Source organism: Nicotiana tabacum, chromosome 11 (genome assembly GCF_000715075.1).
Source record: "Nicotiana tabacum cultivar K326 chromosome 11, ASM71507v2, whole genome shotgun sequence".
Classification (NCBI taxonomy): Eukaryota; Viridiplantae; Streptophyta; class Magnoliopsida; order Solanales; family Solanaceae; genus Nicotiana; species Nicotiana tabacum.
In genome coordinates this window covers 50,316,387-50,388,475 of record NC_134090.1, presented here as the reverse complement: position 1 = coordinate 50,388,475, position 72,089 = coordinate 50,316,387, and the positions used below count along the sequence as shown (strand labels likewise).

Below are 72,089 nucleotides of genomic sequence, written 5' to 3'. Positions count from 1 at the left end.
TAAAAACCCGAGATGTACGGTTCACTATTCAAGAAAAATAAATATTCTTGATTCAACACAATCTCGGAAAAATGATTGCTTAAAAGATTATCAAAAATTATTGTGTACACGTACGCGTGACACAATTCCGCATTTTTTTTGTAACACGAATATACGTACGCGTAATTCGATTCGAAGAAGGGTCCTTAATCACGATAAGTATAAGCGGTAGTAAAATCAGATAACATCAATATATTTAATAAAATCAAGATGATTAAGCCAATAATAAAAACAGTTAAGCGACCGTGCTAGAACCACGGAATTCGGAAATGCCTAACACCTTCTTCCGGATTAACAGAATTCCTTACTCAGGATTTTTGGTTCGCAGAAAAATAAACAGAGTCATATTCTCCTCGATTCAGGGATTATAATTGGTGACTTGGGACGCCTCAAAATTCCCAGGTGGCGACTCTGAAACAAATAAACAAATCCCGTTTCGACTGTCCTTTAATTGGAGAAAACTCCCCACGCGCCCCGCGGGCGCGGAAAAATGGTGGTGCGACAGCTCTGGCGACTCTGCTGGGGAACTTTTACCACTGTGTTATTGTAACCCAGAACCATAGGTTTAGGGTTTAAAGAATTCGAGCTTAAAATATCTGTTTTTATTGACTTTACTTACTATATAATTTTCAACTGTTTATATGCTAATATGCTAAATGTTTTTTTTACCGCTTTAATATTATTTGAATTGTGCATATATACAACTGCTACGAAACCCCCTTCTTTCTGAGTCTTCTGAATTTATGGTGTACACATGCGCGTGACCCACCTTTCTGTTAAAGTCATACCAAATAAGACGAAGTTGGGACAAGTAACTAGGCCGGGCAGACTTTCGTGCTCCCGGTACGTTGCCCCCGCTTCGGCTCAAACTGTCCGTTTGGGTAAGCCAGGTTTAGAACAATCAACCTAAGGTTTTACACTTAGAATAACTCAGCCATGTACCGGATCCCTAGTAGGAACGAATATTTGCATCATATGCATTTGCCCTTGGAGACTCAACACAATGGTTGGGTCTGTCTAGGACAGGTGAACCCAAAAATTAAAAGACCATCATGATGCATCCTACTTGCTACTTGTGCATTCATTTGCCTCGAACATGCTTGTTGACCAGCTTAAATAAAATCATGGTAAGAAGCAAGGAATAAAATGGGTTGCCTTAAAATTTTCGAAAAAAAATATAGTTTTAATTTTTTTTTTTTTTTTTTTAAAAATAAAAGAAAAAATTTCGAAAATGATTTTAGTATAAATTTTGACTTTATTAAAATTAAATTTCAGATACAAAATGAGCACTACACAAAGCCCCTCATCCACAAGTACGGAGGAATTTTTATGTCAGCTTCAAATGTGGTGGTATGATTTAGGCGAAGACGGTCAAAAATGGGTCGTCAAGCATTTGGGAAATCTCACGGACATTATGAAAGTTAAGCCTCGGGATGATCTGATTACGACATTAGTAACTTTCTGGGACCCTGTTCACAATGTTTTCCGTTTCTCTGACTTCGAGCTTACTCCTACATTAGAGGAGGTAGCTGGCTATGTTGGTTTTGACGGAAGTTTAAGAAATCAAAGCTTGATATTCACAAAGGCTCCTTCAATACATCGATTCTTCGGTCTTCTGAACATCAGCAGTCAAATCAGGAAAAGCAATGTCATCAATGGATGTTGTTCCTTCAACTTTTTGTATTCCAGATTTGGAAAGTCAGATGGGTTCGAAATTCATGAGAAAGGCCTTACTAATAAGCAAAACAAAGACACTTGGCAGATACACCGACGATTTGCTTTCATGGTGGCTTTTCTAGGAGTCATGGTCTTCCCAAATAAAGAACGAACAATTGATATTCGCACCGCAAAAATTGTGCAAATCCTCACCACTAAAGAAAATCACACCCTTGTCCCCATCATTCTATCAGATATTTATCGGGCTTTGACTTTATGCAAATCAGGGGCGAAGGTTTTTGAAGGATGCAAAATTTTGTTGCAAATGTGGGTGATTGAACATCTCCAACAACAACCCAAGATCATACAGTATGGGTCGAACAGAGCTAATTGCATCGAGAGCTATGAGGAAAGAACAAAAAATTACCAAGCTCCAGAAGGGATAGAAGCATGGGTATCTCATTTAAAGGCTTTAACGGCAAATCAAATTGAATGGACTCTGGGATGGCTCTCGATGAGAGAAGTAATACATATGTCAACCTCAAATAGTTATCTACTACTATTGGGATTGAGAAGCATTCAGCCATATGCACCACTAAGAGTCCTAAGGCAACTAGGGAGATATCAAATAGTTCCTGATGAGGAAGATTTGAGTATGCAAGTAATCGAATTACACCCAGAAGCCACTATTCCCGAAGCTCTACTTCAGCAGATGTGGAATGGGTGCCGATACTTGAAAAGTGATACTCAAGTCCTAGACGCTACCAAGGGTGAGATAAATCCTGGATATGCAAGGTGGTTCGAAAAGCGGTCCCGCGTGGATGATGCACCGGAACCTGAGCTAAAAAGGCCAACAAAAAGACCCCATGTTCAAAATTTCAATGATAAAATCCAAGAGCAGTTAATCTGGGGAGAAAAAGAAAAAGGGTACAAAGCCACTATCCATGCCCTAAAAGAAAATCTAAGAAGCCTCAGTTTGGAGAAAGATTTGCAAGAACAAGAAGCCAAAGGCGAGAAAAAGAGTCTAGCTTGTGAGAATGAAAATCTTCATGCTCGATTCCAAAAAATGAAAAGAGTCTCTGAAACGCCAAAGAGAAGCTGGAAAGATCAAAAAACCATCGCCAATCTCTTCGAAAAAATGCAAGATTTTGACTCCATTCTTGCAGAAAACGAAAGGGCATTGAGCAAAGCAAAAGAAAGGATCCAACAATTAAATGAAGAAGCCAGATCTAACAAGGAACGCCAGGATAGGCAATCCGAAAAAGACAAGGCTCAATTCAAGAAGGAAAAAGACTATTGGATGCGATCAGAAGACCAGCTTCGTGCACAACTAGAAGAGGCAAGAAGATGCAACAGAGAATACCAACAAGCAGATCTCGACAGGGAAAGATCACAAGCAAGATTAGAGCAGGCCAGACTCCGAGCTCTATTAGAATCAGCTTTAGATCGTGAAAACCATGTCAGAGACATAGCCACCACTCGTCAGCAGCAATTGCAAGACCAAGACCAACGTCTCCAAGGTTTCAGGGCACAAGTCCACGACTTGGCAGTCTTCACATCTCAAAGTTATGTAAACTCCCAAGGAATGGATTATGAAAGGTTTACAGAGCATGCGCCCACTTTTGCTCGTCATCTAGCAATAGAGTTGGAAAGGATGTATCGTATGCTGGGAGGCCATCCAGGTCAAGCCCCACATTGAGCAGATAATCCAATATTAGAGAACAAAAGTGGAAAGTGGGGCATTTTGTGAGATGTTATGAATTGTATCTTTTATTCTGATTTAAGTGTGTGTGTTTCAAGCTATTTTCTTAAAGTTTTCGAATGTAATTCCATCTTTGTGTAATAAATAAACATGATTGACTTTGGTCCGAACTACGCAAGGTCTGATTCATGTTTGACATAATACATAGGCAATCTCTAAGAGTCGACCACCACGATAAAGATATCTTTAGTAAATAAAAGCGAATGACAATTTTTCAATTTCAATAAAGCTGGGACGATACAAGCAACCGAGCGAATGCATAATAGAAAGGGATTATTTGTCTAGGAGCATTTCATCTCAACGTGTGATTATATATGTTAAACTCTTAAAACTAACAAGTTTGTCCATTTTCAGAATTCAACCAGTTAGTTTCTCTAAAGAGTATACTGGCATATTATCACTATCACACAAGATCAAAAGGACCAATACCCGAAAGTATGTCTATCCCAGATGTTGACACAAGTATGAAGATAGAAGAGATGGATGTCGGGAAAATGAAAGAAGAAATGCTTAAGCTCAAGCAGCAAATGGCAGAAATGTACCAAGCTTGGTCTACAGGACAGTTGCCCCCATCTTACCCAAATAACCCTGCTCCATCAATAATCCAAACTCAAGATAATATCACCACTGAATTATCCCCAAGTTTCCCCATTTATCAGCACTACCGAGGCACCACCTCTCAGACACCACAGTCTCCACCTCCAAAACCAGTTCCGTACCTTCCTCCACCTATGACTCCTGTTTTTGTAGCACCTCCCCCTGCTACATTTCACAAATCTCCTAGTGAGCCTACATTTCAGGCCCAAGACAACCAATATTACCCCCCGGAGCCCACCTTCAAAGCCTCCGAAATCAATTCACCTGCTCCTCAGTTTGATCTCCCAACCGAAATTAACAAGCCAGCCAAAAATGCTGAACAAGAAGAGATGTTCAGGAAGGTAAAAAGTCTAGAACAGTCGTTCCGAGACATGCGAGGATTAGGTGGGCAAGTCAGTGTAGCCTACAAAGATTTATGCTTATTCCCTAATGTACAATTGCCATTTGGCTTCAAGATGCCCAAATTTGACCTATACAGCGGGCACGGCGACCCAGTAGCCCACTTAAGGGGTTTCTGTAGCAAGATGCGAGGAGCTGGGGGAAAGGATGAGTTATTGATGGCTTACTTCAGTCAAAGTCTAAGCGGATCAGCTTTGGAGTGGTATACACGCAAGGACCATGGAAGATGGTACACCTGGGATGACCTGGCACAGGCATTCGCATACCATTTCCAATACAATCTGGAAATCATCCCAGATCGATTATCTTTGACCAAATTTGAGAAGAAACACAATGAAAGTTTCAGAGAGTATGGTTTTCGGTGGAGAGAACAGGCGGCAAGAGTGGATCCTCCTATGAAGGAGAGCGAAATGGTAGACTACTTCCTCCAAGCCTTGGAACCAACTTACTACGCCCACTTGGTTTCAGCGGTTGGAAAATCATTCAACGAGGTAGTGAAGATGGGAGGTATGGTAGAAGAAGGCCTCAAGACAAACAAAATCATGAGCTATTCAGCAATTAAGGCAACTACTCAAGCTATTCAAGGCGGGGTAGGAGGAATCGGAAGAAAGAAGAGGGAGGAAGCAACCGTAGTTGATTCAGGAATTTGGCCGGGACCCAGGGGTTCACCGCTTTACTATAATCAGCAACGACCTCGCCAATCATCTTACCACCATGATTCATCCCAACATTACTATCACCCTTCAGAGCCTCATTTCGCCATTAACCACGCTCAAGCATACAATCAGCCACCTGTTCACACCAATTGGCGTGCTCCTGTCACACCAAATACCTACCCCCGAGCTTATCCCGGACCAGGTTTCAAGCCTAGACCAGCATTCAGGGGAGAAAGGGAACAGAAAAAGAAAACTTACACTCCATTGGGAGAGTCTTACACTAGTCTGTTCCACAGGCTGAGACAGTTAGACATGTTGAGACCAATACAATCCAAGCTACCCAATCCTCCACCAAAGAATCTGGATTACACCATTAGCTGTGAATATTGCTCCGGTACACCAGGCCATGATACGGAGAAATGTTGGCATTTGAAAAATGCAATACAAGAGCTGATTGATACTAATAAAATCGAGGTTCAAACCCCTGAAGCTCCAAATATCAATAGAAATCCAATGCCAGCCCATCAAGAGGCTAATATGATAGAAATCATACAAGCTGATGGGGAGACAAAGAAGCCGTCACAAACTGTCATGATGATCAAGTATCATGAATCCAAGCCAGATAAGCAGTTAATGGAGGAGAAGCCGGTGTCTAAGCATAACAAGAATGGTGGTGAACCGTCTATGATAGTCGATGAGGGATCATCGAACAAAGTTGCCGCAAAACAAGAGAGGACAAAGGTGATAGTACCAGGGGTTGCTAACAAACCCGTCGTAATTGTGGAAGGAGCACGTACAGATCGAGTTATTATTGCACCTGTAATTCAGCTGCCAATCATCAACAACAAAGCCATCCCATGGAACTATGAACGGGTGACCGTAATGTACAAAGGCAAAGAAATCAAGGAAGAAGTGTGTGAGGTACAAGGCTTGACTCGTTCGGGAAGATGTTTTACTCCCGAAGAGCTGAGAAAAACTAAAAACAATCCAATGCCCACGAAAAAAGCTGTGACGGAAGAAGAGGCGGAGGAGTTTTTAAGAAAAATGAAGCTCCATGATTATTCTGTTGTGGATCAATTAAAGAAGACCCCCGCTCAAATTTCATTGTTGTCATTACTGATCCATTCAGAGGAACACCGTCTGGCATTGATGAAAATCCTGAATGAAGCTCATGTTCCTGAAAAGATCTCTGTAAATCATTTGGGCAAAATAGCTAATAGAATCTTTGAGACGAACAGGATTACATTTGCTGATGATGAATTACCTGTGGAAGGTACCGAGCACAACAGAGCTCTTTACCTCACCGTGAAATGTGAAAACTCCGTAGTAACCCGGGTATTGGTCGACAATGGGTCCAGTGCAAACATATGCCCTCTCTCCACTTTAAACAAATTAAAAATTAAAGAGGAGAGGATCCAAAAGAACAGTATCTGCGTACGAGGATTTGACGGTGGAAGTAGAGATTCATTTGGCGACATAGTGTTGGAACTAACTATAGGGCCAGTTGAATTCACAATGGAATTCCAAGTGTTGGACATGACTGTTTCTTACAACTTGTTGTTGGGTCGACCATGGATCCATGCTGCTAAAGCAGTCCCGTCAACATTACATCAGGTTGTCAAGTTTGAATGGGACCATCAAGAAATAGTCGTGCATGGAGAAGAAAATTTAAATGCTCACAACAGCACCATTGTACCAGTCGAGGGAGCAGAAATTGACCAAGGACCATGGGTATACCAAGTGTCAGACACAGTGTCGATAGAGAAAATTCCAGAAGGAAAATACCTTGCGAATCCAAAGGTATCCTCTACATCAGTCATGGTAGCTTATGAAATGCTGAAGAATGGCTTTATACCCGGCAAAGGTCTGGGCTTATCTTTGCAAGGAATTGTACAACCAGTATCTCTCCCCGAGAACTGGGGAACATTCGGTTTAGGATTCACACCAACCGCCAATGACGTGATGAGAGCCAGGAAGTTGAAACACCAAGCATGGGTTCTTCCAAAACCAGTACCACAGCTGTTGAAGTCTTTTGTCAAGACCGGTGCTAAAAATCGCCCGATAACAACAATTCCTAAATCCCAGGTCAATCCTGAGGAGGAATTAATTGAAAGGTTCGAGAAGTTGTTTAGTGATGTAAATATGCTGGAAGACGGAAAAGGGTGTAGCAACGCAGAAGTTCAATTCGTTGGACCAAAAACAATGCTCAATAATTGGAAAGCCACTCCTCTCCCAATTCGAAAGGAGTCTTGGTAGTTTATTTTGATTTTTTTTCAGTTTGTTTGGGATATTTCAAGGTTGTAATCCCAAAATTTATCTTACAGTTGGTTTGAAGCATGCAAAACCTTGTTATTTTTCATTATCCAATAAAAAGCAGTTTCCTTTTTATTATCATTCCTAATAGCTTTCTTTTCTTTTTCTTCTTTTTTGTACAGTTCTTTTTATGCTGGCTCTAGTGATATGGCATGCATGAGGAATCTTCAGCCCAGTCTTAAAAATCAATCTGATTCCGAAATATTAATTCAAGAAACATATTGTGATTATGAATCAGAATATGATGAAGATGAGGTTTTTGAAGAGATTAGTAAAGAGTTAATTCACTTTGAGGAAAAAATCAAACCTAACTTGAATGATACCGAGGATGTCAATATAGGGGACACGAGTAATGTCCGAGAAACTAAAATAAGTGTCCATCTCGAGCCAAAAATCCGAGAGGATTTAATTAAAGCACTCATAGAATTCAAAGATGTTTTTGCATGGTCATATGACAATATGCCGGGCTTGAGCACTGATTTAGTGGTCCACAAATTACCCACCGATCCAACAGTGCCTCCTGTCAAGCAGAGGTTGAGAAAATTCAAGCCTGATATGAGTGTGAGAATTAAAGAAGAAATCACCAAACAATTGGAAGCAAAGGTCATTCGAGTCACTCGATATCCTGTTTGGTTAGCTAATATCGTTCCTGTGCCAAAGAAAGACGGCAAAATTAGAGTATGCGTCGACTATCGCAATCTCAACAAAGCAAGTCCAAAGGATAATTTCCCATTACCCAATATCCATATCTTGATCGACAATTGTGCCAAGCATGATATAGGATCTTTCGTGGACTGTTATGCCGGATATCATCAAATTCTAATGGATGAAGAAGATGCAGAAAAGACGGCATTCATCACACCATGGGGAACTTATTGCTACAGGGTAATGCCATTCGGTTTGAAGAACGCCGGAGCAACCTATATGAGAGCAATGACCACAGTGTTTCATGATATGATACACAAGGAAATTGAGGTATACGTGGATGATGTAATCATAAAATCAAAGCATCAGACCAACCACGTTGGGGATTTGAGGAAGTTCTTCTTAAGACTTCGCAGGTACAACCTCAAGCTTAACCCTGCCAAGTGCGCATTCGGAGTTCCATCTGGAAAATTGCTGGGATTCATAGTCAGTCGACGAGGCATCGAGCTAGACCCATCAAAGATCAAAGACATCCAAGAACTGCCACCCCCAAGAAACAAAACTGAAGTAATGAGTTTGTTGGGAAGGTTAAATTATATCAGTAGGTTTATTGCTCAGCTCACAACAACCTGCGAGCCAATTTTCAAATTATTAAAAAAGAATGTTGCAGTCAAATGGACCGATGAGTGTCAGGAAGCGTTCGATAAAATAAAAGGGTACTTATCAAACCCACCCGTGTTGGTCCCGCCAGAGCCAGGAAGACCTTTGATTCTTTACTTGACGGTTTTGGAAAATTCATTTGGTTGTGTATTGGGGCAGCATGACCTCACTGGCAGAAAAGAACAGGCCATCTACTACCTTAGCAAGAAGTTCACAGCTTATGAGGTTAAGTATACTCATCTGGAAAAGACATGTTGCGCCCTAACATGGGTAGCTCAAAAATTAAAACACTATTTGTCATCCTACACTACTTACCTCATTTCTAGGTTGGACCCATTGAAATACATGTTTCAAAAGCCTATGCCAACAGGAAGACTTGCAAAGTGGCAGATATTGCTCACAGAATTTGACATCGTCTATGTGACTCGGACTGCAATGAAGGCTCAAGCACTGGCCGATCATTTAGCCGAAAACCCGGTCGATGAGGAATATGAGCCGCTGAAGACTTATTTTCCTGATGAGGAAACAATGCATATCGATGAGGTGGAGCAAATTGAAAAACCTGGCTGGAAACTTTTCTTTGATGGAGCTGCTAACATGAAAGGAGTCGGAATAGGAGCTGTAATCATTTCTGAAACAGGGCATCACTATCCTGTTACGGCTCAACTACGATTTTATTGCACCAATAATATGGCTGAATATGAAGCTTGCATTTTGGGGTTAAGGCTAGCTGCAGACATGGGTATCCGAGAAATCTTAGTCATGGGAGATTCGGATCTTTTGGTACATCAAATTCAAGGAGAATGGGAAACCCGAGACTTAAAGCTCATCCCATACCGACAATGTCTACATGATCTTTGTCAGCGGTTTCAATCAGTGGAATTCCAACATATTCCAAGAATCCATAATGAAGTTGCCGATGCATTGGCTACCCTAGCATCAATGTTGCACCATCCAGACAAGGCTTATGTAGATCCAATACATATTCAAATCCACAATCAGCACGCTTATTGCAATATGGTGGAAGAAGAATTTGATGGAGAACCATGGTTCCACGACATCAAAGAGTATATCAGGATGGGTATATATCCCGCACAAGCCACAGGAGATCAAAAGAGGACCATTAGGCGATTGGCAAATGGATTCTTCTTAAGCGGAGGATTTTTGTATAAAAGAACACCAGATCTTGGATTATTAAGATGCATAGATGCCAGACAAGCTACAACTGTCATGTCTGAAGTACATTCAGGAGTTTGCGGACCCCACATGAGTGGATATGTGTTGGCAAAGAAAATCCTCCGAGCTGGTTACTATTGGCTTACCATGGAGAGAGATTGTATCAATTTTGTGCGCAAGTGTCATCAATGCCAAATACACGGAGATTTGATTCATTCTCCACCATCCGAGTTGCACACAATGTCGGCACCATGGCCTTTCGTTGCTTGGGGCATGGATGTGATTGGACCAATTGAACCGGTAGCATCCAATGGATACAGATTCATTCTGGTAGCTATTGATTATTTTACCAAATGGGTTGAAGCCAAGACATTCAAATCAGTGACCAAGAAAGCTGTGATCGATTTTGTCCACTCAAATATTATATGTCGATTCGGAATCCCGAAGGTGATCATTACAGATAATGGTGCTAATCTTAACAGCAACTTAATGAAAGAAGTATGTCAACAGTTTAAGATTACACATCGTAACTCTACCCCATATCGGCCCAAGGCGAATGGAGCAGTAGAAGCAGCCAACAAAAACATAAAGAAGATACTGCGGAAAATGGTATAAGGTTCAAAACAATGGCATGAAAAATTACCCTTTGCATTATTGGGATACTGCACTACTGTTCGCACTTCAGTAGGAGCAACTCCTTATTTGTTGGTATACGGCACCGAAGCAGTAATTCCTGCAGAAATTGAGATTCCTTCCCTTCGGATCATTGCCGAAGCAAAGATTGATGATGATGAATGGGTCAAAACCCGTATAGAACAGTTAAATTTGATTGATGAAAAACGATTGACCGCAGTATGCCATGGTCAATTATATCAAAGAAGAATAGAAAGAGCATACAACAAAAAGGTGCGTCCCCGGAAGTTCGAAGTAGGTCAGCATGTGCTGAAACGCATTCTTCCACATCAGGTTGAAGCAAAAGGCAAATTTGCTCCGAATTGGCAAGGACCATTCATTGTGACCAGAGTATTATCGAATGGTGCACTATGTTTAACAGATATTGAAGGCAAATGCATAGATATGACAATCAATTCTGACGCGGTAAAGAGATATTGTGCATAACTTTTGAATGTTTGTATTTAGCACTATTTCAAAGATTGAAATGACAAAGGCAATTTATTCTGCTGTCCAAACACTATACCATTTGCTTCCCCTTTGAGCCATACTTGTTTCTTTCCTAACCTCTCTTGAAATCAATAATGCTAAAAAAAAAAAAAAAAAAAATCAAAATCAAAATCTTCACTATTATGGAGTGAACTACGTTTGACCTGATTCCTCAAAGAAGGATACGTAGGCGCCTCACGGCTCGGTCACAGGGTGTACAACATGCACAATGTGCACGGAAAAGAAATATCAAGAGACCCCAATCAAGAGACTGGGGCAGGAATTGTATTGGAAATAAGAAAAGATTCCAAGAGTTGTAATTTTAAACCCATACCACAGCTATTTAGCTTTTAATACCTTTTCCATTCCTAACCTTATACCAAAAAGACCTTTCGATCAATCTTAGAAAAAATGCTGATGCAAGCAAATGAAGTGGTACAAACAAGGAAAGAAAGTAAAAATGAGAGAGTCTTATAGGTGAAAACCCACACGGGCACCATAAGGCGACGGAAGTTGAGAGAAAAGTAAAATGAGAGAGTCTTATTGGTGAAAACCTTCGCAGGCACCATAAGGCGAAAGGGAAGTGGAGAAGTGAAAAATGAGGAAAATTGATCAATGAAAACTCCTTGAGACAATTGAAAGGAGATTGATTAAAAGACTGGGTTGATTAATCCGAAATGCATACCCTGATCATTGGTGCCAGTTAATTCCAATCAGATAAGTCTTTTATTCCTTTTCCAACAGTCATCCAAAAATTGGATTTTTCTTTTCATTCTATAATTGTCGAAATCAGCGTATTTCGCTACTAATAATCTTACTTTCTCCAAGCTTTGAGATAAATTTTATTCTAAACAAATAAGAAAGAATGTCAAGGTATACTACCAAGATTCAAGGTTACAAAATACAGCCACGAAATGTGGGAGATAAAAGTACGGGTGTAAGAAAGATGAAATCAAAAAAGGATCAGCAAAGTCAAAAGAAGCACATGATTACAGTTGAAAGATTTTGAAGGAAAACACACAGAGGGAAATCCTATAGTCAAGGATCAATTACAAAGACAAAACAGTCTTTTCAATCATTCCAAGGCAATAAAGAAAGACGAAGAGAAACATCACCATCGGCAAGAATACCACAACCAGCCACCCTGCTTTAAACTAACGAAGTTTTCTTTGATTTAAAACAGGGGAAAATACAATATTTGTGTCTGGAAATACCTGGTAAAGAAGAAGAAGTCAGGCGTCCACCTGGAGAATGAGGATGAGAAAAGAAGAAGTCAGGCGTCCACCTGGATAATAAGGACAAAGGAAAGAAGAAATCAGGCGTCCACTTGGAGAATGAGGATAAAGAAAAAGAAGAAATCAGGCGTCCACCTGGAGAATGAGGATGAAAATTAAAAGAAGTCAGGCGTCCACCTGGAGAATGAGGATGAGAAAAGAAGAAGTCAGGCGTCCACCTGGAGAATGAGGACAAAGAATTGAAGAAGTCAGGCGTCCACCTGGAGAATGAGGACAAAGAATTGAAGAAATCAGGCGTCCACCTGGAGAATGAGGACAAAGAATTGAAGAAATCAGGCGTCCACCTGGAGAATGAGGATGAGAATTGAAAAAGTCAGGCGTCCACCTGGAGAATGAGGATGAGAATTAAAGAAATCAGGCGTCCACCTGGAGAATGAGGATGAGAATTGAAGAAATCAGGCGTCCACCTGGAGAATGAGGATGAGAAAAAGAAATCAGGCGTCCACCTGGAGAATGAGGACAAAGAATTGAAGAAATCAGGCGTCCACCTGGAGAATGAGGATGAGAATTAAAGAAATCAGGCGTCCACCTGGAGAATGAGGACAAAGAATTGAAGAAATCAGGCGTCCACCTGGAGAATAAGGATGAGAATTGAAGAAATCAGGCGTCCACCTGGAGAATGAGGACAAAGAATTGAAGAAATCAGGCGTCCACCTGGAGAATGAGGATGAGAATTGAAAAAGTCAGGCGTCCACCTGGAGAATGAGGATGAGAATTAAAGAAATCAGGCGTCCACCTGGAGAATGAGGATGAGAATTGAAGAAATCAGGCGTCCACCTGGAGAATGAGGATGAGAAAAAGAAATCAGGCGTCCACCTGGAGAATGAGGACAAAGAATTGAAGAAATCAGGCGTCCACCTGGAGAATGAGGATGAGAATTAAAGAAATCAGGCGTCCACCTGGAGAATGAGGACAAAGAAAAGAAGAAATCAGGCGTCCACCTGGAGAATGAGGATGAGAATTGAAGAAATCAGGCGTCCACCTGGAGAATGAGGACAAAGAATTGAAGAAATCAGGCGTCCACCTGGAGAATAAGGATGAGAATTAAAGAAATCAGGCGTCCACCTGGAGAATGAGGATGAGAATTAAAGAAGTCAGGCGTCCACCTGGAGAATGAGGACAAAGAATTAAAGCAGTCAAGACACCCACCTGAAGAACGAGGGAATACAATTGAAGTGTTGAAATCAAAAGCCCGCTCATATGATAAAGGAGCACACTTAGAATCAATAAAGCAGAGGAATCCAACAGAATCCCCAGCAAGAAACAACAAGAGTTCCAAGAGGAATACGGAATAAGCCAAATACCCAAGAGTCACCAAGATATCAAGACAACAAGAAACGCAAGGGCATGATCTAGATAAGATTTTTATAATTCATGTACCATAGTCTAATTTAGCTTTTTGTATTTCCTTTAAAGTAAGGTGTAATAAGGAGGTCAGTAAGCAGTAAAAACAGCACGAAACAGCAGTAACATCACAGTCCCACGGTAGTCCCAGCTACCAAAAATTCCCGAACTACATTGACCTGATTCCTTTATAGCCAAGGATATGTAGGAAACCTTTGAAGCAGAGGTTCGGTCAAATCTTTCTAAAAATGCTTCCCACGGAGTATTCGAACGGGCAAAAATCGCTCGTATCCGCTCACTTTATCTTTGCACGAAAACTCTTCGAGTTTCCGCACAAAGAGGGGCAGTTGTGAGCACGTGATTTTTGCATTACGAAAAATTGCTCCAAAATAAATCAAAATAAATTTCTTTTACTGTGTAATTTGTGAATTTGCGTGGTGTTAAATATTTGTATTATGTCCGTAAATGTTTATATTTGTCATAATAAAATAAAAATAAAATAAAATACATATTGCATGCATATAGGATTTAATTATGCATTTAAGAGATAATTTAAATAAAATCATAAAAATATGCATTTTGTTCTATTTTTAATGTTCCACTGTGTGATTAATGTTGTCTATATGTTAATAGTTGTTAAAAAGGTAATTAATATCTTTGTAATGGTAATTTTGTTTTTATAATTTTTAATTAAGATTTTTGTTAATTAATAATGAAATTAGAAAATAATGATAAAATAAAAAATAAAAAAAATATAGCACAAGTTATACAAAATTGGACCTGGATTAAAATCCAGGCCCAAAACGTTAAAACCCCCCCACAGCCCAATCCAAACAGCCAAGTCTGACCCAGTCCCAAGCTGATACCAAACGACGTCGTTTGGTCATCTCTAATCAAGGGCCGTTGGATTAAATACAACCAACGGCCAAGATCTCATCACCCTTACCCGCAACCCATAACCCGATTCAATCCGACCCCAACTTCAAATCAAACGACGTCGTTTGGTTTAATGAATTAATCCTGGCCTTTCATCTCGCTTGATCGGACGGACGAGATCGATCCATCCCACCCCTATATAAATCCCAAACCCTTACCCCGGCCCCTAACTAAACACCCCCCCATCCTCTCTTGTTCATCATCTTCTCAAACAGACCCCTAACCCTAGCCGCCCCTATTCCCCTTCGCCTGAAACCCGGCGGCATCAACGCCGCCGGTCACCAAAGTAACACCCCAGAACCCCCTGAGCCTCCTCTATCCGAATATGTTACCTGCTTGGTTCGAATCTCCCTGGAGGTTCTCGAATCTTCATTTGAAGATTCGAGCCAAGTTCAGATCTAAACCAATCAGCCCCAAATTAACACCATGGCTTCCCCTAGTCATCCTAAGTATGGATCTGTTGGTTGTTAGGTTCGAATCCGTTCGGAACTTCTCGAATCTTCTTTTGAAGATTCGGACCAAACAAAAATTTACCCAGATCTGTTTCAAACTCACACCAGTTACCCTCCTGGCCTCTCTCGTGCCTAGAATATCTTTGGTTCTTCTCGAATCTGACCAGAAATGGTTAAATCCCAAATCGAGTTTTTAAGAACCCTAAAAAATACCAAACTTCCGGATTCTGTGCCTATTAAATGAAGATTGAGGTTTAATCGACCTTAGTCGAAGACTAAGGTCAGTTTGATTTCAAACAAAAAGGTCCAAATCCAAGTTGAGTTCGAGTGAAGATTCAGAGGTATTTTTTCTATTTCTTTTGTGTAGTCTACGTGTATTGTTGTCTGTTTTAATAGCTTTTTAATTTTTCATATTTGTTTTGATCAATTCTGTCATTTCTGTCTCCTACCTATTTACTTGATCCGAATGTGAATAGTTTCTATTGTTTGTGATTGTTTACAATGTGTGTAATCGACTCGATTAAGTTCGTCGATTAGTTATATTACGAATTTTTCATTTCTGAAAATGTTGACTTAAACAGTCTGATTCTATTATTTTAGACTAGTTATTGACAAATGTTGTAAATAGTCAATTGATTAATGCTCGTCAATTAAATCAGGATTGTCTGTGAATCAGTGAATTCAAATGTATGTTGTATATGTTATTGTCTGAACATTAAAAGTTTCAGGGCATTGTCAGTATTGACAATGATCCTGTGTGTGTTTGATTTTGGTTTAATGATAAGTCCAGTGTGAATGATTTTGATAATTTCAGAAATATGTTGTTATGATGTTAGTTCTGAATTCAGTGTTGTAATGTCCAGTTTGAATTCCAGTTTACAAAAGTTGGTCAAATACAATTATGTTTAGGAGGTTAATAGGATTGATTTAGCTGTAAATCAGAAAGATAACTGAGTCTGTACAGATTTTAGAATATGTTTTGCTGAAGGTTCTGATTTTTTCAGTAATAACATTAAGATTTCAGGGGCACTTATGGGAATGAAATAGTAAAAACAGGGTGTTAGTACTAGTATATTATAATGTAATGTTAGTTGCTATTAGTTAATAATACTAATGGGGAACAAGGGATAATGGGCTGCTAAAAATCAGGGAAAAGGTTTTACATAATGGGATTTTCTGTTTTTAAAAAAGAAGAAGGGGGTCCAAGAAACACTTAAATTGCTTAGGACCAGCCCTGTATAAATACAGGAGCTGGACAGACAGTTAGGGGAACAGAATTTTTGAGTGAGAAACACAGAATTTAGGAGAGTCTTTGAGGAATTTTCAGAAAAACTGGAAGAAAGTTTAAGAGTTCCCTTTGAAGAAATTTTAGGAAAATTGAGAGGGAGTTTCAGACAGAAGGAGAGTTTTAATCATTTTTCAGAGGGAGGGAAATCAGTTTTCAGAAGAAGGTTAGTTTGAGAGAATTTAGGAGAGGAAGAAGAAACAGAAAAGGAACAAAAAGAACAGTCATACACACACACAAATACACAGCAGCAGAAAACAGAAAAATCAAAAAAAAAAATGGAAATTTGAAACTGAAAAGATATTGAAATCTGAAATATTGTTTCTTTTGTTGAATCTGTTCAACCTCACTTGGTTCCACTGTTCAGTTAAAATCCGAAGTGTTTCTTAAAAGTACTTTACTGTGCATCTGGGCTCTTCGAATCCTATTCTTGTTCAGATTTTACTGTGTTATCAGTATATTCTACTGAATTTGTTACTGCTGCAACTGCTGAAACTTACTTCTTCTACCTCCATTTTCAGGTATATGTCTTTTAAATTTTAAGTTGGAAAGAGATTCAACATGACTTGTCGATAAAGCTTGAACTGAAAGTCTATTTTTATTTGTCCAAATTCATCAAGTTAAATTTCATTTTTGTTTCCTGTTAGTTAATTAGTAGTAAATTCAATTTGATAGCTATGGGCTATTTATCTTACTTTAAAAGTTTGTATAAAGGTTTGTAATAATATTAGTTCATTATCTCATTAGTTTAATAAATTGTCAAGACAGGGAGTAAGGCATAAAAATGGACCATTGATTGCATCCCTTAATACTATTAACTAAATGCAAAGATAAAGAAGTTACATTAGTAGAATATCTTGTAATGAGTATGATTTTGTTTAGATTGGTATAAGTTATTATATGGTATGATGACAGGTATAATCATATGAGTAAAGTAAGTTGGTATAGCTCGTCATGATGACAGAACGTTATGAATGCTTACGCCAAATAATCGGGTTGCATATAATGTAACTTTGTTAAATTAACTTGCATAATAATTCCCTTTCTACAAATTCGATGCTTATCTACTTTCATAAAACAAAGTGACCAAGTAATTAGGCCTATTAGATTAAAAGCAAGTGTATGAGAATGAAAAGAGATGTACAAGCATAGATTGCCACATTTTACATCATTGATAATTAAAAATAGAATTTGCATTAAGTAAACAATGAAAATTCTCGGAAATATTTCCTTCCCTTTATGAATCATTTATTTTCAGTTTCATATGCCATTTATTCTTTGGCATGTATATATATATATATATATATATATATATATATATATATATATGTCATATATTTTTTGAAGGATAGTATTAATTATATTTTTATTATGTCCTTTGAATTTGAACAGTTGGAATAAATTATTTATATTCGGAAAATATAATCAACGGTCAACATTTAATATTGTAAATTCTTTGAAACCTTAAATGGGAATTTATCATGAGTTTCATATAAAAATGTATGAATAATTTGTGGAAAAATCCTTAATATTTTTGCGCAATTAGGGATACGTTCGCGTACCTTGATTATATTTTAGAAGCAAAAATTCGGATTATGCGTACGCGCAATTTCGAACAAATATTTAGTAAAAGGATTTATCCAAAGACGTTAAATCAATTTCATAAAAACCCGAGATGTACGGTTCACTATTCAAGAAAAATAAATATTCTTGATTCAACACAATCTCGGAAAAATGATTGCTTAAAAGATTATCAAAAATTATTGTGTACACGTACGCGTGACACAATTCCGCATTTTTTTTGTAACACGAATATACGTACGCGTAATTCGATTCGAAGAAGGGTCCTTAATCACGATAAGTATAAGCGGTAGTAAAATCAGATAACATCAATATATTTAATAAAATCAAGATGATTAAGCCAATAATAAAAACAGTTAAGCGACCGTGCTAGAACCACGGAATTCGGAAATGCCTAACACCTTCTTCCGGATTAACAGAATTCCTTACTCAGGATTTTTGGTTCGCAGAAAAATAAACAGAGTCATATTCTCCTCGATTCAGGGATTATAATTGGTGACTTGGGACGCCTCAAAATTCCCAGGTGGCGACTCTGAAACAAATAAACAAATCCCGTTTCGACTGTCCTTTAATTGGAGAAAACTCCCCACGCGCCCCGCGGGCGCGGGAAAAAGGTGGTGCGACACTCACTAAATTCTACGTAATCAACTTTCCAAATATTTTGAATAGCAATTGAGGATATTTTTACTAACTATAACTGACTGCAATTAAGTAACTAAAGACTAACTATGATTAAGTTGTAAACAATTAAGAGAAGAATCTAAGGTTGTGATTTCCCTATTGATGGAATCCTTTCCTGTTATGTTTCATACATATTTGCATCGTCTCTATCAATCATGAGCACTCTTATTACCGTAAATCTCTCCCGAGTAATTACAATAATTTACTAGACGCACTCTCCCGAGTTACGCTAGCTAGCCTTGATTACAAGTCACTTTAGATCACACCCAAAGTTTCGTTATCCCTAATCCCGCCTTTAAACCATCGGTTATTGATCCCTCATATACTTTGGGAGTGGTGATGTTTAACAATTACCTAAATATGCACTCTCTCCCGAGTAATACATACTAAAATAGGCACAGATAATTGAGGATCCTATCAATTAACTACAATAAGAACGTAGTTGAACAATTAGAGATTAAACTGGGCAAACTGTATTAACATAACACGAAGTTCATCCTTCAATAGGTTTCATCAAAACCCTAGACTAGGGAATTAGCTACTCATAGCAAAGCAAGATAAAACTATAAAAGTATTCATAATGTGCAATTGAAATAACAAAGAGAAGATTGAAAAACTCTAATGGTTGATTGTTCTTCTCACACTTGTTCTTGCCTCCAATTAAGTCTAAAACATGCTTAACCTTTGCTTGGGCGAGTTTGTTGAGTTTATAAAGGGTTAGGATAAGTTTTTCCCGATTTACACTTTAGTCCCAAAATTTTTGGGCAGTTATACAGTCGACCGCGATCGCGGCAGAATGCGGCGCAACCGCGGTGAAACCCAACTATTCTGCCTCACTTGCTTGGCCTACCGCGGTCCAGCTGCGGTCGACCGCGGTCGCGGTGGCATCTTGCCAAGTCCTCCTTTGCCTCTTTTTTGCTTATTTTCATTTGGGTTCTTCTTGATTGGCCTTATATCCACATTATTGACTCCAAAACACTCCATAGTCTCTTTCTAACTTGGATGATCCCTGCAAAGCAAAAGAACACCAATTAGAGTATTTTGTTATCATTTAGCCATTAAAACAATAATAAAGTATGGTACATTTAGAGTGTAAATAGCGTCTATATAACCTATTATTACCTTACCTCTACAATCAGGGAAAGAAAGGAGATAGCCTAGGTTCCTTACTAGTCAATATATACAAAATCAACCAAAAAAATTACATTTATCGTATCTTCTTCTCATGGAAGGAAGTTGCCATCTATCTACTTGAATTAGCCCCTTGGCCTCTTTTGGCATCTGTTGGAGAGTGATAAAAGGTGCCAGTTTCGCTAGAAAATGCTAACTTAACAAGGAAGTCCGCTACTTAATTTGCTTCTCTAAAGCAATGAGAAATCTGTACAATAGCTTCTCTGAGAGTATGAGTAGTATCAATGATAATGTTCTTTAATTTTAGGTAGTTGGTTCCCCTGTTGAGAAACATGTTGGCAATAATTATGGAATCAAATTCAATATGTTGTATATTTAAGCCTTGTTGCGTGCACCATTTAATGCCAAAATTGGCCGCAATTACTTCAGCTTGGTTGTTGCTGCTACAGTCAACAGGGAACGAAAAATCCATGAGAAACTAGCCATCACCATCCCTGATAATACCTCCGATGCCAGCCTCTCCATTTTCTCTAATAAGACTTCCATTAATATTGAGTTTGATCATCCCCACCATAGGCTTATTCCAAATGACTTTCTTGATATTCACTATATGTTGAAGCCTTTCAACCATACTACAAAAGCTAGGCCAAGTTCCTGTTATATTAATAGCTGTGATAAGTATCTTGAATGGCTGCTTGGATGTGCCAGATAATTTGAAATTCTATCCTACTGTTGTAGAACTTTTTCTGCTCCCCATATTTATATGTCGTCAAGCTTTTCCATAAATCCCAGCAGATGACCACTAGAGCAATTTGCAACAGAAGCTTGTGGATATCATTTTTTGGAGTAATATCCCACCATTCTTTAATCACAGTTGATCGGCCAATGATGGTGAGTGGTTCCTAAAGGAGCACTAATGCACTTTCAAATATGCTTAGCTGCTTCTCCATCCATAAAGGTATGTTGAATAGAATCATTGTTAGGCATTTGACAACAACAACATCTAGAAGTTATTTGGTTGCCTAATCTAGCAAGAACTTTATCAAAGGGGAGTTTGCCAAAGCATAATCTCCATGTTAGAAAGGAAAATTTAAAGGGGATAGAGTTATGCGATAGCCTACTGAAAAAAATATTCTTAGGCCTCTGATTTCGAACAATCTGTCAGGTAGATTTATTAGAGTAATGGCCATCTTCAATACCATTCCATACAACATCGTCTTTCTCAGTCGATTGACCAATGTTGATGTTGCTAATAACTTCCACAAGCTAATTAGTAAGAGTATTGCGCAGCTTATTAATATCCCAGCGACTATTGATAATGAACTCACAAACATTAGTCTTGTTACTAATGGTGCTAACTAAATTATCATTTCTATAAGCCAAATGACCTTCACTAGTCCAATTATCCCACCAAAAGTTGTAGTTACCAGAGTTAATATGCCAATTGATGTTGCCTTCAGCTTTGTGTCTAGTTAATAAAAAGTGTTTCCAAGCCTGTGAGTTACCCGAGATCCACTTCTTTTTAACAAGATGACTTCTTGGACAATATTTAGCTCTGAGGAAGTCAGCCATAGTGAAGGTTTTGTTCTAAATCTCCACCATCTCTTGATAGTTAATGTGTTAGAGATATCCTCAAGACTTTTAATACCAATGCCACCTTCATCTTTAAGAAAGCACAAGTTTTTCCAGGAGCTCCAGTGATAATTCTTTTTTCCCCAGTGATTCCCCAAAGGAACCTAGCCATATGTTTCTCTATAAGGTTTAATGTACCTTTGGGAGGGTTTAGTGCTGTAATCGTGTAAGTAGGCAGGGACTGTAAAACACGCTTGACGAATGATGAGAACCACTCAGCTACCATAGTTTAATTCTACCTTGCCATCCATTCAACATTTTAACAACCTTAGTAACCATGTTATTATTTTTCCTTCCAATATATATTGGACATCCAAGATATGTGAAGGGAAAACTCTTATCCATAAATCCAGTGCAATCTCTCAAACTGTTGATTCTATAAACACTAGCTTTGAGGCCAGTGAGAAAGAAACTTTTATCCTTGTTGACAAGCTGACTTTATGCCTTTCCATACTTTTTGATTTTTTTTATCATAAGCTTGACTATTTTTGAGTTGCCACCATAGAATATAACAATGTCGTTGGCATAAGCTAAGTGATTAATCTGAGGACCACTCTTACTCATACAAAATCTAGTGAAGTTCTCATTATAAAGGAGATTGTTCAGAGATCTAGAGAATACCTAAGCAGCAAGAATAAAAAGAGAGGGGGATAAAAGATCCCCTTGTTTGAGGCCCTGAGAGGAAGTAAGGAAACCATGTCTAATTCTATTGATAATTATGGAGTACCAGACATTCGAGACTATTCTCCAATTCATATTAGACATCCCTACAGAGTCTAAACTTATTTAGGACTTCAATAAGGAAACTCCAGGATAGCCTATCATAGGCTTTAGGCATATCAAGTTTCATAACAATATTCCCTCCCTTGTTAGGTTTGGAGATATCATGAGTGATCTCTTGGTCTAGCATAACATTCTCCGTGATTAGTCTCCCAGAGATAAAATCAATTTGATTATCAGAGATTAGCTTAGATAGTAGAGATTTCAATCTTCTGGATAAAGGCTTTGAAATGATCTTACTAGTATAATAGCTTAGACTAATAGGTCTAAGCTCTTTGAATCTGGAAGGGGAATCTACTTTGGTAACAAGAGCAATACAAGTGTGAGAGTAGAACTTAGTGAGGTTCTTCCCTCTAAAGAACTCCGTGACAAAATCAATGATGTCTTGCTTGATGATATCCTATGAAGCTTGAAAACATTTCCCATTAAAACCATCACGTCCCGTATAACTCTCAATGCTTATACTGAAAACAAGTGTCTTTGATTTCCTCTTCTGCAGGCATCATAGTTAACATCTTATTGTCTTCCTCTGGATAATATTAGGAACGCAATTAAGGATGTCATTGCTCACAATAGGCTGCTGGTTTAAATTGAAGAATCTTTTAAAGTGCTTAACTGCAGCCTTAGCAATTTTTTCATCACCCTGTATCCACCTATCTTTATGATTCTTAATTCTATGAAGTTGAAGTCTCCCTCTCTTGTCTCTAGGACACTGTGAAAGTATTTAATATTTCAATCACCATCCTTAAATCAATTAATTCTAGCTTTCTGCTTCACTAAAGACTCTTGCATACCCATCCATCTAGTATATTTTGCATAATCTTTGTTGAGATATTTTCTTCCTTGCTCATTGTTGTTTTGCATATCAATATCTTCCAGAATTTGTACTTTAACTTCCTAGGAACACACTTTTTCATGAATGTCCCCAATGATTTTCCTCGACCATTGACTGAGATGATTACTTAGAAGCTTCAGTTTGCTTTGAAGCCTCCACATAGCATTACCTTCAATATTTGTATTCCATACCTCCTCAATCATATCCAGAAAACCAGGTTGGGTGGTTCAGAAATTGAGAAATTAAAGTATTTGATGTGATGTTATTGATTACTGTGACACTTTAATTATAAAGGTCTATGATCAGAACCATTTCTTACCAGATGCTTCATAGTGTTGTTTTGGAAAAGTTGAGTTCATTGATCATTAATCATAATTCTGTCCAGTCTCTTCCATATCCTTTTGCTATGTCTTCTATTATTACACCAAGTGTATCTTAGTCCAGTGAAACCAATGTCCATTAAGCCACATGATTCCATAGTACTAATAAAATCCAGACTCTTATATGCTCTGTGAGGATTACCCCCTAATTTTTCATCCAGGTCTATGATAATGTTGAAATCACCACCAACACACCATGGGCCATCAATTCTATTGTTCATGTTATGAATGCTATCCCACAGATCCCTTCTTTCACTAGTAGTACATTTGGCATATACTGCTGTAATAAAGGTTCCTGTATCTGCAACATGATCTTTCATTTTGAGAGTGATTTGTTGTGCATTGTCTTCCAACACTTCAGTGTGATCTAGGTAGTTTCAGAAGCACTAGATCTTACCACTAACATTATCCTAACAATGTTGAAATCCTAAAATCTTCTTTAACCATGGATCTTACTCATATCAACAAAAGGTTCAAAAATAGCCACAAAAACCACTTTGTTAATGTTGTTAAGCAGTTTGAGTCTGTGAATAGCTTTCTTGGATCTCACTCCTCTTATATTCCAAAAAATTGTACTAATCATTGCATTGAGGGGGAGGTGTTTTGTTTGTTTTCTCTCCCTTTTCAAGAAGAGGATGTGTTGTCTTTTGTTTGTCTTCCAATTTTTTTTTTGTTTCTGCTTCTTCCTCTAGCCAAGGGGGATTCACAAGATTCACCCTTCCCTATAGAGATTTCAAATATCTCTGTTAGATATTTTTGTTTATTATTCTTCATGTCATTCTTTCTGTTTCTGCTTCTTCCTCTAGTGCAAGGAGATGAATTTTCATTTTGGTTCTGAGAAGTAACCTCATCTCCGCCAGTCAGTATTTTGGATTCCATAGTAGCTTTATCCTCCAGATGGTTGATTTTTCCTTTATTGCAACATTTCGGCATCTGACTTTGGTTTGTCAGGTATTCCCAGTTAAGATCAATACAAACATTTATGGCTTTTTGGTTTTTGATCTCCGAGGGTAAACTAGTTGAATAGACATGCTCAGTTGTATGCCCATGTTTGTCTTCCTTGGATCTTTGTTCATCAGTGTTGCCTTTATCATTGTTCCATTCCTTCTTCCATGTGCTATCTACTTTGGTCTTCTCCGTATCATTATACTAGTTTAGAGTACCTGTTATCTCACCTTCAGCTGCTCGACATCACTCTCTTGCTGACTATCTCCAATCATAGAGCCTGAAAGTTGTTGCTGAGCTAGTGGTGGCTTAACTTTATAATGCATCTTAGTTTTCTTTTCTCGGATTGCAGATTTGAATTTGACACTGCTCTTCTTTTTTGGCATCTTCTTTGCTTTCTTTTTCTTTTTTCTACTTGTTTCTGCATCGAGATTCTGTTGTACTAGAGAATTATGAGTCCTCTGTTTTGTCATTTCTTCATCAAGATTTTGTGTGTTTGTCTTCAGATTTTGTTCTCCCTCTACTGTCTTCAGAGTCTTCATTTTTTTTGTCTCAACTTTCTCTATATTATTGTCATGACCATCTTTCTTACTTGCAACTTTGTTCTTAAGAGGCTGCTCATTACTTTTTCCTTGTACCTCCTCCACATTTGTTGTATTATTCTTCTCCAAAGTCCTGCATTCAATCATATTGTATCCCAGTTTCCTGCAGTGCTTACAATACTTAGCTATGCCCTCATATTTCAATTTCTGAGTATAGCCATACAATGGAGAGTCCTCATATTCTTGGTGTGGTTTAAGCAGATTAACCCCCACCCTGATCTTGGCCATACGCGATCTAGTTCTGTCATAAGTAGCAGCATCTAAGACAAACGGAGTTCCAACAGAGCTAAGAATTTGCTTAACGTAATGCCATGCGTGGCAATGGAATGGCAATTTTGGCAGAAGAACCCACGCTGGAGCAACAGGAAGGTCTTCCTTAGGCTTAAAATCAGGCGATCATTTTGTAACCACATTTGTCGACCATCAATGTCAATTACCCTTTTAAACCATACTATTTGCCAATCCTTGTCATTAAATAAGTCAATGAAAACATTGTAGTTTTCACACACACCGATCCTGGCAGATCTTTTAAGAGTTATAAGCTCTTTAATCTTGACTTAATTCTATCAATTTGGGGGTGGGGTTTAAGAAATCTACCAACAATAGTGCACTTACATTCTTTTGCCATTATGCCATAATAATCTTTGTCCTTGAAAATCACAGTTGTCATTCCATTGTGAGTTGTATGTTTTACAATTACTTTCTCCCTTTCATGGCAGATTGGGTTCATAGAAGATGATGAAGGAGCCATAACAATTGTAGAATATGATATTTTCTTTTCAATTCCTTCAGTGGGTAATGTCGCTCCCTCGAGAGGGATGTTTTGCTTCTCCTTACACACTGTAAGTAGGCTTCCCGGCGGCTCCATCTGGTGGAGCGTGAAGAAACACGCTAGTCAATACAGTCGTTGGGATAGCCATTGGAGAGAGTGTTATTTTTTGAGAGAGAATTTTTAAGCGAGAGAGAGAGAGAGAGGTGTATAAGGAAAAGGCATATGAACACTGCACAGTCATTCAAGATAGATCAGAACTGGATTGTTCCAAATAATTTCTTCAAACTCAGATGTTGAGTCTATAGTTTTCATTATCAGTGGTATTTGTGAAAACATGACATAACCCTTTATTTTTCTAAACCACCTAACTGTGCAATGGAAGTGTATTGTAAGGACCAAGAAAGCTGTAACTATGTTCGGTCGTGTAGTATGTATGCATGCAACACTCTAGCATCTCTAGGAAATGACAATGCCCTATATGGCATGGCTCAACTATGTACTAATGACATCTCTATGGGTCTTTTACTCTAGTAATTGCCTCTTTTATTAATATTAATATAAGTATCTTTTCCCTTCAAAAAAAAAAGAGAATTTTATTCAACCCCTTGAAGTTTTCTTTTCTTACACATTCCCTTAAAAGGTCTTCTCCTCATATATTTAATGAAGGGAAAGATCTAAAATGTCAGTAATTTCAAGTTCATTCATATGGCGTTTAACTATCTTTTTTCTATTAACTCGCGATAATATCATTACTAATAATTGAAGCTACAAGCACATCTACCGGCTAATCCATATTATAGCTCGTTTGGCCAAGCTTCTAAAATCAGCTTATTTTGAGAAGTGTTTTTCTCAAAAGTACTTTTTTTAAAAGTGTTTTTGGTGAGAAGTAGTTTGTGTTTGACTAATTAATTTGAAAAACACTTTTGGGCAGTAATTAGTGTTTAGCGAAGCTTTTGAAAACTGCTTCTAAGTGTATTTTTCTCAAAAGTGTTTCTCAGAAAAGTGCTTTTGGAGAGAAACTACTTTTTTCTGCTTCTCCAAAACTGCTTCTGTTTCTCCTCAAAAGCACTTTTTTCCTTCTAAAAGCTTGCCAAACACCTCAATTTTTGGCTAAAAGTGCTTTTGGCAACAAAAAAAAAAGTACTTTTGGCCCAAAAAAAAACTTGGCCAAACAGGCTATTAGTCTTTTTTTCCTAAAAAAAAATTACAAAATTGATTTCTTTTTATTGGTCCATATTAGTCTAAGGCTGGTCAATAATTGATTTCTTTTTATTACAAAAAAAACTATGTATAGGTGAAATTTTTTCCATTAATAAAAGGATAACTTTTCGAATACTGGCCAGGGGTATAAAGAAATGCTTATGCCAAACACGCAAGCACACAATGGCCAAGTGCGGAAAAGAAAGTCTTGCCTTCTTCAATTGACCAACAAGAATATATATACAAGTCAAGTAGTAAACCTTAATCCTAACAAATATGGAAAACTAGTCCTAACAAATATGGAAAAGGAAAACTAGCCCTAACAAATATGGAAAAGGAAAACTCTCCTAGTCCTAAACATATAATATATTTACTATACATATATACCCATACACACACGCACACACATGCTTTAATACCCCCCTCAAGCTGGCACATGCGGAATACAAATGCCCAACTTGCACAAGAGAGTAACATACTAAGATTTTCTTAATGCCTTCATAAAGATATCTGCCAATTGCTCATGCAAAGGCACAAAGCTAGTTCTGAGTGTTCCCAATGTCAATCTCGTCACGAATAAAATGACAGTCTAGCTACTTCAATGTATTACTCTTTGCTATGTGCAATGCTGCTTGACTGTCACAAGAAAGATGAATAGGTAATGTATTTTCAAGGTTTCGCACCTCGCAAGAACAAAGAAGAGAGAAAAACAAAAGCACCCCTAAAGTTTTTCACAAAACTAGCGAAAGCATTCTTCAAACTCACGTTAGAAAAATGCAAGATGAAAATAACTTTACCTACTCGTTCTTCAATCCCGCAAGTTTGCAAGAAACGTTGAATAAAGGAAGAAGAATGAAATAAAATTCAATCACGTTTTTCAAGCTAATGCTCAAAGAAACTAATCACCAATGCTTATTTTAAGCATATTAAACCCTTTAAATAGGTCTTACAATGAGTAAAATTGATAAGGTTAAGGAAAACTAATCCTTATTAAACTAGAATAAGAATAAGGCTAAGAAGACCTATCCTAACTAAAATAGGAAAAATAATTCTAGTAGGAATGAGATACCAACTAGCAATCCTAGTTTGACTAGAACTACAAATATAATCCTGCTAAAACAAAAATTAAATTACTAGAAAACAAAAAATAAGAAATTCCAATCTTTAAGGAAAAGAAATTTTAATCTTGAATGGATTCTTGGACTTCTTCAATTTCTTGAAATTCTTAGGCCTCAATTGGACTAAGACTAATTAGTGTAAGCATTTTAAATTCGTGGCCCCATTCTCCAAATCCATTGGCACCTTCATGATCCCAATGAGCATCCATTGTTGTAGAACACATGGCCTCCATATGTTCATCATTCTCCACTGGTTGAAAAGGACTCGCCCTCGAGTCATCAATATAGTAGGGAGTAAGATCTATTACATTGAAGATAAATGATATTTCTAAGTCATTGGGAAGCTCTAAGAAATAGGCATTATCATCAATCTTTTGCAGTACCCTAAAAGGTCCATCAGCTCGCTTATGTAATTTTGAAAACTTGTGGTTTAGAAAAATCTCTCCTTGCTCATATGAACCCAAACCAGGTCCCCTTCCTTGAACACCACATATTTCCTATGTGTATCAGCCTTTTCTTTGTATTTAGCATTTTTCTTCTTGATATGTTCCCGAACTTTCTCATGTAGTTTCTTGAGTTACTTAACTCGATCAACAATATCTCCACTAAAAGAATAAGTAACTAGAAGAGGGGAAAGGTCAAGTGGTCCAAGGGGATTCTTACCATAGACAACTTCGAATGGAATCTTTTCTGTAGTGCGGTTTGTTGACTTGTTGAAGGCAAACTCAGCAGCAGGAAGTAACAACTCCCACTATTTGAGATTCTTCTTTATTAACCCATGAAGCAAAGCACCTAAACTTTGATTGAAAACTTCGATTTGTCCATCAGTTTAGGGATGATGAGAAGTGATAGGTGTTAGCTTAGTCCCAAGTTTAGGTCATAAAGTCCTCCAAAAATGACCTAGGAACCTCGAATCCCCATCTGAAACAATAGTTTTGGGAATTCCATGTAATTTTACAATATGATCAAAGAGGAGATGACCAATATTTGTTGCATCCGAAGTCTTATTACAAGGAATAAAGTGAGCTATCTTCGAAAATCGATTGATAACCACGAAGATGGAATCCTTACCTCTTTGAGTCCTTGAAAGGCCCAACACAAAGTCCATGTTAATGTCTTCCCAAGATTGAGTAGGAATTTGCTAAGGAGTGTAAAGACCCAAATTGCTTTTGTGCATTTTTGCTTTTATACAAATTTCACATCTTGCAACCAGATTATTGACATCTCGAACCATCTTAGACCAATAGAATTTTTCTTGAACCAGGCATAGAGTCTTTGTTTTCCCAAAATGGCCAACTAACCCTCCCTCACGGGACTTACGGATTATAAATTCACGCAAACTTCCTTGTGGAACACAAAGCTGCTTACCATGATAAAGATCCCCATCCCTAAGCACAAACATACCCTGAGGACCCTCCCAACATTGACCCAAATAGCTCCAAAGTCCGGATCTGTTGCATATAATTACTTTATGTGTTCAAAACCCGTAATAGTATTTTGAATGGCAGAAACAAAATAAGGCTTGCGACTTAATGCATCAACTACTTGATTGACCTTCCTAGCCTTATTTTTAATAACAAAGTGAAAGGCTTGCAAAATTCTAGCCACTTGGCATGCTTAATGTTGAGTTTTTGTTGGCTATTCACATACTTCAAGGCCTCATGATCAGAATAAAGCACAAATTCTATTCAACTTCTCACTAAAATAAGAAATAGGCATACCTTCTTGACCAAGAACAAATCCAATCCCAACTCTGGAAGAATACATTCAACTTCAAAGATTACATCAAAGCTGGGAAAAGCAAGAACGAGTGCTTGAGTCATCTTTGTCTTAATCAATTCAAAACTCTTTTGGGAAGCATCCGTCCATTTAAATGAGTTTTTCAAACACTCGGTAATAGGAGCAATAAGAGAGCTAAAATTCTTTATAAAACACCGATAAAAAAATCATACCATGAAAACTGTGAATCTCTGTTAAACTTTTTGGAATAGGCCAGCTAGCAATAGCTTCAGTCTTTCTCGAGTCGATATGAATTCCCTCGCTTGAGACAATATAACCGAGAAAAGAGACTTGCTCAGAAAAGAACTTGCACTTCTTCAAGTTGGCATAAAGGGTTTGCTCTCTTAAAACTTCAAAAATTTATCTCAAATGCTGTTGATTATCCTTGCTATAAGTATATCATTAAAATAAACAATGATAAATTTTCCATGTGTGGCTAAAAGATTTGGGTCATGAGTCTCATAAATGTGCTAGGAGCGTTATAGAGCCCAAATGACATAACAAGCCATTCGTATAGTCCCTTGCTGTCTTGAATGCAGTCTTCCATTCATCACCCTCCTTTATTCGAATTTGGTGATAGCCACTCTTCAAATCAATTTTAGAAAATATCTTGGCCCCATGTAATTGGTCAAAAAGATTATCAAACATAGGAATAGGAAATCTATGCTTGATGGTGATCTTGTTAATAGCACGGCTATCAGCACATATGCTCCAAGATCCATCTTTCTTAGGAACTAGCAAGGCATGTACATCAAAGGACTTAAACTTTCCCTTATTAGTCCATGATCTAGTAGTTCCTCGACTTGTCGTTGAAGTTCCTCTTGCTATGTTGGATTCATTCTATATGCTACTTTATTAGGAAGTAGTGCACCTGAAATTAAATCAATTTGATGTTGAATTTATCTCATTGATGGTAAAGAAGAAGGTGTAGTATCACACACAACCTCATGAAACTCATCCAATATTGCTTGAAGTCGTAGGTCAATTATTTCTAGTGACTCTTTCTTCGTGATAGATTCCACTTCCTCAGCTAATACAACAAGTACTTCCTCTCCCTCCTTCAAGTATTCTTTTACCTTAGCTCTTGTGATGTATGTCTCCTTCACTCTAGGATTTGACTTCTTTAAATCTTCAGGCTTCATTGGGAGCAATTTGATCTTTTTTCCATCCTTGATGAAAGAGTAAATGTTCTTGAAGCCATCATGAATTTCTCTTCTGTCATATTCCTATGGTCTCCCAAGCAGTAAGTGGCAAGAATCCATAGGCCTTACATCACACCAGAATTTATCTTGTTAATTCATGCCAATAGAGAAAGTAATAAGGCAACATTTACTAACTTGTACGTTCCTTCCTTCATCCAGCCACCTCATGCGGTATGGCTTCTGCAATGGTTATGTCTAAAACTCCAATTTGGTAACCATTTCTTCAGAAACTACATTGGTTCAACTTTCTGGGTCAATGATGAGTGTACAAACCTTTCCCTTAGATGTGCAACGTGTATGAAAAATATTGTTTCGCAATCATGGTTCTTCCTTGCTAGAATCTGAATGAAGAACTCATTGGATCATAAGGTATTCTCCAGCATCTCCATATTCAGCTACTTCTTCCAAGTTGTCATCATGTTGCTCTTCATGATAATCTTCTATATCAGTTGCTCCTTCAAGGATGTTGAATGCCTTTTTGTTAGGACAATCAGCTTGTATATGCCCAAGTCCCCCACATTTTTTGCGATCTTTTTTTAATAGCTTCTGAAGTCATGGGTTTCTTTTCAACTTTCTGGACACTTGGTTTTGTTGTATATGATTTTGGCTTTGTAGAGCTCGAACTAGCACTCTCATTGTTGAAAATGTTCGGCCTTTTGATGATAGTTGATGAAAATGTGGCTTTGATTCCTTCTGTTGTCTTTCTACAACCTTTGCTAGTTTGACAACATCTCCAAAGGTCCAATGGGGCTATAATCATATCACATTCACAATAGGTTTATTTAATCAACCAAATATCGAGCAATTAGGCGAGCTAATTTTTTTTTTAATGTCACTCTTGAGCCTAAGATATTCAAATTCTCTTGTGTACTCATCCACGAATAAAGTTCCTTGTCTAAAAGAATGAAACTTCAAGTAAGAATATTCTTCATATGTCTCTTGCAAGAACTGTTTGCACAATTCTCATTTCATTCTCTCCCAAGTGTGAATTCATGTTTTTCCTTTCAGGCTCTCTCTCTCTCTCTCTTGAGGTTTTTCCACCATAGCGATGTGTAACCTCTAAGCTTTTTAGCAACAAGTTTGACCTTCTTCTCATCATATTATTCTTTATAATCAAAAACACGCTCACTAGTTATAAGCCAATCATTGAATTCATCGCCTTGAGGTTTTCCAACATACTCCGAACTTTAAAGCTTAATATCATCACATTGATACCTATCTCGATTATTATTGTGTGGCCTTCTCTGAAATCTCCTTCTATCATGTTGATATTGAACTTCATCAAAGTCATACTCTTTACTACCTTGATTATCAGAGTATTCCGAATGAGTTTTTATCATAGTGAGCATGGCGACTCGGTACTCTCATGCCTTGGTCAGCTATAGTTTCTTCCGCTTGCTCAATATGTCCTGCTTTACGCAGTTAAATTGGTGGATCTCGAAGTGGTAGACGTCACGGTAGCACTGGTATGTTATGTCTTGATAGCAGTGGAGGTTGTAGGCGTTGTGGCAGATTTGGTGGCTGATTTTGAATAGCCAAACCTTCCACTAATTGAGTCAGATTCTGCATTGATTTCTTTAAGTCATCTAGATGCACTTTAATTTCTTCGTTGTCTCGTTCAAGGGTTGCAGTTCTTAACCAAATTTGTTCATCAATTGAAGAAGATCCTGAACTTTCAATTTTCTTGTCTGACGACATGATGAACAAGATAGCAATTCAAGAATTCGAATATGGAACCTATGTTCTGATACCAAAATTATGTACTTTTGAGGTTTTGCACCTCTCACGCACAAAGAAGAGAGAAAAACAAAAGCACCCCGCTAAAGTTTTCACAAAACCAGCGAAAGCATTCTTCAAACTCATATTAGAAGAATGTAAGATGAAAGAACCTTACCCTCTCGTTCTTTAATCCTGCAACATTGCAAGAAGCGTTGAATAAAGGAAGAAGAATGAAATAAAAATCAATCACATTTTTGAAGCTAATGCTCATAGAAACTAATCAACAATGTTTATTTTCATCATATTAAGCCCCTTAAATAGACCTTACAATGAGTAAAATTGATAAGGTTAAGAAAAACTCATCCTAATTAAACTAGAATAAGAATAAGGCTAAGAAAACCTATCCAAACTAAAATAGACAAAAGAATTCTAATAGGAATGGGATACCAACAATCCTAATTTGACTAGAACTACAAATATAATCCTACTAAAATAAAAATTAAATTACTAGGAAACAAGAAATAAGAAATCTCAATCTTTAGGAAAAAGAAATCCTAATCTTAAATGGATTCTTGGACTTCTTCAATTTCTTGAAATTCTTGGGCCTCAATTGGACTAAGGCTAATAGTGTAAGCATTTTAAATTTGTGGCTCAATTCTCTAAATCCATTGGCACCTTCATGAGCCTAATAAGCCTCCATTATTGTAAAAAATATGGCCTCCATATGTTCATCAATAGGGGAAGTGCAAGTCACTCCAAACTAAACAAAATTTCCTTCAACCATTCACCTCACAGATTGTCATTGCCATAGAATGATATTCAACCTCTACAGATGATCGAGAGACGGTATGTTGCTTCTTAGTCTTCTAAGATATGGGCGAGTCACTTAACGAGATAAACCAACCTGTGACGAGCGTCGAGTCAAGGAACAACCAGCCCAATCAAAGTCACACCATCCATAGAGACGTAGATCACATTTGCTTTTCAATAAAATATCTTGTCCTGAATTCCCTTCAAGTGGCGAACAACCCATAGAGCTGCATCCCAATGCTCCTCTTTTGGTTGTTGTATGAACTGAGATAAAATATGAACACTGTAGGACAGTTCAGACCGAGTGAAGCACAGATAAATAAGTCGACCTATCAAATGAGGATAACGCTCAGGGTCATCAGGCGCACAACCACCCGCCAATGTTAGCTGATGATTCTGTTCCAACAATATTCCCACAGGCTTAGCACCTAATAACCCAACCTCTGAGATAATATCCAATGCATATTTTCGTTGACTCAAGAAGATGCTTTCTAAAATTCCACTCCCAGAAAATATTTCTATCTACCCAAATCCTTCATGTGAAAGCATTTTCCAAGATAGGTTTTGAACTCGCGGATAGCCTCGGGCTCATTGCCCGAGATAATTAGATCATCAACATACACAAGGGCGTTTACTCAAACTTCATCCTTTTTCAGAGTAAAAAAAGAGTAATCGGAATATGAATGCTTGAACCCAAAGTCCTCCAAGATAGCCGACAACTTAGCAAACCAACACCTCAGCTCCTGCTTTAACCCATAAAGGGACTTTCGAAGTCTACTCACTTTTCCTGAGTGATGGTATAAAGCAGATGGTGGAGCAGTTGGGACGAGGACAAGTATAGTTTGAGTGAACTTTCACTTTATGTGAGTTTAATTAGGATGAGTTCTTTTGGCTAGTATAGTTGATGGTCAACTAGGAAAACATTTGTATTTTGGCAGAAAATATCCTTCGTTGTGCCTATGTAACGCTTGTAAAGTGTTAGTTTGACCAAGATAAAAAAGTGTTTTCCTTCTAAATACCTATTTTAGAAGAGCTGAACGATACGAATTTCACTTCTTTTGAAGAAAGTGAAAAAATGAACTTTAGGGGTGTCAAATGGGTTGAGTTGATTTTGGGCGAGTTAAAATATGCTGAATCAATAAAAGGACGGGTCAATAATCCGTCCAAAAGTTACTTGGTTGGAATGGGCTGGATTAAGATAGACTAAACTTTGGGTCATAGTCTAACATGTCCAACTCTTACCAAGTTTTAATTAATTTATGTTGTTTTCTTATGTATTGTTCAATTACCAAATAAGTTGCTTTTCTTTTGTTATGGTCATAAATAATATATCAAATAAAAAAATTATTTTAAAGATATTTTAGTACAGTAACTCATGGATCGCTTTGGGCTAAAATTCAGTCCAAGTTTAAATGGGCTGAGATGTGTTGTATCAAAATAGACCGACAAATAGTAAGGTTAATGACCAACCCAACAATAGACAGATTGAGCGAGTTAAATGGGTTAGGCCTCTTTTTGCGTAAAAATAGTACAGTCTAGCCAGTTTTCGGACTAGTCATTCAAAAATAGCCAGCGGTACCAAGTCAATGAAAAATAGCCACTATTTTGCTGCAACAGAGACCGGTCCAACATAATATACTGGAGTTTGATGCACCTGTGTATGAATTTCCAGCAAATTATGTTGTACCGATATACTTTGCTGGCTCTAGTATAATATACTGGTTGCTCCAAAACTCCAGTATATTATGCTGGACCAGTATATTAACTCCAGTATATTATGCTGGAGTATTTTTCCGAATTTTGAACAGTATTTTCGTTCAGATTTATCTTTACATGAAAAGTGACTAAATTTCGATTACTTTTAAAACTAGACTATTTTTGAACGATTACTTGTAAATTTGGCTATTTTTGAATTTCTCCCTTTTTTTTTTGCCACCCGTAATGAACTTACTTGAATCCAAAAGCAAGAAGGTGTGTCGGCCTCAACATCATATTCACGTGAAACTATTCTGGCCCTTTTCAAATATAAACAGCGCGACAAAGTCACATAAATAGCATGTCTATATTATGAACGTGACATTCCTATTGATTAATTGTCTCATAAACGACAACTTCATTTGATATACAATTTTGTCAATTAGCTTTTATTCTATGTATATGACGGATATTAGTATTTAGTTTCAATGTCTTGGTACTCTTTCTCCTTATGATTTGACGCAGATTGATAGCTACAATGGCTTAATTTACGTATGGAAAAACGAAGTATCGTATCAACCAATTGTAAAGCTTATGTATACACGAATTATTACCCCCCCCCCCCCCTTCATTTCATTTCATGGGACATGAAAAAAAGAAACCTTGTAAAACTTTGTGATTTTAAATATGTCATGATACATGTGGCCAAAAAGTAAATAAAATGAGAAGTTTAAAGTCAAACTATTTCTAAATATGCTATTCGTTTAGAACAAACTAAGAAAAAAATAATGTCACGGAAAATAGAAGAGAGAGAGAGTAGTACTACTTAAAGTTCAATGTGTCGCACCTCCTTTTTGCGCGCCTGCCCCGAAGGGTAAAATGCGCGAGGGAGTTTTTCCAATTTAAGTGACAATATTCGAAATGAGATTATTTATTTAATTCAGAGTCGCCACTTGGGAAAGGTTTGGTTTTTGGTGTCCCAAGTCACCGGTTTATCTTGAATCCCAAATCGAGGAAAATATTCGACTTTCCAAATGAAGTCTGCGAACCAGAAATTCTAAGTAAGGAATTCTGTTGACCCGAGGGAAGGTGTTAGGCACCCTCGAATCCCGTGGTTCTAGCACGGTCTCTTAAATTATTATAATGGCTAAATATCTGATTTAAATACATGTTATGACTTATGTGCTTTTATTAAGTTTAAACCGCTTTTATTATTATCATTTATTTTTTATAGAATTGCAACGTTGTGAAAATGCGTCTCGAACCACGTCACAATCAATGCACCCGTAGTTGTTAATACATTCCGACTCCGCTGAGATTGGGATTTGGGTCGCATAAATGCGCACCCGAATTTAAGAATGTAATTTAATTAAATCGTGCCTAAAGAGTCTAACGCGTTATTATCTTTGAGGAAGGCAGTGAAATTCACTAAACAGTCCATCCCAAATTCTAAGTATTTTATTATGACCAATTATTGAAGGCCCCGCAATTTGCATTTTTATTTGGCGAGGCTCGTCTCATTTTTGAAAGGATAAACCTACAGCGACTATATTTTTCTATTATGTTTGTCTCTAAAATGAAAGAAAGAAAAATATACGCTAATTAAATTACGAGCTTGGCAAGTTTGAGCCTTTTATCAATTATTGGGTTACAAAAATGCTAAACGCAAAATCGCAATCGAATTTACTCAAAAGAAAATTGTTTCATGCCTTATTCTATAATTGAACATTACTAAAAGAAAAAATGAAATTATAAATAAGATATAGAATTTACAAGTGCTATCGTCAAAACAAACCAATTATTCTTTAACTAATTTAAACTTCACATTATTAGACAAATTGAACCATTGGAACTAAAAAAAAATTATTATTTGAAAATGGGTCAAACTTGACTACCAACGTATTCGAAAGTTGTTAAACTTAATCGACACTTTGAAAATCTATTGCCTTTGAAAGAACTCTGACAAACCCGGTTCAAAATCAACCCATGCCTATTAAGTTCATAACCTTAGCCTTACTACATCGAATCAAACTTCAAATACGGCAGACTCAACGATTCTGCGAAATTACTTGCTTAATATCCTACCAGTTTACGTCACCATTTAAACAGGTTTATTTTTCGAATCAACAACTACGGGATATGACCTTTATAAATTATCTACATAATTTAAATTTCTGTCACAGAACCTACACACCTAACAGTTTCAATTATACAGTCATGTTTCCAGTATTCATACAAAAATATATTACAAAAAAAAAACTAATATTAGATGAATCTCTTTCATTTGGCATCTATGGAATTGAAGGCGATAAATAACATCCACATGTACAGATTCGCTGCATAATCATGTTTCAACTTCAATTTAAGTTACATCAAGGTGATTCGAGGTATGTACCTGGATGTTGAAACACAACAACAAGAAGAAGAAAACAGAAAAATAAGCAGCAGCAAAATGGCAGCGGCAACAGCAATAGTAACGAACCAACAACAATAGCAAACAAAAGAAACAGCAGTTTCAGCAGTAAAGTAAGCAGGATAGATCCCAATGGAAGAGTTCAGCCACAACCAATGGGAATAGTGCTGAAAATCCAAACCAAAATAAACTCCGGAGACTCATCGGAGGCCAAGCAGAAATAGATGGATCCGCAATGACAGTGGAACCACAACTTTCTGGTTTTTGACACTCGAAGAAAGAAGTCCAAGTTTCGAATAAAACAAAACAATTAGTGCTGATTTTGAAAGAAAGGCGAAGAAAGGCAGAATTTTCAGCTTCCTCTTTGTTCTCAAGTTTCTTTTTTTTTTTTGGTTCAAACCCCCTTTTCCTCTCTTCTGGTTCTAAACTCTTGGTCTCTCCTCCTTTTTTCAGCTCCTTGGTTCTGGTTTTATATCCCCCCCCGGAAAAGAAGTTCCCCCCCCCCCCTTCCCTTTAATGACAGGCTGCCCAGGCCCTAAAAACAACTCCTAGTGGTTGTCATTTCCACTTAGCCCTGTCTAGGCATGGGTTTTTCTACTTTAAATCTGCGGAAATTCAAAAAATGCAGTGGATATCCACTTTACAGCAGGTACCACTACCATTCTCATTTCCAGCCTTTTATTATTAAACTCATCTTACATCTGACTTCCCATCTTTAAGGATGTCAGCCAAAGTGTATTTGCCCTATAGACTATTCTAATGGTTCACCCATACTCAAACTGGCAGTCCACTTAATTTAGGCTCTGAAATCTTCATTAAAATTGCAGCTACAATCAATCCTTAAGTGGTTTCTGATTTAACTTAAAAGGCTAACACACAATGTAATCAATTCTCAACTGATTCGAGTAAAATTAAACCAACAGGAGTCAAATTACTATCATTCCAAACTGAAACTAATTGACGACATGTATCGAATCGACTGTGTGAATTACAATGCGCACAAATCAATAGCAGATAAACAAACTTGAACAAGCACAGATTATGATTTCATGTTGACAGGCACGGGGATTTGTGGGAAACTTAACTGCTTGACGGAACTTACTCGACTCGATTACACAAACTGTAACTATACGTAATAAACACACAGAAACAAATTCGATCAAATAAAGATCTGGGTGAGATGGACAGAATAGTTGACACAATAAAACAGATCAAACTTACATTCAAACATACGAACAAACAATAACCAAACAAACAACATGGAATTAATAAAGAAAAGAAAAAGAAATACCTTAAAGGGTTAAAAATCAGACTGCCCTGTCCCGGATTTGGAATCGAACCTCTTTTGGGGTTGAACGGACTTTAATCGAAGTGTTCTCAACTGAGAACACTTCGATTAAAGTCTATTAGACCCCAACCTTCTTGTTTAAACGGACAAAAACTTCGGATTCTGGATTTCTAGGGTTCTTAGGGCGGATTTGGGATTCAGATTTTTCTGGTTAGATTCGGACCAAACCAAGTTTGGTTTGGTCACGAGGGAGGTCAGGAGAGTACCTGGCAGGGATCTGGGGTGGTTTGGCATGGGTTGGGGTCCGGCTCGAATCTTCAAACGAAGATTCGAGACGGTGAGGGAAGATTCGAAACCCATGGCTTGTGGATCCGTGTTCAGGGGGTCGAGGTGTACTAGGGGTGTTAGTCTGGTGGTCACCGGCATCGTTGCCGCCGGGTTTACGGTGAGGGAAAGGGGGGGCGGCGCTAGGGTTTTTGAGGGTGTCTGGGAAGGGGACGATGATGCGGGGGTAGCTTAGGGCGCGGGGGTGAGAGGGGAAGGCTTATATACGGGACGAGGGTTGAATTGTGGCCGTTGGATCATTGATGATCAACGGCCTTGATCTCTCAGCTTAAAGAGACGATGTCGTTTGGTTTAATGTTGGGGATGGGTCAATCCGGGTATCAGTGGGTCGGGTATCTAGGGAAAGCTTGGGAGCCGTTGGATTGGGAGGGATGAACGACTCCGATTGAATATCCTTATACGGCGTCGTTTGGTTTAAAAATGGGAGTTGAATTAGACCGTTAGATATGTTTGATCAACGGTCCAGATCTGGTAGGCGTTAAACAACGTCATTTGGTGAGGTCATAGAGATCAGGGGACCGGACTGGGTCATGAAATGAATTGGGCCTGATTCTTGGTCTCAATTTTAAGCCCAAGTCCGAATTTCTTCAATTTTGAACTCCTTTCTTTTCCTTCTTTTAATTTCTAATCTAAACACAATTCCTAATTAAATTATAAAAATTAAAATAAAATTACACAAATATTAATTAACACTTAACAACAATTATAACACCCTTTAAACTTTTAATTAAAATAAAATCACACAATGACAAACAAACAAATAAAAAATGCATTTTTTTTGTGATTTTTCCTTTTAAAACCAGATTATGGTTTGATTAATTTCTAATAGTAGAACGATATCCTAAACTTACACGCGACATATATTTTTGTATTCTTATTTGATAAAACTAAACAATCACAGACAAAACTACAAATAACTACCACAAAGATCCCGTAAATTCCAAAAATTGTACAACAAGACCATTTGTTTTTATTTTTCGATTTCTTTTGAAGTAATTGTCGTGTAAACAAAAATCACGTGCTCACACAATGCATAACGAACAAGAATATCAAACTTAGTAAATTGTTGATGAATTTGTAATCATTTAACAAATCTTTCTGTGCATAAAAATGATAATCGGAATGTTTATATATATATATATATATCAATTGGTACAAAAGTTAACTAGGTGTATTTCCATCCCAAGATTTTCTATGGGGTACAATGAGTTTATATCTTAAAGATGATGGATCACAATGAAAATTAGGAAGGACAAAATAAAGTGGGAGGGTACACAATATACTTCCTCCATTTTAATTTATGTGATAATATTTTTTTATTCATTCCAAAAGAATAATAACATTATAAATTTGGATAATATTTAATTTAAATTTTACATTTTATTGCTTTTATAATTATATAATATAATTATTATGACATATTTAAAATTATATTTTTCAAAAATCTTGATCCTTTATTTCTTAAATAAAGCAGAATATGATATTAGAATAGCGTAAGTCCAGACAGCCCCTCCCCCCGGTCAAAAGAAAAATCGCCAGTCAAGAAGTTACATAAGAGGAAGTTTCAACTTCGTAAGAGCAATCTTTCTATATATAGTAATTATACGTGTAGCTTTAAAATACGCACATGCACAGAAATCAAGGGTAATACTCTCAAGAGAGTTCAACTCAAAGTCCCTCTCCGTCCATCGACGAGAAAACTGTTGACTATTCTGAATTCCGTCCGCTGTATTGGTATCGACCATTTAGAATCAGAACCTTTCAAATTTCCAAACATACGACAGTTTTACATTCAAAGATTGTAGAAAAATTTCGATCACTTTAGTTATACTCCATCCTTATCAATTTGTTTAATCAGTTAAAAAATGAAGACACATTTCTGTATTTAGTAATTTTATTTAAATTTAAACTTTATATTTTACTTTTAATGTGATGATTTATAATCACACAACTTGTATATATGGCTTATTTTAGATTATGATTTTTAATTTCAAGTAACATGGCATAAATTGCGAAGCACTTGGTGCATTAGGTAAAGGGCCGTTTTATACAAGCAAATTATATATAGACCTGAATTCATTAGTAAGTGTGATGAATCGATGCTGAGTAAGCACGAAAACCATGTGTTTTCACATGCATGCAAACGCGAAGATAAACCACGAATACATATGACATAACTCTCTCCTCCTAATTGCATCAGTCCTCACCTCTGCATTTTTCTGCTTATTCACATGAGCTGCAACCATTTCCCAATTTCATCAGTTTCTTCCCTAATTTCCTCCAAAATCTCCATTCACTCTTGGGAAGAGCCACTTTTTGTCTCCTCATTTTATTCATTTCTCACCGCCATATTTCACGAATATAAACATTTTCACCTTTGTCTCACCATTCTTGACTCAAGACACATAGTACACATTCTTTGATACATCTACTACTTTGGTCTCGCTAGCTATATTTTCGTTTCTTTTTTCTAGCTATATATCTCGAAATCAAACATGGTTGAATTTCAAGAAATTATAGAGCCTTTGAGCCCAATGAGCGAAGTGGAAGAGAACCAAGAATTAGATGATGAAGAAATCAACTACGATGATCTCAAACGGCGCATGTGGAAGGACCGGATGCGTATGCAGAAGCTTAAAACCAAGAAGGAAATCAATACTTCCACTTCTAGCAAAGATTTAGTAGAGGGTGATGAAGACGACGACTCACAAGCTAAGCAAGAACAATCGCGTCGTAAAAAGATGTCAAGAGCTCAAGATTCAGTCCTCAAGTACATGGTAAAAATCATGGAGATTTGCAACGGTCAAGGCTTCGTTTTTGGGATCGTGCCAGAAAAAGGGAAGCCTGTAACCGGCTCGTCGGATAGTTTAAGGGAGTGGTGGAAAGAGAAGGTGAAGTTTGAACAAAATGCCCCAGCTGCCATTGCTACATTCTTGCCTAAATTAGTGGAAGAAAATATATTGGATCCTAATTCATGCATGCATCTTCTTCAAGACTTGCAAGATACTACTTTAGGCTCACTACTTTCTGCCCTAATGCAACATTGTATACCTCCACAAAGGAGGTTTCCTTTGGATAAAGGGTTGGCCCCACCTTGGTGGCCCACAGGGAAGGAACTTTGGTGGGGTGATCAAGGTTTTGCGCAAGAATTAGGCCCACCACCTTACAAGAAACCACATGACTTGAAAAAGGCATGGAAAGTAAGTGTTTTGGCTGCTATTATTAAACATATGTCTGCTAATTTGGATAGGATGAGGAGGTTGGTCAAACAATCCAAGAGTTTGCAAAACAAGATGACAGCTAAAGAAACAGCTACTTGGTCAAAAGTTGTTAATCACGAAGAAGTCCTTCTCAAGCTCACTGAAAAAGCTCTCAAAATTTCAACATCAAAGGAGGAGGAAGGAGAAAATAAGGGAAAAGAAGATGAATATCTTGCTTTAGTACCCAAAATTGGTAATCGTGTCAATTTGTTTGATGGCTCTACTTTGAGGAGAAAGGAGAAAAGGAAAGGGGTATTCGAGAGTGAAATAGACACGGAGGATGAAATTTTTGCTACCCAAAATTCAAATAATTGCGCGCAAAGTGATTTAGGGGTGGGATTACCGTGCAAGAATTCAAGAATTGACTCCGAGAAAAGTTGTCTTGTTCGCGAAAATAGTATCGACAAGGGGGAGGATCAATTGCTTGACCTGTCCATTAACAACTTTCCCAGCTTGATTGAAGCACAACCAATTCCAAATGAAGAAATAATGGTTGGCCATGGGCAACATGATTGGGTGAACATGGATATAAAAAGGAGCTTCCAGAGCTATAATGCATCACAAAATGCTAATGGAGGATCAGTTGTGGAGAATTTCGAAGGATTTTGGGGAGGCAATGTCCTTGAACAAATTCATTATGATCCCTCTACTTATAGAAACATGAATTTGAATGCTACTCCACAAGAAGATGGTGTTCTACATCATCAAGCTCCGATTTCTGTTTGGGATTTGGCATATGAGGATACAAGCTCCATTTAAAAATAAACCATTAGTGCTTTTTCTGTTTCTGTTTTCTTCTTTCCAACATTTAGTTAATTATATTCGTAGCTAGATTACTTGTTTTTATTATTTTAGACACACTTTATGGACATATATAACAAATTAGTACAATTATCTTTTTCTTTTAATGCTCATTTTTTTCCCTTTGACATTATCATGCTTTATAGATGGCGGAGAACCTTGAAACAATTAGGTCACAAGTTTAATGTATTGGAAAAAATTATGTTCATATATGGAAATTATTATAAGATGACACGTCATGACACGTGGACCAGTCAAAGGAGGATAGGTGACAAAGAATAATCAAAGAGGCACGAGCTTCAACAGGCACGAGCAGATATTCAGAAAGATAGACGCTTGAATCTCTTTATGATTAAAGAGAATAATTTTAATAGTAAATGAGGTTTAGATACGTATTATTAGGCATTAAATACGGAAAATGTTAAGGAATCTGTAATGAATCAAATATGATTACCAATTGTAACGTTACATTAAAGGTCATTAAATGCCATTAATTGTCAATAATGGCTCTGTTATGGTAGAAACAAAACGTATTACCTAGAGATAGCTATAAAAGGAGAAGACTGATCATTTGTAAGGACAGGAAATACAATTGAAATATATTGATTTACTTTGCATTATATTCATCTACTATTTATCAATTATTCTTATTTCTATTTGATTATCAGTAACCCGAGTTCTTCTAAAATAAGCTTTGACCGAAATCCCAATTTTTGGTTAAACAAATTGGTTCCGTTACCGGGAATCTGATAATCGTTTGCTTTCTTAATCAATTCTTTCACCAAAAAACTTACCATGTCAAATAACAACGACAACAACCAACAAGATCCTCAAAATCAGGAGAATGATACGGGTGACAGGACCCCACTTCCCTCACCGCGTGATTCACAACGTTAGTCACGAGAAGGAACTCCAGATGGCTCTGAAACAAACAACGGGATTGCGAACCAAACGGATTTGAGGCAAATCAAAATACTGGAGTTGTGAACGAACAAGCACTCGATGATGATCTGAAGAATCTAATTGCTCAACAAGTCAGTAATGCTCTCCGAGCTTTTACCAGCCAGTTGCCAGTTTCGCCACCAACACCAACTTCGAATCAGAATACTTTAGAAAACCCACGTTCTGGGCTCGTTAATTCAGGCACTGGTGGAACTCCCAGCGAGTCTCGTGATGGCGAACTAGGTAACATAGTTAATTCTGATTTACAAAATTTAGTTTTAACCTTGCAGAAGCATCTCAAGGAGCAAAGCGATCGCATAGAGTAAATACCGGGAGTACCACCTGTAATCAAAGGAATAGACATGGATAAATACTCACAACAACCATGGAAGCCTAGTGCTGCTCCGTTGTCGATCCCGAAGAAGTTCAAGATGCCTGATATTCCAAAGTATGATGGCACAACTGATCCACGAGACCACGTGACTGCATTCACAACTGGTGTGAAAGGCAACGATTTAACCAAACAGGAAATTGAGTCAGTATTGGTCAAGAAATTCGGTGAAACACTCACCAAAGGAGCATTAACTTGATATTCTTTCTTACCCGAAAATTCTATAAATTCTTTTGCTGAGCTTGCAGATTCATTTATCAAAGCACATTCGGGGGCTCAAAAAGTAGAAAAAAGAATAGAAGATATTTTCAAAATTAAGCAAGGAGATTCAGAGTTGCTTAGAGAGTTAGTGGATAGATTCCAGCGTGAAAGGATGATGTTACCGCGCGTACCTGAAAACTGGGCAGCTATGGCTTTTTCCAGTAATTTGAATGAGAAAAGCTCGGAAGCCACGAGACGACTCAAGGAAAGTCTGCGGGAATTTCCAGTAACAACCTGGAATGATGTTTACAACAGATACAAAACGAAGCTAAGGATAGAAGAAGATACTATCTCCCGATCTCAGAAAAAGGAGAAGGTGAATTCGAGACGAGCAGAAACCGAAAAAAGGTCCGGTAAAAATAGATATGATCCGTACATGGGCCCAGCAGGAAACGACTCACGATCAAAGTGGGATAATTCAAGGTTTGATCATAGATCGAGGAATAGAGAGTCGGGTTCATCATCGAGATTTGGAAACAATCGAAACACGCAAGAGACGCGAGATGATGATCGGAACTTGAAGGCAAGATTTGGTGGTTATAATTTTAATGTAAGCACTTCAGAGCTAGTAGCCGTATTTAGAAGCATGGGTGATAAGGTGCGGTGACCAAAAGAAATGAGATCAAATTCAAACATGCACAATCCTGACCACTGGTGTGAATTTCACAACGATCACACTACAACAAAAAGTCATTTTAACGGCAATCGTTTAGTGGCAATTAGTTAATTGTCACTAATTTATTATTGACGAAGGGATATTACCGACAAATGCACATTAGCCAGGAGAAACTATCTTTTTGCTGGCAATTAAAAAGAATGGTCCCTAATAATCACTAATTGAAGTTAATGTTTTATCTTTCCCACCAATATTTTCCAATAAAATTTACATATTCCCTCCAAATGTAAATCACGAACTAAATATAATTTCAGGAAAAAGTTTTTGAAAGGTCTTCCATCGTACTGCTCAGACATCACTACCCAACTAATAGTTATCTCACCAACCCGACCACCATCCCTAGTTACCCAACTCATCATTCTGATTATCTACCGTAAAAGAACATTCGGAGATGCAGCAAATAAATAGATAAAGAGGGTAAGCCACACATTAGTAAATTAAGAAAAAATTGATTTTTGGTGGCCTCGAACTGAAAGAAAATCGAGGTACGATCTCTCAGATTTGGTCTTCTGGTAATTTTTTTACTTTATTCATTCACTATCAATGTAGATTCTATTAATTTTTTGTGATGGACTTCTTGCTCTCTTACTGTTCATTATGGATTTTCTAAGTTCTATTCACAATGCTGGATGGGATCTGATTTTACATGAGAGTGGTGAATTTCAGAGATATTAGTGACGTAGTTTGAGATTCTTTTTCCCCTTTTTGGTATCTATTTTTCAGTTACTGATTTGTATTCATTGTTATAAATCTGGGATGCTTTAAAATGTAAAATAATAGTTAAGAAGAACACTTGGTGCTTATACATATGAAATTAACAAAGAATTCTCTAAATTTTTATGTTGTAGAGCTCATCTACCTTTATATTGGGAAGGAAAGCTAACAAAGTCTTGGTCTCCGAGTCTCTATTATTGCCTTTGGCCTTCCGGTCCTCTGTTGAAACTAACATTGAATTTTTCTATTTATTGATGTAGTAACTTTTTCATGCATATATGGATATCTCTAGTTTTTGTGTGCGCCTTTATTTCTCTAGTTTGAAGGGTCGCTAAGGAAAGTAATCTTTTGTGTGCGCCTATAAAAACCCATTTTGTTTTGATCACCAAATTGACTCCTAACATTTAAACAAACAGGATATACTAATTGCTACTAGACTTTGTTAGAATATTTGACTCAAATTCTTGTTTGATTCTAATTGACAAAGGATAGGTACAGTTGATCATCTATCAGTCTATCTCTAAGAATTGGATCGAGGTTGTAGCTATTATGTAGAATACTTCTTATTTGTCTTAAAACGTGATACTTATTATCTGTATATTTGTTATTGGGAATACGAAGCAGTCTGTTAAACGAACAATTTCAGCTGAAGAAACAATATCAATACCAGGCTCGTCAATGCATCTATAGCTTATTAAGGTGTTGGAAGATATATTTTGATAACATGATGTCTTTAGGATTTGAATTGAGTCCTGCAGTGATAGGTCTCTTAGCCCCTTTTCCTTCTTTAATACAGACAATGCTATATCCAACCAAAATATATACTACATTAATGATATTTTACCTTTTCAGTTCTTGATGACTTGATCTTCTTCTAATATGCTTTATGTAATCAACTCTTTAATAGTGTTGTAGACCAACAAGAGGTTAAAGTTTGTTATTGTCCTAAAGAAGAAAATGATTTAATTAAAGATCTTATTGGTATTCAAGCCCGTGGTTGCTCTGCTTCTCCTCACTAACTTCAAGTTAGTTCACCCATTTATTTCCGTTCTTTTTTTTTGTGCTCTAAGATGGTAATATAATTGTTATGGTATTATTACAATAATATGCTACACTTATATTGTAATACTCTGAGATTAAGAAGCCCATGGATTAAAAAGTGGACTTAATAATTTGAAGTATTTATCGTTATAATGATTTCGAATTTCTTTCTAATAATAATAATCTTTTAATGATCATTATTAAGGTGATCGATAATAGAGTGCGGTTTAACACGGAAAAAATACTAAATAGATCATAGATTACATGTCCTTGTTTCAGTCCTTATAGTATTAGTGTTGCCTCTATGTCATTGAAATAGTTGTGGTAAAGGAGGTTCATTTATTTCTTTGGTTGGATTCAGTATATAGTTCAAGTATATTTTAGTCTCCCCAAAGTGAATTTACAGGATGATATATCAGTTTCTATATTTGTTTATATCCTTCAGACAATTTGGCATCAATAAATGATTCTTTTGAGAGTATTTATCCTTATTTCTCTCCCTAAAGCAAGTCTCATGAGGTTCACAAGACTAATCTTTATTAGAACATTTGCTTTTGAGCAGTTGGTTGTGAAGTTGTTTGTTTAAGATAGCAAAGTGCCAAAGCATAGGGGTAGAAGTTCCAGGGGTGCAAGGATTAAAATATTTTCTTCTAAGATATTTTTGTTGCTTCATATTTTGCGAAACTTAAGGCAATATTGCTAAGCAAATATTGCTAAACATTGTCTTTTACAAAAGATTATCTAGAAGTGTTTGAAGTTGGGAGCTACTTTGACAATAAATTTATGAGACTTATAATTTTTTTTTACATCAGATTTCATCTTTTGACATTCGCTCAGTTTTATTATTTCAGGTCATATAGTATGATGTTTGAAAGTTTAGCATGTAGAAAGACTTTAATGATGAAAGAGTTGTAAACTAGTGTTTATGTCAGCTTTTATAGATTGAATTCATCTTCCTACTTATTAATTCGTGTACCAGTACCTCCCCTGCCACCATTGTCTACCATATTTTTAAGGAAGCCACCTTTCCGCCGCAAGTAGATAAAAATGTAAATTACATGCATATTTCATGCAGTATATACTTATTATTGATTCAAAAAAAGTCAGTCAATATTTAATAGTTGAAACCCATTTTTTAAACTTCTTTTAAGATTAAGATACCATTGATAATTCCAATTGTGAACGACCTATGAGACGGAGCAGTCATAGGCCATACAGTGATAATACATAACTACATTCAATAGCATTATAGGAATTATTTGGCAGCTGCAAGAGTTTGGTCTGCTTTTAGGCATAGAAAGTCCATGAACTTGTATAGATTGGTATTTAATAAATAGTTGGTTCGCAGCTGTGATAATTTACCTTTTCACTACTCGGATTGTTGGTCTGATGGTGTTGTGAATTATACAGTTACTTAATGATATCTTTTATGAAGCAGTAAAGTTACTTTTTCTATGTCATATGACTAACTAGGTATACTAGGAACCAATTTATACTTTAGAAGTCAAATTTCTTTAAGGAGTTCATGCTTTCCTTTTGGATAGACCTCATTGAAATAGTATGGAACTTAGTTCTTGCTTTAGTAGATGTTTTCATTCAAATTTGGTCTCTAATTATGATAAAGAGCTTATCTATTTTCTTGCCTGAAGAAGTGGGTGATTTATTATCAGATTCTGCTAGGAATGAGTTATTTGTTACAGCTGCCACTAACTATTGTGTCACTGCTGTAATGTTTATTGTCACTATGCATTATTCATCATAGCTATTGCCAAGTTTAGGATTATGTGATATCTCAAAGATCGCTAATATTATTGTAGTGTTATGAAGTGCTTAAATGGTTAAATGTATGTTTTGGTTGATAGAAGGCAAAAATAACTCCCTAGTTTTTTTTTATTGAGATGGTAACATATAAATTACTCCTGCTAATTATTTCTCATTATCACACAATATTTACTTGGATTGGCATTTTGAAAGGCATTCTTTATGCTTCCCTAAGACAGACATGCATGACTGAAATACATCTTAGGAAAGTCATGTCTTTAAAAGGAACTTTAATGTATTGAAAATCTCTGCGGATCATTCGTTTAATCTCTGGTATTGAAGAGATGTAGTTCATGAGTTTCATCAAAGCAATAGATTTTCTGTAGTTCTTACCTTTTAATTCTATCAATATATCTAACATAATTTTACAGTGTTTGAATTCATGCAACCATTAGCTTGAATTGAGTTTTGTCAACTTTGATTTGCTTTGTGTATTTTTGACAAATAAAATATCCAGTCCCATATCATCTCTCATATTGATGTTCTTGTTATTTTGTTATTCCATTTTCTCATTCCTTAATGTCTTTCAAATACATGTACATGACAAAGATCTAAACTGACGGGTTATCCCCTGTAGTATGATGTAGTTGCTCCTGACACTGTCTCGGTCAGTTCATGATTATCACAGTTTCTCTTCCCAACATTGCATGAGCATTGTGCGTTCTCTTTTACTATATGGAAGAATTTACTTATCTAATTATAATTTCAAGCAAGCTCCAACTAGTCTGGAATTGAGGATTATTGTCTTTTATTTATTGTCTTAGTTATTTTATAATTTCAGGTCATACAGTCTGATGTTCGATAATTTAGCGGGTGGAATATTACAATATGATGAAGAGTTGCAGAAATTATTTGAAGATTGTACTTCGTAAAGATTAGTTATATAATGACATTAGCTATTTAGTTCAAACAATTTAAGTTTATTTTTTTAAGTTATTGTGATATTAATATTTTGGAAGTACTTCCTTTTGTTTGTTAAGATTTAACGAGATATATTACAGTTTGATGAATTAATATTGATATGTTTTGTTATTTGCATTATTTTTTGATCGAATGTAGTAGCTATTATTAATGGTGGCTAAAAGGGAATATTGTAGCCATTATATTGCTATTAAAGATGACTTTTAGTGGCAATATAATTGAATTTACTAGCTATTAAAATGGACGCTAAAAGGGCATAAAAATACGTTTTTAGAAGATATATTTTTTCCACTCTAATTGCCACAAAACAATTACCGCTAAAAGTATGAACTTTTAGTGACAAATATTTTAACTTTAGCGGCTATAAAAATGGACGTTATAAGAGCATTATTAGCCTTTTTAAAAGTGGGTTTATCAGCCATCATAATTGCCGCAAATATTTGCCGTTAAAGAAAATGTGTTTTAGAGGCAATAGAAAATGCCGCTAAAGGCTTTACCAACCCCGGCTTCATCGGCTAAACATCAATTGCCGGTAAATAATATAGCGGCTATTGTTATTGCCGCTAATGTTGTTTTTTATTGCCGCCAAAGGCCTTTTTTGTAGTAGTGTCATGGTCATAAAAAGGCAGATTGTAGATTGTTGCAAGGTGAAGTTGACCATCTATTAAAGCAAGGGAATCTTACTGAATTATTTAGTGAAAAAGGTAAGCAAGCATACATGAAGAACATGCAAGAGCCCCCTAAACCTCCTTCTCCGAAAAGGACCGTTAATGTTATAAGTGGGGGCGAGGAAATCAACGGCGTGACATATACGGTGGCCAATAAAGTTTCTAAAGTTACAATTACTCACGGGAAGCGGGTCCGACATGTTTTGGAGGAAGAAAGTATTATATTTGATGATGCAGATGCGGACGGCGTATTAACTCCTCACAACGATGTACTGGTAATCTCTCTACTTGTACATGATACTAATGTGAAACGAGTTTTGATTGATCCAGGTAGTTCCGTGAACATTATTTTTCTAAGAGCACTAAACGAGATGCAAGTTGAAGATAAGCTAGTACCTAAGGCACATACGTTGTCTGGATTCGACAATTCGAGCGTTGTGACAAAAGGTGAGGTAACACTTACAACCTTTGAAGAAGGGGTTGTCAAAGATACGAAATTTTAGGTTGTGGAGATGGAAATGGCTTACAATATGATTCTCGAGAGACCTTGGATTCACGAGATGGATGTTGTTCCATCTACCTTACATCAAGTTGTTAAATTCCCATCACCGTGGGGAATACGTCAAATCCATGGGGATCAACAGACTTCCAGGAGCATCAATTCTGTAGCAGATTCAAGTACGAAAAACGAAGAAAAGTAGCAATTACAGAATCCAGTTGAGGATACCATGACACAAGCCTCAACTGAACAAGGACGAACAGATGTAGACTCAAGGCCCGATTCCATTCAACAACCAGAAGAAAATGAAAATATCAAAACAACAATTGAAGAACTGGAGGCTGTAGAGTTATTTGCACAATGGCCTGAAAGGAAAGTCTACATTGGGGCCAACTTAAGCCACGACACGAAAGGTAAGTTGATTGAATTTTTAAAAACTAATGGTGGATTGTTTTGCCTGGTCCCATTCTGATATGACAGGAATACCCCCGGAAGTAATGACTCACAAGTTAAATGAAGATCCATCGTATCTGCCTGTCAAGCAAAAGAAGAGAAAGAAGGGGACTTTCAAAAATCAGGTGATTCAAGATGAGGTTCAAAAACTATTAAAAATTGGGTCTATCCGAGAGGTAAAGTATCCTAATTGGTTAGCCAATACTGTAGTGGTACCAAAAAAAATGGCAAATGGCGAGTTTGTGTAGATTACACCGACCTTAACAAAGCATGTCCTAAAGAGTCTTTTCCATTACCACATATAGATCAACTGATTGATGCTACTACAGGACATGAATTGTTAAGCTTTTTAGATGCGTATTCAGGGTACAATCAGATCAAAATGGATCTCCTAGATGAAGAAAAGACTTCGGTTATAACAGACAGGGGGACTTATTGTTATAAAGTAATGCCCTTTGGTCTCAAAAACGCTGGTGCCACGTATCAAAGATTGGTGACTAAAATGTTCCAAGAACATTTAGGAAAAACTATGGAAGTCTACATAGATGATATGATTGTCAAATCTCAACATTCAGGAGATCATATATCACATTTGTCTGATACATTTTAGATCTTACGAAAATTCAATATGAGGCTAAATCCCAAGAAATGAGCATTCGGCGTTTCATCAGGTAAGTTTTTGGGTTTTCTTATTTCTAACTGTGGTATTGAAGTAAATCCCGCGCAGATTAAAGCCATTGAAGAAATTCCTGACATGCTTACAAATAAGAAAGAGGTGCAGAGACTAACGAGAAGAATTGTAGCCTTGGAAAAATTTATTTCCAAGTCATCAGAAAAATGTTTTAAATTATTTTCGGCTCTTAAAAAGCAAGACCAGTTCGAATGGTCCGAAGAATGTCAACAAACGCTCAAAAACCTGAAGGCATACCGTCAAATCCACCGTTGCTCGCAAAACCAAAGGTCGGGGAAAGATTACTTATTTATTTAGTTGTTTCAGAAGTAGCGGTGAGTGTTGTTTTAGTTCGTGAAGACCAAGGTAAACAGTCTCCAATTTATTATGTTAGCAAATCATTATTAGATGCGGAGACGCGGTATCCTCAAGTAGAAAAGCTTGCACTTGCAATAATCATGGCATCTAGAAAACTAAGGCCTTATTTCCAATGCCACCCTATTTCTGTAGTAACTGCTTATCCATTGCGTAATATATTACACAAATATGAGTTATCAGGTAGGTTAGCCACGTGGGCCATAGAATTGAGTGAATACGACATCGCATATCAACCTAGAACCGCAATAAAATCTCAGGTGTTAGCAGATTTTTTGACTGATTCTAGCCATGGGATACAATTAGAAGCTGAAAAGGAACTACAAGTGTTTTAATAGGTCTAATCAGGGAATTTGGACCTTATTTACTGATGGCTCATCTAATATGAAGGGGGCAGGTTTAGGAATTATTTTGGTACCACCTACGAGTGAAACCATTCGACAAGCCATAAAATGTCATCTTATAACTAACAATGAGGCAGAGTGTGAAGCTGCGATTGCAGGTTTAGAACTGACATGTGAACTTGGCATTAATCAGATCGTAATCAAAAGCGATTTGCAGCTTGTAGTTAATCAAATGCTGGGGACTTATACAGCCAGGGAAGCACGAATGCAGCAGTACTTAGAGAAGGTACGAGATTTGATTAGGCAATTCCAAACCTGGAAAGTTACGCAGATACCAAGAGAGAGAAATGTCGAGGCAGACGCCCTAGCCAATCTCGCATCTGTGGCGGACGTGACGAGCAATGAAAATGCTTCTATAATTCATTTGTTTCATTCGGTACTCGATCCAGACAAAAATGAGGTAAATTTCAATAACTTAACCTGGGATTGGAGGAATGAGATCGTCAATTTTTTGTAGTATGGAACCGTCCCTGAAGACAAGAAAAAGGCTCACACGCTTCGTAAAAAGGCTGCTCGGTACTGTTTAAAGCAAGACAATCTTTATCGAAAGATGTTCAGTGGTCCCTTAGCAAGATGCCTCGGGCCTTCTCAAACGGAATATGTGATGAGAGAAATACACGAGGGGCATTGTGGAAATCACGCAGGAGGAAGATCACTGGTAAGAACCATGATTAGAGCAGGCTATTATTGGCCCAAAATGGAAGAAGAAGCGGAAAATTTCGTGGCTAAATGTGATAAGTGCCAAAGATATGGTAACAACATGCATAGACCTGCGAAGTTGCTACATCCGGTAATTGCACCGTGGCCTTTTATGAAATGGGGGATGGACATCGTGGGTCTACTACCACAAGCAAAAGGTAAGGTAAAATTCCTACTTGTACTCACTGACTACTTTACTAAATGGGTAGAAGCAGGAGCATTTAAACAGGTACGAAAAAAAGAAGTCAGGGATTTCATTTGGTGAAATATCATATGTCGATTCGGTGTACCAAAGGAAATCGTGTGTGATAATGGCCCGCAATTTATAGGTGCACAAATCATAGGATTTTTCAAAGTTGTCAAATTAAAAGGATTACCTCAACGCCTTACCATCTGGTGGGTAATGGACAAGCTGAATCAACAAATAAAGTCATTATCAATAATTTGAAGAAACGATTGGAATAATCCAAAGGCAATTGGCCAGAAATGCTACCTGGTGTTTTATGGGCATACCACACCACAGCAAAAACAAGCACGGGTGAAACACCATTCTCATTGGTGTACGGAGTTGAAGCCTTAATCCCAATTGAGATAGGGGAGCCAAGCACGAGGTACACGCAAGCGTTAGAGGAATCCAATGAAGATGAAATACGAATAAACCTTGATTTACTTGAAGGAAAAAGGGAAGCTGCATTAATAAGAATGGCAGCACAAAAACAAGTCATGGAACGATACTATAATCGGAAAGCTCGCCTAAGATACTTCAAGATTGGGGACTTCATACTCAAGAAAGTTTTTCAATCCACGAAAGCAGCTAATGCGGGAAAATTAAGTCCAACCTTGGAAGAACCTTACAAGATTCACGGTATCACGGGGAAAGGAGCATACGAGCTGGAAACAATGGATGGCAAGATATTACCTTCACATTGGAATGTCGTTCACCTGAAGAGATACTATTTCTAAGGAGTACCCACGGTCAGGTATCCTCATTTTATAATTTTATTTTTGAATTGTTAAAAATTTACTAATGATTTTAGATGATAGACAAAAAGCTAACCCGCACTAAATGATGAATCACGACCTGCAAGTCACGTGGAAGAAAATAAATTCCCGGTCTAGGGTTACAATTATTCTGATAGAAATTAAGACGGGTTAAGCAGTCTTCATCTATAATCGTACCTCCGAGTCCCGTATGTTTTATTCCTTTTCAGGAAAAGGACCAAATAAGAGGAAAAATCAAGTGCTCAAGACTTCATACTTCAGAGTTCAAACATTTGGGGGACTATATAATATACATAGTCATATGTATAAAAAGGCATAGAAGATTGAGAAATAATCAAAGTTCAAGCCTGAAAAGTTTACTCATTGAATGAGTCAAGTGCAGAGCAAAGTTACGAGCCAAAGCCAAAGAAAACCTTATCATAGTTAGGTTAAAGGCAATGTACTGAAACGGGTTATAAATAAAAACCTCGTATTTTATTTTCTTTTTTGAAATCTATTGTAAAGAAAACAGTTACGAAAAAGTTATAGAAGTTATTTAAATACATGTAAGGTGTTATTTAAAATTTGACAAAGTTCAAATACAAACTTATCAAAGTTATTTCAAAAAACATGTGTATTCCTATTTCTTTTGTCGTACATTTACACCATTATGAAGTTGAGACGTCTTCTTCATTAAGTGTCTCATATAAAAGGACGCTCTTTTATAAAATACATGATTGATTTAAACATTCATAAAGTTAAGAAAGCATTTTATAAAATAAAAGTGCAAATTATTCAATAAGTAAAGGCAAGAATGAGCAAAATAGAAGTTCAAAATAACTACGAAAAATTTTTAATATTAAAAAGTTTAGACTAAGTATGAACTTAGTCATAAACTAAGAGTCACTTATACAAAACGCACTGAAAAAGGTCTGGGGACTTGATGTTTTCAACAAACCCTTAAATGGAACCAAGGGTTGTAACCAAATTCCACCAAAAAAAAAGAAAAAAAAAAGGGAGTCACATATCATAAACTTGTCACTGAGGAGTTTAAGAAGGAACCAAAGCAGGGTCATCAGCAGCAGTAGGCTCAAGTTGACTTGAAGGAATTGGAACATTCACCGTACCCATATCATCTTCAATATCTCCAGAAGTTTCAGCCACGGGAGAGGGAAAGTCTTGGCTCTGCTGAGTCTTTTCAATAGTTTCTCTTATTTTAGCTAACTCAGCTTCCAAGTTAAAGTTCTCTTGGCTAACTTCCACAAGGGTATCATGGCGAGTATTTAAAAAGGACCAATTCACTTCAATTGCGGTCTTGTCCTCAAGAATCTCGTAATCTTTCTCCCATTTAGCAATTTCACTTTTAAGCTTCTCATTCTCAGCCAAGGCAGAATCGTAAGAAGTTTGAAGAGAAGCACGTGAACTTTCTAAGGAACGAACCTTATCAGAAGACTCCCAGAGGTCTTCTTGAGTCTGAGTCTGAGTTTGCACAAGTTCACCGACATACACTTCTTTTTCATTTAAGAGAACCTTCAACTCTCTGATTTCTTCACTAGCCTTGGAGAGTTGCTCGGAAAAAGATGTCTCAAGGAGATTCTTGTCTTTACCAGCTTGGTTTGAGGAAGCTTTTTCAACCGCCAACTCTGAAGTTAAAACCTTTACATGCTGCTCTAAGGTGCATTTGCTCTCTTCTAATACTTCCATATCAATTTGAAGGCTTTCATATTGTTCTCTCCAGTTGTCTGCTTCAACTTGATACTCATGCATTAATTGCTCCATGTGAGAAACCCTCTTCATCATTTCTGTACCAACGAGGTTGATCTAAAAAGAAAAAGGAAAAGAGAAAAGGGTGAGAACCTTAATAAAAAGGGAATAGTAAATCATTAAAAGGAATACCTTTAATGATGATTGTATTATGTCGTTCATCCAAGTTAAAGAGTTATGGCTCTCAAACTTGGCTCTCTCGATTGGTCCAATCAGGGGTTTCAACCACACATCAGCCCCACCTGATTTTCTCAAAAGATTACCATTGGTAGGGACCTCGATGATAACATATTTCATAGCTCTACTTCCACTTGAGGAACCAACCTCAGTGTGTTGAACAGTTGTAGGATGAACTGTGTAAGGTCAAAACAACCTGGGGCGAAGCAGCAACTGCAATAGTCACGACAAGTAGAGAAGATGTCATAGGGACAGACATGGAAAAAGAGGCAAGGGGTACTTCGTCAGAAATTGGACCCAAATTTTCATTATCGAACCCACGAGCAAAAAGTTGATCAACAGATCATGGGCAGCCGCGGGAGTATCATCATCGGAAATCACCAACGAGGCTTCAACAGGCTCGATGGAAGAAATAGAACGAGGGGGAGATGCTTCATCATCTGAAATAATGTGTCTTTTAGCCCGTGGCCTTTTTATCAAAGAACCCCCGTCTTGTTCTTCCTCCTCTTCAGAGTCTTGATCAACAGTAGCTTTCCTTTTCGATGAAGAACCCAAATTATCTCTTGGGCTCTTTCCGAAGAAATTCTGGAAGCTACGACGGCCTCAACACTTATGTCTCGAATAGGAAACCCTGACAACAAGAAGGGTCAAAGTAATTTCTAAAGAAAGAAGTAAACAGAAATGCAAAGAATATAAGGGAAAGAAGCACTTACCGTAAGTTTTCACTTTCCAACCAAACCGATGAGAAAGGTTTTTCCAGGACCTACCGTCCATCGGAGAAACATTTAATAGCTTTCCTACCCAACCACGAAAGTTGAAAATTTCATCAACAACTCCCATGGTTGCTGAAAAAGAAGAGAAAATTAAAATGATGACCATCAAAATTGAGAAAAAAGTATGATAAAGTTATTAAGAAGAAAACTCACGTGCAAAATTCCACTTCTCAGGGAAGGGAACATTCTCTTTACCCACTAAACCAACAGTGGGGGCAGCAACAAACCTGGCGTACCAGCCACGGTCTTTATCGTCTTCTGGACTTACCAGAACTCTTTTGCTTCTTGCCACTAAAGTAAAGATTCCTTGGCGGAAGAGTTTGGGAGAATAAAGATGGATTAAATAAAAAAACGTAAAAGACATACCAGCCATGTTGGCCAAATGCCTCAAGCAAGCAATAGCCCTCCACACGATGGGGCCAATTTGTCCTAAGCAAACACTGAAAAAACGACAGAATTCGAGGATAACGGGGTCAATAGCAGGTTTGAAACCCAACGTGAAAGGGTATGTATAAACAAAAGAAAACCCAGTTAAATAAGAAGTGATTCTTTGGTTTGCATTGGGGATTATAATGGGGAAGTCATGACTCCAATGGAAATCTCTATGAACTACAGAAATCAGGCCTTCAGTAATCTGAGTCGGGTAGATGTCAGCATGATCTAATGAAGACAGTTGGTTTCTGATGGATTCTCTATCATTGTAGAAAGATAGTTCCGCAGGAATAATTCATCCACTAAAAGCTCACGAAGAGGTTCAGTGGGTTCTTTAGTCCTAGATGAAGATCTTTGAGAAAGTGAATCCCTAGTTCTAGAAGGTGGAGTAGAACTCGATGAAGGAATAGAGAGTCCTCGTGATGAAGAAGACCCTAAACTACGAAGTCTTCCCCCTCTTCCACTTCGAACAGGAGCAAGAGGAAGGTTGTCAACAATGGGGACTCTCCGAGGGTTAGGGGTTGAAGAAGACATTGTAGTACGAGGAAGAAGAAAATTAGAATTGAATACTCTAAACTTTTGTGAAAAAGACAAAGGTAAAAAGTTATATTTATAGTCAGAAGCAACCGTCAAAGGAAAATATACAATGATAGGAACGTCATAATGAGAATTGTCGTTTCGTAATTGGTGAAGCCGTAAAAAAGCCTTAAAAGACGCTGAAAGATTGCAGAACCAATCAGGAGACGCCGCGTGTCACGGACATTAAATGGAAGTGACAGATGAAGCATCAATTCTAGGGAAGAATTAATGGCGACAAATATTCCCGCTTTAATGAGATCCACTTCCCAAATATTTTATTGGCGAATAAATGGTAAGTGGGGGGACTATCTGTATTGGGAAAAATTAAGTTCATATATGGAAGTTATTATAAGATGACACGTCATGACACGTAGACCAGTCAAAGGAGAATAGGTGACAAAGAATAATCAAAGAGGCATGAGCTTCAACAGGCACGGGTAGATATTCAGAAAGATAGACGCTCGACTCTCTTTATGATTAAAAGAATGAATTTGATAGTAAATGAGGTTTAGATACGTATTATTGGGCATTAAATACGGAAAACATTAAGGAATCTGTAATGAATCAAATATGATTACCAATTGTAACGTTACATTAAAGGCCATTAAATGTCATTAATTGTCAATAATGGCTCTGTTATGGTAGAAACAAAACGTATTACCTAGAGATAGCTATAAAAGGAGAAGACTGATCATTTGTAAGGACAGGAAATACTATTGAAATATATTGATTTACTTTGCATTATATTCAACTACTATTTATCAATTATTCTTATTTCTATTTGATTATCAGTAACCCGAGTTCTTCTAAAATAAGCTTTGACCGAAATCTCAATTTTTGATTAAGCATTTAAGTCGTGGAATCGGCCACAAAGGTTTGCATCATAGTAGGCTGCTTACATCATACCCCTTTAATTTGGTAAAATTAAACTTTTTCTTGAACCCTGCTTGAACACGGGATATTTCAAATTGCCCTTTTTATATTATGACACTTTATAGATCATTTTAGAGGCTTTCCTAGGATTATTCAATACTATCTTAGCTTTGTTAAGAATCATTTGTCTACTACTTGAAATTTAGAGGCAAACAAAATGCCTAGGGTAACTTATGAGATAATAGAGGGAAACCTGTCTCCCTCAAGATCCTTAAAAGTTAAACTGTACAAGATTTTAATTAATGTTAGTTAGAGGAATTTCTAATTCAATAATGATAGGAACTGTGTCTCAGGGGTATTAAATCTTCATACTCCAACCTAGTAGCAGTGCAAGAAAAACCCTTTCTAAACTTTGAGTTGTTGTTGGCCTCTGCCTCTGCCTCCGCCTCCACATCCACGGCAAATACTGCACAAACCGGTCTATGATCAGAAAATCTTGACTCCCCTCGAATATAAGATAATTGTTCAATACCCTCGCCTCGCCATAATATTCTATCACACCTGAAATTTACAATCAAATATTATAAGTCCCAATTTAGAGGTATATATATATATATGTACACCAATCGAGACTAAAGGTTACTGTTCAGGAAAATAATTTCTTTTTCTGGTGTTTGGTTACCAAAAATATTCCATCAAAATGGGGAAAATGACTTACCTCCCATGGCGAGAAGTCATTTTCCGTAGAATTATCTTCCCTTTAAACTTTTTATTACTTGATCCAGCTGCCACTTAGATACTAGTAATCTTTAACGCTCAAAAAATTCATGAAACCGAGTTGCTAATATGATTATTAATTTTTAATATAATTTTTTTCTAAAAGATATTTCACTCACCAATCAAATATCAAAAAACATTTTAGACGAAAATATTTTTCATGATAATTCCTTGAAAAATGAGTTTCATCATACCAAACACAGTGTGTTATGTCCTTGTCTCATCTAGGTGAGAGGTTAACTTTTATTAATAGAACACTATGCAATAAGGTTAGCTGAGAGAGAGACTAACCATGCAGGGGTTCGTCGTTTCTTCTTTGATTTGGTAGTCTCTCCGGCATAGGAATCTGAATTATGAGAGTACTTATAAGTTGGGGCAAAGAAGATCTTGCCTTCATTCCACCCACTGAATACTCTTCCTGCTTCTCTCTCCACATTCAGCTGCCATCAACATATAATCAGCAGCAAATTAAATCAGCATCAAATATGGATGATTTTGGACATATTAAAAGCTTAATAGTTCCTTCATTTCCTCTAACGATATTAAAATATTTAGCTCCTAAATCTTTATTGACCTAATCGATCAATTAATTCAGTCAGGTTGACACCCTAAGATCTTGTAGGTTCAACATAATATTCAATCTATACTAGGTGTCCCGTTGACTTTATGTTATCAGAAAAATAAAAATTTCCCTTTTCCCAATAATAAGCACCACACAAATTAAAAAAAGAAAAAAAGGCACCAAACCTGATCCTTTTCCAGAAGAGAGTCCCAGTCATTATCCTCTAACAAAAGTCTTGTTTCCTCATAGCTCAAAGACACTCGGTAGTTCAAGTCTCCAAGCCATATCACACGGCTGAAAATTAAAATTTCAAGTCTACATGAGTATTTACTTTCATAGAAATGTGGTCTTTAAAAAAAATGCCAAGTAAAAAGAGGTCAATAAAATTCCATACTCTGAATTGATTTTTTGAATTTACTTACAGCTTTATATAATTTTTTGTATGCTCAAGATACTAAACGTGATTGTAGTACTCAGAGACCAATTCAAAATTTAAGTTGGATGGATCAACCATTGAATTTTGTAATATTGAACTTTTTGTACTTTTTAAATTATGGGTTCTAAATTTAATACAAGTGATATATATATATATATATATATGACAAAATACTAAATTCAATTGAACCAATCGAACAAAAGCTCTATTCGCCTCTAGTATTACATAGTACTAAACAAATATGTATTATTCCCCGTCCAAATTTATGTGCCTCGTTTTGCTTCTCGAGATTTTATTTGAGTTAGTGGGCTTAATTAGATTAAATTAATTTAACATTTTAAAGGTTAAATTCAGTTATTCAAAAACTATATGAAAAGCATTATAAGTTGCATTTCTTCTCATGTCAATACGATTAAAAAAATATATTAATCAAAGTTCGCATAGGTTCAATTCGAAGAGCTAAAGATACCATATAAATTAGGATAGAGAGAGAGTCTCCAGCTTATAGTTATACGCAAAGTGTTATGTGTTGAAGTTTGGCAAAATGCCAAAGTCCCACATTGGTTGGGAGTTAAGTTTGGGGGGATTTTTCCCCTATAAAAGAAGGCCTAATGTTTAGGATTGAAACACACCTCTCATTTGCCTTCTCATCTATTTAAGGCATTTGTATCTTCTCTCTTTAGTATTATTTCACTTGTATTTTTGGAGTGAAATAAAATATTTGGTTGTGTCCGAGGAGTAGGCAAAATTAGCCGAACCTCGTAAATTCTGGTGTTCCCTTTATTGTTGTTTTATTGTCTTATTTATTATTTGGTGGCTGTCATAATTTTTGGTATAGTAGTTGTGACTTATTCACACTCTATACATTTGGCTTCCGCAACAATTGGTATCAGAGCGTGACCACTAGATAATGAAAAACTTACTCATGATCACTAATTTTTTCTGCCATTCGGCTGTCTGAAGTGGTACAAATTCTGGAAAATTGTATGCTTTTGAGAATCTCAGCTACATCAGCATTTCTTCTCAGCTCATCTCCTTCTTTTTCCCCAGAAGCCAAGTGACTGCACACAAAGCAAAAGCTCGTTCGATACAGTGACATGCTTATTGCTATACACCCCTGCATATATAATATAAAAGTCAATGGAAAACTGATACACCAAAATTGAAAATGCTAGATTCAATATAAAACCAAATATAACTAGGCATATTCTTATTGTAAAGTTGATTTCTTTTATATATTTGTAATGGCAGTGACCACGCCAATTTGTGCTAATCTCGACTGTTTCACCGGATACCTCTTATCTCTCACCAATACATGTATCGGGCAACTTAATTTGGCCACCAAAAATGAAAAGTTGATAACAGGCAAATATGGTACATGAAAAGTACTCTTTTCCATCACTTTCAATGATCATGTCTATTAAAACCTACCATATTCAAATTTTAATAAAAAGGAAGAATAGTCAAATATTAAAACATTCTTGAACCAACCTTGTTTCCTAGACAACCCATGATACCTCTTCCAAGAGAAGATATTCTGAGATGGCCAATATGATGCGCTAACTCTTTTCGTGCCCAAACTGAAAGGAAAATCCCCACCATTTGCTTACTTGCTATGAGATTATAACTCAAACCATTAGAAGAAGGAAATTCTGCAATTGATTGTAAATCTTCTTCACTGGAATCGCGATGATGATTCAAGGGAGAACAAGAAGGATCACTGAGCTTTCGTTGACGCCTTGTTGTTGTTGATTCTAAAGGGCAATTACAAGTCTTGAGAAGGGTACTATTAGTTCTCAAACTCTTGCTAAGGCTTTTAAGAGAATGCTTATGAAAAGAGTTGGATTTTGAATGTTTTGAATTATGGGAGCTTGAATCACAAGAATGGACTGATTCATGATATGATTTGTTTAATGCATGGCTTATGAGTGCTAACCATCTTGCTGCTGGCTCACTATCTTCACTCACTAATATATTTCCTGCATTTAAGGGAACAATTTCTTGAAACCTGAAAATTAAAAGAAACAACTTTATCAAAAAAAAAAAAAAAAAAAAATCACATCTTGTTCGACAAAATTAACAAATTATTTATTGTTAATCATACCCCAAAACATATATGTCTGCAGAACCTTCCACTTGCAAGAAATCTTCAAGATTAAGTCCATGATTAGGAGTTTTTCCTCCTACATTCCATGTCCCGGCAAAAACCCTAAAAAATTCCAGTCACATATTCTAGTAATAATATTGGCTTGAAAATCAAGAAAGTTTGATGTGATATGAATTAATCATACCTAATACTTTTAATCATAGTAGCAGGTGCCGTGGAATGATCAAAAGTCGAAAGATTTAGGCCTTCAATCCGTGCACTATTATGCCTTTCTGAGAGTAGATAAGAAATTAGTCCCATGGTTGTGTGGTTTGGATTTTCTTGAGTTTGAAACTAAAGATATATAACTTTTTCAATGGGCAAAGCCCTCATAGGTCAATTCTATAATACGAAAACTACTTACACATTATGTTTAATTTTACAACTGTATAATGATAAAAGAAATAGATTGCCAATAATAATCAATTATACATTTTAGTCTTCTGTTAGGTGAGCTACCAAAATACTATGCCAGAAGCTAAGCAGATTCTAGTCTTTTAGCTTGATGGTGTACGTGGCTAACGCACGTTACACAGTTTTTTGGAACACCAGAAAAACCCGCAGCCATTACATTTTCTGTCACAATCTCTGTCTTATGGGTAATAGCCTGCAAATCACACAGAGGATATAAACTGCACTAGACAAGCCTTGTGCGACAGGTTTGACCAAGAAGGCAAGACGGCACATTACACGGTTTCTATCCCTAATTAACATAATTTTAGTTAGAAATTTCATAAAAAAAATTCTCCCTATACGACATAAATCCGGTGATGTAATTAAAGATTGGAGTCAAAGGGCTACATTGGTTAGACTAAATGCACTATAGCTAAATAATGATAACCTTAATGGGATATGTCGAAGTAGTACCATAATACAGATTCAAATTAAAAAACTTTCTAGGATAATATTATTTTATTCCCTCACATAGGACGAAGATTAAAAAAAGGTTTGTAGAATCATACAAATTCAATTATTATAGACGATTCATCAAAAGCACAAATATAAAACTTTACTAGATATGTTACTTTAAGATGAACATAAAATGGATATATTTAAAGAATAGTATAATTCCATCATGCACAGGAAAAGTTCATAAAATTTAATTAATACATTAAACATTTTATTTGAAAAATAGGTCATGTTGCTGATGATAATCCCTACCTGAGAAACTTCTCTTCACTGTAGAAGACGTTTCAAGAAAAGCTTTTCTCCTTGATGTAATCCTCCAATCCACTTCTGCTCCCAAATCACCCAACAAAAAATAAAAAAATCCATTATCATAAAAATTAAAGAAAAAAAATATATTATTGCAAAAATAAAAATAAAAATGGCAAAGGTAAATATTGAAAACCGAACCTTGATCATTGTTATCTGATTGTGTTAGGTCCTCCTCAGAGCCTCCTATACTGCTTCTTTTGGAACTAAAGAGCTTTGGGATGATACACTTTTATTTTACAACATGAAAAAAAAATATTCAAAACTCTATTTTTCCAACAGATCAAGAAAATCAAAAAAAAAACAAAAAAAAATATAATAATAGAAAAATAATGAATGTACCTTCTTTTTTTCACCCTTTACAGAATTGTCAGGGGTGGTGGCTGTAGAGCTGCTAGGGGAAGTTCTAGCGCCGCCGCCGGGGGTGGTGTTGATGGCGGCTGCCTTAATCATGTGGATGTTATCATCAGATTTACAACGCCTTGTTGGCGACGACATTCATGCATTCATTCACTTCAAATTGTAACGTTCGATTAAATATAGTTCCAAAATTGGGGTCAAGCCCCAGTTTTTCTTATGGATTAACAACTAATTAATTACGTTTAATTAATTAAATAAATCTACCAATGCACAAAACACCAAAGAAAACTCCAAGAAACTTTCTTGATTTCTTTCTCGTCTTCCTAAATTTCTGTGTTCTTTTGCTTTGTGTTTGACTTTTTAGTTTCTTGAATTCTTTTTGTTATTATTATTATTATATTATTATTATTATTATTATTATTATTACTATTACCATTACCATAATTAATTAAACTTTTTTATTTGCTTTTAGGGTTTCTCTTTTTTTCCATAAGTTTTTCTTTCGTTAATTTTTAATTTTTAATTTTTTTTTTTTTTAAAAAAACCAATGGGATGAGAGTTTGCCGCCAAATCTTTCGGAGATTTTGGGGTAATCGGTGATTAAACAGTTAACATCAAGGGGAGTAATTTTCATTAGTGGTTACCCCCTGTTGACAGTTCATTATCAATATCTGTCCCCACCTAAATTTTATTTTTATGTCTCTCTTTGATTAATTAATGTATAGTTTTAAGTACAAGATTGGTACTCCATGACCCCACCGAATAGGGAAGTGGAGATTGAGTTTACGCACATACACAAACGCAACAGACACACTCTCTCTAAATATTTACCTTATCAATATATATATATATATATAATAAAGTTGTTTAGTACTTAAGCAATTCTACGATGCACTATCTTGACGAGGACTTTTTTTTCTTAGATTTTATACCCTTTTCCTTATTTTGCATTTAAAATTTGCTAACAGTTAAGTATGCTTTATTTACTTTTTTCATCATTAATATACTATTCATTTATTTTCCTATAAATTTTATATGCCTTTCTTCCGTTACATTTTGCCCTTCACTTAGATCTCATAATTATTACTATTTATTTTTTTCCTTTAAATCTTTTTATTTTCTTTCTGTGCATTAGTTTTTTTTTACACAGAGGCGGATCCAAGATTTAAAGTTTATGGGTTCCTATAACGAGCTTAAGTAAATATACAATAAGTAACTAGGTTCACAATCAAATATTTATGGATATTTAATAAGTTTTTTAATACATATACAGGATTTATGCAAAAGCTATTGGGTTTACGGGAACCCGCCTTCAATAGGCTGGATCCGCCCCTGTTTTTACATAACTCAAAAATAATTCCAATGCTCAAGGACTGTTCCAATAGAGGTATTTTGCTCTCCCAAAAATCTAATTCTAATCTTATATTATTTTGTAACTTCATTTGTTTTACTTGATATCATCTGAAATTATAGTTTGTGCAATATTTATATTCATGTTTGATTTTTTCAATTACATTTGAATTTGGATGTGGTACCTTCAGCCTTTCTCTGTTTTACTTCCCTCTCTAAGAGTGAAGGAGAACAAGAGATTATGGTTCGCCAGAAAATTGGTAGAATAATACCAGGTATGTCACTATTTTTTTAAAAATAATTTAGTAATTGACTTTATAGTTGTGGCAAGTAATCCGGTAATTCCTTTTGAATTTCTCCATGGGAAGGGAGAAGCAAAAAATATGTTGTAATTGTGTAGTGCCGTAAAAGAGTAATTACATGTGCTTCTTTGCTTTTTCTATCCAGGGCAATAGGTTTCTCAAGTTTTATAAATGCCTAATTTAGTGAAATGTAGTAAAACTAAAGAGTACACATTTCTTTAAAAAAAATAAGTTCATTATTTATAGATGTAAATGTTATATAAAAAATTTAGGTACCAAAATATTTTTAGTTTATTATCGATAAATGTAAATAGAGTGGTTGTTGTGGTTTCAACCTTTCATATTCTATATTTATGGACCGTTACAATTTGTAAATTGAAACGGAAAGAGTATTTATAAAGAATAAAGAATTTCTACCGTTGCAATGGCTTTTCTACCTGCAAGTTTCTTCCCTTATCTTCTAGCCATTCATATTGCTTCTTCAATTCTCATTTTCATTAAGAATATGTAGAGTTCAGCTTTTGCATTAGTTATGTTTCAACGAAACTTATACTCATTTTTCTTTAGAGAATTACTATTTTATAAGTGATATTCTTGAAAAGAAAATTAATTAATTCTGTTTAGGTTTCGATATATGTGCTAACAGAAGGTGCCAACGTTAAATTATTAAAATATATGAGAATGATATTGAAAACAAATTAATGATACCACTAGGCATTAGCTATGTTGCAAGATATATGAAGTTGGGTAAGATGACTTCAAATTCAATGAGTTGCTCAAGTTTAACGAGCAATTTTGTGAGGTTGAACAAGTTTTTTTGTAGTAGTATAAGAAATGCATATTACATACATACGTCTATTATATGATTATGAAGATTTTGTGCTAGATATTGCACATTAAAATCTAAAAAATGAGATTTAAATATTTGAGAAAGAACAAGCAACCTTGAGAAATTATTTATTTAAGGCTTATCGATTTGGTCAAAGAGTACCACCTCCGGCATCACCAATTGGAGGTCTTAGAGACATGCGACCATATAAACTTTTGTATATTTAATTTTTTATAAAAAAAATTGATATTTTATTTGTTGTATTGCATTGAGTTTAATATTTATAGAAATTTAGATGGTATGGAATACATATGTAACAAAATTATGGCTTTAATGTTATTTTTTATCGTCGCGCAAAGCGCGAATAGATTCACTAGTTGATTATGAATTATGAATTATTTGAAAATAAATTAAGTTATATACACTGTGTGATAAACTTTTTATATTATTAGTACAGTCAAACATCTCTATAACAGCCTCGTTTGTTCTGAATATTTTTGAATGTTATAACGAATTACTGTTATAGAAAACATATATTATAACAGAACATGAAGTTTGGTTCCGGAAAAACTTGGCTTTGTATAGGTCAAATCCGCCTCAAGGAGATTTAGCATGAAGTGGTATTATAAAAAATGATGTGGCCGAGGTCGACTAGCAAATAGTGGGAATTATAGCCGAGCGGTCAATAACGGTCGCGGTCAAGTATTAAGGGTAGTACTAACGGCTAGTTCTTGTAATAGGATATTTAGGAGAATATTCCATTGAATATTCTCGGTACATGTACTTTTAGGGTAGACTGGGGGTATGTCTCATATAAATAGAAAAGGAGATAAGGGAAAAGTTATGTAACATTCATTTTATAAGAACACTTTTTGAGAAGAAGACTCTCTCTCTAGAAAAGATACAAACATTAGCTTTCTAATAAGATTCTTCTATCAATTATTTCATACTTTTCCATCAGATCCGAGAATAATTCTAATTTTCTAAGATTTGTTTATCACTCATCACTGTCAAAAAGATGAATAATCCACCTCATCCGATATTGGATGAATCATTCTCACTATTTACGTTAATGTCATTTATTGTTATTTATTGCGTGATATTCTCTTATCATTACTGAAACTTTTCGGAATATTAAATGCAGTCCCCTACCAACATTATCTTGCAATATTTGTGCTAACTAGTCATAAATCTAGGGATATTATTATTAACTCGATTTAACCACTTGTTACATAAAATTAATTAGTTTAATTAAAGATTTACACTTTTTGGTCAAACAATTTGGTGCCATCTGTGGGGATTTCCTAGTTAACTCTTTAGTTTCTTCTAGATCTATAATTAGCACCGTCTACAAAAAAAAAAAGCAAAACTCCTTTTTTCCTTGTCCACACAGATCTGACATGGCAGGTAATGGAAAAGAAAGAATGAGGGTAGTGGCTGACTCACTACCAATCTCTTGAACACCATCAATGAGGTTTCTAGGATAGAAGGCGAGGACATAACGCTTAATGTCCCCAGGCGAGGTGGGTCACACTTCCCTCAGGGCAATATCACAAAATCCCGCGGTAAAGGAGCTTCTGCATCCACGAGGGAAGAGACGCCAACAACAGTGAAAAACTCCTTGAGACTTGGCTAACTAACACGCTAACTGGCATCCTCAACAAGCCCGCCTAAGAGACAACCAGAGAAAACGCAAGGACTTGCATTACACCGACAACAGTCGAGTAACATGGTCCTTCTCCCCAGTAATAGGTATTAATCACACCGTTAATAATGTAGGTGATGACACCTGCATAGCCATTTTGAAAAAGATGGAGGAAATGGAAAATGAGAATAAAGTGCTTCGAGACCAAATGAGAGAACACCAAGAAAGAGTTGACAAAATACCAGGTGCCCTGAAACTCTTGCCAAAAAGAGATGCTAGTCGATTTGTTGAGAAACCATACAGTAATGAAGCCGCCCCGCATGCCATATCAAAGACTTTCAAAATGCTGCCCTCTAAAAATATATGGCTGCACGACCGATTCCGAAGATCACGTGACTTATTATGTCCTGCTGTAAAAGGTAATGACCTCACCAAGGAACAAGTGTCCTCCATCTTGCTGAAAAAGTTCGGAGAGACTCTCACCGGAGGAGCATTGACTTGGTATTCACAACTGCTCGCACGTTCCATCGAAACATTTGAAGAGATGGCCACTAAGTTCGTAGCGGCCCATGATAGGGCCAAGAAGGCAGAGGTAAGAGTGAACGATATATTCGCCATCAAACAGTCGCCCGGAGAGGGATTGAGGGACTTCCTCACTCGATTCAACCGAGTAAGAATGACTTTACCAAATGTATCGAAAGGAATGGCCGTAGCAGCTTTGCAAAACGGGCTGAGAAGAAATGGTTCAAGGGTGACCAGAAAGTTATTAAGCCGGCTTATCAAATATCCTCCAACCACTTGGGATGAGATACATAACGCCTATTTTGTCGAGGTACGCGCAGACAAGGACGACCTAAATGGGCCAACCCATCGATTGACCTTGATGTAGGCCGAGTCCAGGAGGGATCAAAGAAACGATGTCAGGAAAGATCTTGCAACTCTACGACCTAACCGAGAACGGTATCAGCCTTACATCAAAAGTTCCATCATACCCCCCTTACGCCGTGAAGAGGATCCACCTAGACCTAGGACAGGGACTCACCGAAATGAGAGAGGTATGCCCCATTTGCTATCCGCTCATAATTTTTATGTGTCTCCATCAGAAATAGTGTACGACTTGGAGAAGCTCGGATCAAAATTAAAGTGGCCAAAAACGATGAGGTCAGATTCAAGCACCAGAAAGTCAGACGCCCTCTATGAATTCTACTAAGAGCGAGGTCACAAAAATGAGGACTGCATCGCCCTAAGGTAGGATGTCGTGAACATGTTTCGCCAAGGACACCTCAAAGAATTGCTGAGCAATCGAGGGAGGAATAACTTTGCCGACACGAGCAACACCAAGGACCGACGATATCACCCTCACCAACCTATACCATTCAAATGATCATGGGGGGCGGCGATGATTCTTCAATAAATAATGTGAATTTTACCACAACCCACAAGCTCAAACGATCAATCACTCACGAACGATATGACGAACTCGAAGCAAGTATCAGCTTCGACAAGTCAGATACCCACGGTTTGGTTTTCCCTTATTATGATGCCCTTGTTATTACTTTACGCATATTAGATACATATGCGAGATGTATTATGGTAGATGATGGGAGCGGAGTGTGCATTATCCATCCTCGAGTACTTGAACAAATGAAACTCGAGGATAGGATAGTGCCGCAGTGCATCACACTAATAAGTTTTAACAATGCAATTGAACAAACTTCTAGAGAAATCACACTCCCCGTCCTGGTCGACGGCGTCACCCTGAAAAACCACATTTCACATCATGGACCAGGTTGCGGCGTAGAACTCCATAATAGGCCGACCCTGGATACATGCCATGAAAGCCATCCCCTCTAGTTTGTACCAGGTTATCAAATTCCCAATCCCATGGGGAATATTCAGGATACGATGAGAACAACGCACATCTTGAGAATGCTAACGCATCACCTTGGACTGTACGACCACCCAACAAATGAAGGATAAAGCAAAAGAGGCATAGCAATTAACAAGGCCAAGGTCGAGTAGCAATGAAAAAAAATGTCATCGGAGATCCCGAAACAGTAGAAGCCGCGGAATCAACCATCGAAGACCTCGACCTTGTTCAACTTGATGACAACGACCACAGCAAGAAAGCCTACATCGGGTGCAAGCTTCAAGAACCAGGTAAATTCCGACAATTCTTAACTGCTAACGCGGATTTATTTGTTTTTAGCCATGCAGATATGCCAGGTATCCCAAAGTAATCGCTACACACAAGTTGAACGTTGAACCATTCCACCCCGGTGAGGCAGGTTAGGCGAAAGTTCAATTCCTCAATAAACAATGCACTGCACGAGGAGGTCGAAAATTTATTGGAGAATGGCTTCATTAGGGAGTCAAAATACCCCCAATGGGTTGCCAACATGCTCATGGTAAAAAAGAAAAATGGGAGGTGGAGAATGTGCATAGACTTTATAGATTTAAATAAAGCATGTCCCAAAGATTCATTCCCATTACCTCATATCGACCAGCTCATTAATGCATCGGCCGGGCATGAACTGCTAAGCTTCTTAGATGCCTACTAAGGCTACAATCAGATCCTCATGGAAGAGGATAACCAGGAGAAAACCATTTTCATCACCCATCAAGGAACGTACTGCTACAGAGTTATGCCTTTCGGATTGAAAAATGCAGGGGCGTCATACCAAAGGTTAGTGACCAAAATGTTCAAGGATCAACTCGGAAAAACTATGAAAGTCTGCATAGACGATAGGTTGGTTAAGTCCAAAAAGAGAGAAGATCACATCGGCTACTTAAAAGAAGTTTTCGATATACTTGGGTGACACATAATGAAATTAAACCCCGAAAAATGTGCATTCGGCGTGAGCTCAGGAAAATTCTTGGGTTTCCTAGTATCACAACGAGGTATCGAGGTTAACCCCGACCAGATCAAAGCCATAGAAGGAATACCAGAGCATTTAACCACCAAAACATAGGTTCAGAGGCTGACTGGCCGCGTCGCCGCCCTGTCG

The 72,089-nt window shown here is 36.8% G+C and overlaps 2 protein-coding genes across 3 annotated transcripts; one reads left to right on the top strand and one right to left on the bottom strand.

Annotated features, from left to right (window-relative positions):
• Positions 1–41,421: 41,421 nt before the first annotated feature.
• On the top strand, positions 41,422–43,438 carry LOC107814757 (putative ETHYLENE INSENSITIVE 3-like 4 protein). The gene has a single exon (XM_016640212.2). The coding sequence runs from the start codon at positions 41,780–41,782 to the stop codon at positions 43,301–43,303; it is 1,524 nt and encodes a 507-aa protein (XP_016495698.1). The 5' UTR covers positions 41,422–41,779; the 3' UTR covers positions 43,304–43,438.
• Positions 43,439–59,547: 16,109 nt separating this feature from the next.
• LOC107814759 (type I inositol polyphosphate 5-phosphatase 5-like) lies at positions 59,548–65,292 on the bottom strand. 2 transcript variants are annotated; one of them, XM_016640214.2, is made up of 10 exons: positions 64,938–65,292; positions 64,737–64,824; positions 64,542–64,616; positions 63,526–63,613; positions 63,339–63,443; positions 62,726–63,242; positions 62,158–62,351; positions 60,984–61,092; positions 60,528–60,676; positions 59,548–59,925 (listed from the first exon to the last, which is right to left on the bottom strand). In XM_016640214.2, exons 1-10 carry the CDS (start codon positions 65,091–65,093, stop codon positions 59,865–59,867), a joined length of 1,542 nt encoding a protein of 513 aa, XP_016495700.2. In that variant the 5' UTR covers positions 65,094–65,292; the 3' UTR covers positions 59,548–59,864. The 2 variants fall into 2 exon arrangements, with proteins under 2 accessions (XP_016495700.2, XP_016495699.2); XM_016640213.2 differs by having other exon boundaries at positions 59,561–60,020.
• Between the last annotated feature and the right edge of the window lie 6,797 nt (positions 65,293–72,089).

What these genes read in the sequence shown, in the direction of transcription:
- LOC107814759 (XM_016640213.2), bottom strand. Translation starts at nt 65,093, where the DNA reads ATGTCGTCGCCAACAAGGCGTTGTAAATCTGATGATAACATCCACATG. An exon ending in ATCAGATAACAATGATCAAG is followed by an intron (nt 64,617 to 64,736) that starts GTTCGGTTTTCA and finishes ATTTGGGAGCAG; the next exon opens with AAGTGGATTGGAGGATTACA. An exon ending in TGGGTTGTCTAGGAAACAAG is followed by an intron (nt 62,352 to 62,725) that starts GTTGGTTCAAGA and finishes TTATATATGCAG; the next exon opens with GGGTGTATAGCAATAAGCAT.
- LOC107814757 (XM_016640212.2), top strand. Translation starts at nt 41,780, where the DNA reads ATGGTTGAATTTCAAGAAATTATAGAGCCTTTGAGCCCAATGAGCGAA.